The following is a 60,948-nucleotide window of genomic DNA, read 5'->3' as shown; positions in this document are numbered from 1 at the left end:
AAATGAATAATAAAGTTACTGCAATGTAAAATTGTTAATTACATTATATTTTATTTCGAAATTACATTTCAAAAGTCCCCTTTAGACAGAAAAAAATCCTCTCTCATTTTCCAACTCTTTTTTGCCACACTTCAGAAATTTGTGCAGAAATTAAATCTGTTTAATTTCAACGCACCGTATAGTAGTTGTAATACACTGCGGCAAATGAACTACTAGTGTATATGACCTACGTTCGATCAGTAAATAAACGTCTGTCAAGTTGTCAAACATCGTTCAATATCAATATGGCCTTTCGGTGCTTCGAACGTCGATATTGCTAATTTTGATCGTTTTCTTATGTTTTATATAAAATTTATCTTGTTTCAAAATGGGTGAGAAGGACGGTCCCATCTTATACGTATTGGTAATCGGTTTTCATCATAAAAGGGGATGTCAGGTAAGAAACTACGTTTTATTTTGTATTTGCAATTTTGTTATCAGTTGCACAATTTGTGTAGGTGGAATATTCATTCCCTGAGCTAGTTCCGGGACATCCTAACGAGTGTCCTCCAGGATGGAAATATCTACCGACACTGGCATTACCTGATGGGTCTCATAATTACGACGAAGATACAGTATTTTTTCATTTACCAAGTTTAACAAAACCAATGCAAACTGTGTATGGTATTTCTTGTTTTCGTCAGATACCAGTTGAGGTAAGTTCCTATTCATGCTATTTTATGTTATAAATTGATTTTACTTAAAGTTTACAGAATTTAATGTTTCAATTTTTTTTTTAATTTACTTCTATGTTATTTGCTAAAAGTTGTTGACTCAGTATTATAGTCTTACAAGTTTTTCTGATTTTCTTCACTGTGATTTTCCCTTTTAATTTTTAATAAAAAATTATTAAATGCATGAAAAAATTTTGTTAGAAATTAATGACCAATTAAGTATTTTTTCAGAAAATCAAAAATAAAACTTCGGACATAACAAGAGGTACAGTACAAAAATCTGTTTGTGTACTTAGCAAAGTCCCTTTATATGGACAAATACAAGTCAAAATGTGTTTGATCACACATGCCTATTTTGATGAAGGAGACTTCAGTCAAGTGTCTATATTGAAAGATACTTATCATCATTTGAATGCTGTTATGACGCAAAGTGATGCAATTCAGCAACCATTTGTAGGTATGTCCTTTCAATTTTTAACAAAAATTTTATAACTTATTAATTTCACTTTGTTCTTCCTTTGTTATAATTATTTGATTAACGATAGTGATAGTTATTCATAAGAATACTGAAAATTATGAAATAAAAAATTAATAGAAAAATAATATGCAAAAAACACTAACTGACAAACAAATTATGCATGTTAATAAAAAGTAAAATAATACATAAAATATATTACTGAAACAACCACAAGAAATATTGACATACAACAGACTAAGGCCACAGACTACAAGAGGCTAAAAAACCTTGGAGGCAGAGGATATACTATTACAGACTAGTAAAATTATAAATAAAGACATGCTGAAGAGAATTCAAAAAGAAACAGAATTAATGACCACCATATAAAAATAAAAACTGAAATATCTGAGTAGTAATGAGGGAGATGAGATATAAAATAATGAGACTCATAATATAGGGAAATATTCAAGATAGATCTGTAGATCTAAAGCGGATTTCTTTGTTGTAGAATCTATGTGATTGATATCAATGTAGATCGATTGATTTGTTTAGACTCATCATCATTTGTTCATTGTTCTAAGTATCTCAGTTTCAGTCTTCCTCTTGTTCTTTTTCCTACTGGCATCTGTTTGAATATTTTGTTTGGTATTTCGCCTTCTTCCATTCTTTCTACATGTCCTATCCAACGCAGCTGTCCTATTTTAATGAATGTGATTTGTTTAGACTAGCAACCTCAAAAATAAAAATAGCCATTATGACTAACAACCTCTATAGGGAGAGAGAGTGAGAAGGTACTTTAAGAAGAGAAAACACTGCTAGATCAGCATCTGAGTATAATAGAGTAGTCTGCTAGAGCTTGAGACCCTAGCACCAGAGTTCCACTTCAATCTGCTAGTATCACCTCTAATTTTATCCAATGTTTGTATATATATATATATATATATATATATATATATATATATATATATATATATATATATATATACAGTAGACTCCCTCTATAACGAGAACTGAAATGACAGACTAATTACCTCGTTATCAGACAATCATAATACTGTGCATACATATGAATCTGTAGTTTTATAAACCAATAACTTCCTATAGTAAAGCCATTCGGAACAATATAAGATGTTAATAAATATTGTTTGAATGGCGTTTTTGAAAAAAAGTTATTTACTTTTATTGTCAATGAAATATATTAAAACATAAAAGAGTTGTTTAAAATAAAAAGCTGTACTTATATTTTTTCCAACTACATAATGTATAAATCGTATTTTCAAGGATAACATAAACTATTGCTTCTCCAATTTTAAGAACTCTGTTATTTTTAACTGCTTTAAATGGTCCAGTATCATTCTATCATATATTTTCTAAAGATGTGAAACAGTTGTATTTATTCATTGTAAAGAAGTTTATTGCGGGCTGCAGTTAAGTTTATTGAGGGGCTGTTTGAAAAGGTATTTATTTATAGCCACGACCGGACTAAAAACGTAAAAAACACGTTTTTGGACCTTATTTTCTCTCCTTATAACCAAATTTGTTTCGCTATAGACGGTTATAGTTCAATAGAAATTTCACGGGACATCTAATGTATCTCGTTATAAGCGAAACCTCGTAATAACCGTGTTCGTTATAGAGGGAGTATACTGTATATATATATATATATATATATATATATATATATATATATATATATATATATATTTATTTATTTATTATATACATTTATATATTTCGGTCATCTCAGTTCATTTTCACCATCTCAATTCCTCTTATGTGTATATTTTGTTTTCTTATGCATTGGTGTACAAATGTTTCCTTTTTGTGATTTGGTAATAAATTAGTTATTCTGTTGCCTGTAAAGTTTATACTTTCCAAATCTCATTTAAAATAAAGAAACACATATTTTATAATATAAAAATAATTTAAAGTTTTGTTTGATATTGATGTACAAAAGCAGGAAGTAAAGAAGATTAGACGCATTTGGTTTTTGTGATAAGCTGATAGTAATACTAAATTTAAAAATAGTTTCATTAATTTTAAACACATTATTTAAACTGTTTATTTTAATACGAGGGTTCTATTGGTTTAAATTGTACAATTAAAGATTTCATGCAGTACTAGTTTATTTAAGTTTTTTAAACATTTTGGTTGTTTCTTTTGAATGTGAAGATTCCGTTTGTTTACTGATTTTGTTCAGTGCAAATATCTTTATGTAAACATTATCCTTATCCTTTATTAACTGTGGCACATTGTAATATGTTTCTCCCTTCCTTCCATTTATGTACTTTGTTTTTCCAGTTAATCTCCCAAGTCTGGGTCTCCCCTTCATCTTCTCTCTGTTAGTGTCTATTCAGTTAGTTTCAGAGTAATCTCCTAGTTTTTACAATGTTCGACTTTATATCGTCTGCGTTAGACATTGTTCTCCTTAAAGATTCTCTATAATATTTGCCTGAATTTTTCATTTAAAGGTAGCCAACAGTTTTCGTTGATTTTTGACAATGTCCATGTTTCTGGTGCGTACATTAATACTTTTATATATCTGATACTTTCATTGTGTTGATAAGTGGTCAGCTTTATGGTGTTCAACAGTATGTTCTACTTACATTGTGTATTCTTATCTTAACTTCTTCACTAATTTTGTTGTCTGATGTGACTAGCGAACACAGATTTGTAGTTCTTCACGTTGTCAAAGTTAAATTCTCTTATGTTTTGGTTTGTGTATATGTTTTCGTTAATCCTTAAGCCTTGTTCAGAGACGCCCTATTTACTTGGTTGGATGCTTCAGTCATGCCTCTTCTACTTCTAGCTATAATATCGATGTTGTCTGCAAACGCTAAAATTTCTATTGACAGCTGATTCTCTAATTATAACAGATGACCCATTTTATCAAGAATTACGATAGGGATAAGGCTTATTATGTACACTATTCAACATTACTCTAGAGAAAATAATTATTTTCTCTAGTACTCTAGAAAAAATAATTATTTTCTATAGAGTAATTATGAGTAAGACCCATTTGATCCTACGACATTTTTTTTTTTTTGATAATACAGCATGTTTTGGATGTTCTTGTTAAACCTAGGTTAAATAGCAAAAATTCATTGTTATTTGACATAAAAAACTGAATTTTTAGCAAAAGTAGTTGTACTCATATGAGTACAATGGACTGATTAAGTCAAAAATATAAAACATTACACAACAATATTGTGTAAAAATGAAAATGTTTATTTTCTTAAAATATAGAAACATACTTGGTATATCCTGTATTATAATCTAAGGAGTATGAAATTCTACAAAACAATCACGTTCCAAACATAGAGTAACTTCTCACTTCATACAAGTCCAACGTACTCTTTGATGGTATAAGCGACATCAAAGTTGTTTGTCTATTTTCTCAGCTACTTAATTTATAATATATATTTATTTATTACTTGACAATACGAGCTTATCATTTAGACTAACTCTACAATTTTTATTTAGCCATTTATATACATGTTCAATCGTTCTGAAACTTCCATTTAAGAACCCTTGTGACATCAGACTGTTGGGCAGATACCTGCTTTTCGAGTCTAAACAGATTTCGAGATTCATCTAGTGCCGTTACTTGGTCGCCACACACATCCATATTTCTCTTCTCGAATTATTGAGTCTAGACTCAGTGGCACCATCTAGGCAGGGATGGCATAACAATATACACATTTTAACACAATCGATATTATTTAATTATTGTAACATTTTTTGGTTTTAGGATTATCTGCACGTGATTTTATACTACAGTGGAAGCACAAAGCCCTATTGTTATTTAAACTGCTACTTCTAGAGAAAAGAGTAATTTTCTACAAATCACCAGTGCATCCATTATGTTCTTCAATTTTAACTTTAATATCCCTTTTTCCGGATATGATCGAGACCGGATTAAATAATTCAGCGTCTATAAGGTATGTAATCATAAAATAATATATTTTAAGACATTTTAAATCATACTAACAATATATAAAGTGGGTGACCAAATTATTAGGGACAGTAAGATGATTTCTTAATTTTCTAGTTTGATTGAATTTTTTTAGCAAGTTGTTGGCTTTAAGGCTTGCATCTATTTTTTGTGTAAAAAGGTGTGGTATTAAGGTCACAAAAACAAAGAGTTCTGTAAGTAAAACCATTTATTTTTTTCGCAAAAAAAATTGTTACATAAAATCACTAATTTCAATCTTTACTGATGCCACCCTTTGCTGCAATTACAGCTTCTATACGTTGGGGCATGCTCTGAATACAAACTTCTGCATTGTGATTTAATTTTGGGTTATTATGTCATTATTGAATAAGAGCTTTAATCAACTGCTGCTTCGTTGTAATAACATCTCCTGTTTGGTTAACTCCCACATACTCTCTATGGGCTTCATTTCAGGTGAGTTTACCGGCCAGGGCAGAACTGCACTATTTTCTTTGGACAGAAATGCAGTTACACTTCTACCTTTGTGTCACGGTGCAGAATCGTGCATAAAAATGCAATTTTTTTGACCAGGAAACCATTCTTTGAGCTGGGGAAGTAGCCAAGTTTCAAGTATTCGCTTATACCGGTCCTGTCTCATTGTCCCTTCCACGATGTATAAGCGTCCCATACCCTTGGCCGAGATTACAGACGACACCATGACACTAATCGGATGTTTAACCCTCTGCACAATGCAATCTGGATGGAACTGCTTCCCAGAACGTGGTCGGATGAACGCACTTTTATCCACCAAAATCTGGAATGTTGATTCGTCAGAGAAGCATACCTGAAAAAATGAAAATATTCGCTGTTCACAACTCCATTCATTAAAAAAAGTTGTACTTACTCGACTCCAGTCTTCAACGGTCATACTTCGGTGCTACTTTGCCCATTGGAGTCTCTTTCTCTTCATGGCTTTGGTGAGCCGTGGTTTTTGCATAGGCCCGCGACCTATCAGATTCTCATCGGCCAGTCTTCGTCGGACTGTTCTTCTGGAAACATTAATTCCTTGGGTATTTATCGAGGAGTAGTGATCCTTTTCCTGCCACATTTTCTAAAGGCAACAAAATGCGATGGAGCGACGGTATTAAAAGAACTGCAGGACCAATGTGGAAACGTCTTACAAACAACAGAGATGAATGGCGAGAATCAGGAGAGGCCTATATTCGGCAATCCGAATAGAGAGAAGGGTAAAAAAAATATATTTATATATAACATATATAACAAGAACCGTTTATCTGTTATCGTCTACTCGTTTGACAAATCAGAGTGCCGTTACATCGAACAGCGTGGAACAATGTCAGCGTCAGTGTATACCTGCTTCCAGAAGGTCTGGGTCATTGAACGCTCACCTGCGATTTGGTCATAGGCTGAGGCTGACGTAACAATAAAATCAGATGGCTGAAGTCAACTTTTGTAGCAATTCTAAATAATCACAACGCCAGCTGCTGCTAACTAAATTAGCTTCATGTGCCACATTCTCAAAGTGTTCTTAAAAGTAATAGATGCAGAATCTGGACGCAAAATATTTGAAGCAGTTTGTGAGAAAGGAACTGGTAGGGGCTGATACAATGTTAAACTACGGAACATATACAAGCATACGTGAACATACACATATCATAATCATATCATGATCAAAAGAATCACGTGCTCGCAATCCGTGGTAACCAGAAAAGACCAAAAATTAGCCAGATAGGGGGGTATCAAGAGATGCCGAAAAGATCAGTGCTACCAACTGAAAACCCCAAGCACAGAACAGAACAGTATGACGCAGAAGAAGTAGGGGCTCTGTAATAACAACACCACTAATGTTAATGATGATGACTCCTAAGTAGTTAGATAGAAAATGAAAACATTTTACTTTGGATAATATTGCTAAAACAACTGTAAGGTAAATATATTTTTTGGAATTTCTAAATGGGAAATAGCAACAAATAATAATTTTAAAAATCAGGAGAGTGATAAATAAAATTTTAAATTTTATTAGTAATTATATATGGAAACCTTGATAAGATACAGCTGCAAATATGTTGTATGTATATGGTTACATGAAATATTAGTTTGTTTTTCACTATTTTATCAACAGTTCAATTAAATTCAAATATCAAATAATTCCTTACGCAGTTTAATTTTAATAATAAGTTAATTGTATTGTTTTGAAAATTTGTCATCATCATCTTTGCCTTTATTAATTTTGCAATTTTTGCTCAGTTGGTTTTCCTAATTACATTTTTCTATAAATCTTAATCTTGTGTTATCTTCTTTTGTGTCATATGCCTAGTCGCACGTTGGCGCTTGTCTACATTGTTCAAACCATTTGTAGAGTGCCTTTTTCGGCTCTTCGGAATATTGTGGTGACGTGGTCTTTATTTTAAATGTGACGAATTTGAAATTCGTCATTAAAAGAATGGTTATGGTCATTAAAAGAAGGTGAATGCGTACGTAGAATCTGTTTTTCTGTTATTGAAAGCCCTGTTATGTTCTGTTATACGTTTGTTAAAAGTTCTACCAGTTTGACCGATGTAAGTTTCTAGACAGTCGCCATATTTAAGTTTTTATACATGACTGTGTAAGTGCTTTTTCTTTTAGCTCTTTTTGTTCTTAATATTTTTTCCTAAGTATTGTTTGTTCTAAAAGCTGGTGTTATTCCTTTCTTTTTTATGTGTTTGGTAATTTTTGTTGATATCTGGCCTGTATATTTAATCATTCTTTTAATGACGAATTTCAAATTCTTCACATTCAAAATAAATGCTTCTTCTTCTTCAGTGCCTTATTCGGTCCGGATGTTGGCGATCATCAAGGCTATCATGGTTTTGTTGACTGATCTGCGAAATAGCTCCATGGAGGTCATCCCAAACCATTGTCGGAGGTTTTTTAACCTCGAGATACGACGGCGTACCGATCATCTCCTGCCAAATACTTTACCCTGCATAACGAGTTGAAGAATCCGATATTTTTCTTCGTTCCGCATCACGTGCCCGAGGTACTCAAGCTTACGTTGTTTCACTAAATTAAGCATTTCTTTTTATTTTCTCATGCGCTGTAGAACCTCAACGTTGGTGATATGGTCCACATACGATATTTTTAATATCCTTCTGTAGATCCACATCTCGAAGGCTTCAATCCGCTTTTCTGTGGCTTGCGTCAGTGTCCAGGCTTCAACTCCATATAGTAACACTGGAAAAATGTAGCACCTCACTATCCGCATCTTAATTCCCAAACTGAGGTCATTGCAGCACAGCAAGGATCTCAACTTGATAAATGTAGACCGTGCCATTTCAACTCTGGATCTAATCTCTTGAGCGTAGTCCCATTGTGAGTTGAGGGTAGCTCCGAGGTACGTGAATCTGTCGACTCTCTCGATGTCTTTGCTACCTGCCATTAGTGCCCCGGCATCTAAATTTGCATGGCTGACAACCATGAATTTAGTTTTCTTAATATTAAGGTCTAGTCCGTATGTTACGCTCACAATTCTCACTCGGTCTAGTAAGGCTTGTAGATAATTTAGGGTGGTTGCTAGTAACACAGTGTCATCGACGTAGCAGATATTATTGATGTATTTCCGTTCACTTGGATACCCATCTCTAGGTTTGTTAGGGGTTCAGTAAAAATTTCCTCAGAGTATATATTGAAAAGAGTCGGCGAGAGCACAAAGCCTTGCCTTACTCCTCGCATGATCTTCACTTGGTCGGTCAGCTGGTCTTCGACCTTGACTTGAGCACGCTGGTTCCCTAGTGGCCTTAAGCCTTAGAATCTATGGAAATTAACAAAAATAATACAGACATAATTCTGAATGACCAACTTGAGACAAACAGTTCTTCCCTTCTTAACTTATTCAGTTAAAGACTATACAGTGTATAAAGCAGACCAAAAATAGATCACTTGAGAAAGGCACTCTGTCCAAACAGTTGCAGTGATAAAAAAATTATAATAAATTTTGTGGAAGTTTTGAAAACAACAGTTTTCAGTGTTTTATTGTAAGTTTATTAAAGTTCATGTTTACTGGTCTTTTATATTCAAAATATGTCACTTCATTTTGAGATTCATATTTTAATCATCACATCAATATTTATTTTCAGGTTATCAAGACCTATGTCGCCCATGCCGGAATATTCCGACGAAGATTCCAGTCCTGTCAAACTAAACAATATTAAAAATATTCCTTGCCTGAAAGGTAGTAGAATAAAAGAGGAAACTGACGTTATACAAAATGTGGATATAGCCAAAGAATCAAAAATTGTTCAAGATATAGAAAAAAACGAAAAGACAAACGATGTGGTAAACTCCAACGGTAATCAAATTGAGGATAATTTGGTTAATGATAATCAAACTGAAGTTGGATTGGAATTAACAGAATCGATGAGTGTAAGTGCATAGATTATAATTCATAATAACAAAACATAGTTGATTTTAAGTTATCGGGATGTATCTGTTTGTGTATTGATCTTATAAAAATTATCTATGTAATCATATTATGATTATCGATTCTCTCCCAATTGTCACCATTTATCTTTGTTTTTCGTTTGCTCTTTTCACATTGCTCCTGCAGCCTGCTGAGCATTTTCACTTCACCATCTCATTTGAGTCAGCCCCATATGTTCTTCAGTTTACAATCTCTTTCCCTATCCATGTATTTCGTTCTGTCCAGTCCATCTCCATTTTAATTTTAGATTTGATTTTGTTCCATATCCATTTAGCTTTCTTTCTATCTTGCAACTAAACCTAAAGTATTTCTGGACATATCCAGGTCTGGGCCTCATATATCAGAACAGATATAACATATATATTGAATATCTTCGTTCTTAATTTCAAAGATATTTTTTGGATTTTAATTGTGTAAGAAATGAATGCATTTCAAGTGTCACCGATATCATTCTTATTCTTCTATATATTTTATTTGGTTTAGTTACTTTTTCTTCTTCTTCTTCTTTTTCTTCACTGGCTTTACAACTCGGGGTGAGTCTTCGCCGCATCCACCATCGCCCTCCAATCCTCTACGATCTTGCGCTTCTATTTCCCATTGTTGTACCCCAATTCTAGATAAATCGGCTTCAACATCATCCTTCCATCTTTTTCTCGGTCGGCCTACTGATCTTCTACCATCTGGTCTTTCAAAAAACACTGTCTTTAACACTCTGTCATCCTCTGATCGTACCACGTGACCTGCCCATCTTATTCGGTTTGCCTTGATATGTCTATGTTTTCAGTTTCATACAGAGTCACCAATTCAGCATTGCGGCGTCTTCTCCACTCCCCTGTGAATTCATCTCTTTGAGGGACAAATATTATTCTGAGAACCTTTCTTTCAAATACTAGAAGTTTATTGATTTTCCCGCTGGTTGAGAGTCCATGTTTCACTGCCATATGTAATAATTGGGCGAATAATCGACTTGTACAGTGTTAATTTAGATTTTCTTTTTAGCAGCTTCGATCTTAATAATGTTGAAAGGGAGTATAATGATCTATTCCCCGCAGCTATCCTTGCTGAGACCTATTTTTCTATGTGGTTGTCTTGGATTTTTGGTTACTACCATGTATTTCGTCTTTTCTTCATTTATTCGGAGACCCAGACTACCTGTTTCCTCCTCGAGCTGTGAAAACACCTCTCTCACGTCTCTTGTAGAATGCGTGACTGCATCTAGATCATCAGCAAAGGCCAGCAACAGTTTTGATCCTTGATTACCAAATCCTCCTGTCAGCTCAGACGATATTTTACTTATTGCATATTCTAAAGCAAAATTGAACAGCCACGGTGACAAGGGGTCCCCCTGCCTAAGCCCTGAATTTATACCAAATGGCATCGATGTTCTGCTTCCTATCTTTACTTGCGCATATGAGTCTGTCACGCACGTTTGCGTTAATTCAACTAATTTTCTTGGTATTCCCATTTCTAACATTGCTATCCACAATTTGCTTCTTTTTATGGAATCATATGCTTGCTGGAAATCTATGAAAATTTGGTGCACATCGCGGTTGTAGAGAAAAACTGGGAATGTTTTTCTATAATATTTTTTGGATGGTAAATATCTGATCTATAGTTGACCTTCCAGCACGAAAGCCGCATTGGTAGTCGCCTAGAATATCTTTCGAATATGGTGTGAGTCTCTTTAGCAAGATAATTGATAGCACTTTATATGATGTGCTAATAAGCGATATTCCTCTATACTTTCGGAATTGTTCTTTGTTTCCTTTCTTATATATGGGAATTATAACGCTTCCATTCCATTCTTTAGGCATTTTCTGTTGTTGCCATACTCTCAGAATGATGTCATACAATTTTTGGTGTAAAAGGTTTCCTCCTTTTTTTAACAACTCTCCATTTATGCCATCATTTCCTTGTGTCGTCCTAAATATTAATCATATTAGACATTAGTCGTAATGCAAAAGTTTACGTTAAAATAACAAAAATTGTGGCTAATGCAGACACAATATAGAGACACAAAAAAATTTACAATATCTTAAAATTATTTGCATTTTTAGCAAACAAAAGTATGTTTAGATGACGAAAACGAAACTACAAATGGACACGATGAAAAAACCGGCACTCTTCACAGGGATATAAGTTCGGATACAATATCTGATGTAGCACATAATAATTTAACATATTTAACACACCTCAGCACGGAAAGTTGTGGATTTCCATTAGCTATTTTTACTAAAGGTAAGATATGGTTAAGAGAAATCATAGTTCGTTGTTTTCGTAAGGTCTTGAAACTGTTTTCTTGATATAAAATATATTATTTATTTAATTTTATATAAAAACACTAACAATTATGTTGCAAAAGACGTGGCTGAATATTGAACATTATAAAAATTGCGTATACCCGTAACACACTTCTTAAACTTCTTAAGAAGAGTAATTTTTTAGCAATAAAGTATATTTACTTATACTCTATAATAGACTTTTGTTGATAATAGGTTAGAAGTAAAACTAATAATCTGTAATCTCGTGTTTAACACTTGTCTAATAGTCGTCATTGTTTCTACACGGGTGGTAATAACTAAAAACAAATCGTCACCTGCTACAGAGATAGTAGTAGTTTTTGTGGATAGGTGGCGCTGGGGTTTTCGTTACGGAAAGACAGAATAAGCAAATTGTAATATTGATTAGTGAACTGTTATTATAACCAAGTTGTTTGGCGGGTATTGTTTTCCAAATTGACTGTTTACTGTCTCGATCTTGAATGCTTTTAGTTAATAATTTTGAGGGTGATGTTTGTATCCTCAGGATGATATAAAATTCTGATTGTTTTGTGTGTTTGTGTAATATGTGTTTAAGTATTGTATGTTTATGTATTGGCATAATACGTAAACATACCATACATAATAATACATAGTGAACTATCGTTTAAATACTAGGTTATATAGAATCCGTTGTATTCGGAAATAGTTTATTAAGTTTTTTTCCTTATACAGTGCAACTTGGTTATAGCGTCATTGAAGGGTCCAGTAAAAAATGACGCTATATCAGAGTAACGATATAAAAGAGGTAGAAAAAAATGATTTTAACGAGGCAAAATTTTATTACAGCATTATTTATTATTACAGCTGCATTTGGGTTAAAAAAATTAAGAAATAAAACATATGTATATGAAACTTACATTTTTTATGAATAAGTCCTCTAATGTTGAAAAAAGTCAGTTATTTTCTTCTCTACAACCCTTTCCGAAAAATAAAGTTTTTCTGTAGTGTCCTTAATAATGTGAACTGCTTCGTTGGTAGTTGTGAATGCCTCCCTGAACTGGTGAAACCTGGATATGGTCTCAGCAGCTCTCATTGCCTCTTGGGTTGTAGGACAATCAACGCCGTCTTCTTCTTCTTCATTATCTTCATCAACATCCATTTCCACATTTTGCACTTGTTTCACAATTTTTTTATCACCTAAAACTTAAAATGTTTCTACCTGATCGTCTACTGAAATGTAGGAATCAAGATCAGTTTCAAACTCTCTCTGGTTTATATTAAATTTTTGTATCCACTCTGACAAAGGCATTTCGTCATCCTCGTCAACATCCTGAACATTGGGAGAAACTACAGTCAATTTAGCTTAACGAAAGCACTTACAAATTATCACTGACGTAACCGCACTCTACGCATTGTCTAAAAACTTAACTGTACGTTTTCCTTACAAAAAATTATATATATATATATATATATATATATATATATATATATATATATATATATATATATATATATATATATATATATATATATAGGCGTATGACTCTGTACCAAGGTCAGAACTATGGGAGGCAATGTACAAATTAGAAATACAGACGGAGCTCATAGAAGCTACAAAAGCTCTGTATAAAGAAAATAAAGTGTCCATTAAAATGGGAACAAGAATCATAGGAGACTTCACCACAACAAAAGGGCTCCTGCAGGGTTGTTCCACATCTCCAACCCTATTCAAAATATACTTAGAAAAGGCCTTGACTACATGGAAAAGAAAATGCGAAGGCATGGGAGTACCGGTACGGAACGAATACCTATATACGTTAAGCTTTGCAGACGATCAGGTAGTGATTGCACAAGACCAAGACGACCTCAGCTACATGATGAAGAAACTACAAGAAGAATATACCAAGGCTGGCCTAGATATTAACCTCGCGAAAACAGAGTACCTATCTACAAGTGAAGAAGACATAGAAGATCTACAGATTGATGACAACGTAACAATCAAAGGAAAGGATAAATTCAAATACCTGGGGTTTATAATCACGAAAAAGGCAATAACAGAGGAAGAAATTACACAAAGATTAGGACAAACAAGAACAGCAATCCGACAACTTAACTCAGTATGGTGGGATAGACACCTAAATATGAAGACAAAAACGCAGATTTATAAAACATTAGTGCGAAGTATTATGACATATGGGGCTGAAAATTGGATCATAAACAAGAAAAACAGCAGTAAGATAGTAGCAACAGAGATGGAATGCCTGCGAAGATGCTGCAGAGTAACAAGAATGGATAGGAGAAGTAATGACGAAATAAAGCAAAGAACATCAATAGAAACAGACATACTAACATATATAGAGATTAAAGTGGTATGGACATGTAAGAAGAACTAGCGACAGCAGATGGATAAAGAGAATAACCGAATGGAGCCCCATAGGAAGGAGGAAAAGAGGACGACCCCGAAAATCCTGGAGGAACGAAGTAGACGACGCCATGAGTAAGAGAGGCCTAAACGATGGAGAATGGAACAACAGAGAGAGATGGAAACGGTTGAGCGAGGGAAGGCAGTGAATACTGTAGAATCCCTAATATATATATATATATATATATATATATATATATATATATATATATATATATATATATATATCAATCGGTTTTAAAACGTCTTGCGACGTTGGCCGATGCCTAATTTCCATGACACTCTATTATCATCCCATTGGCCCTCTCTAAGATCTCTTGCGCTCATCGCCTTCGTTACTCCCTCTCTCCAAGATTTCTTGGGTCTTCCATTCTTTCTGCGGTTTGGCGGTATTCATTGCATAATTATTTTTGGGATTCTTGAGTTATCCATCCCCTGGACGTGTCCGTACCATATTAGCTGTTTTCTTTCTATGTCTGTTGTTAGAGAGCCGTCAACCCCCATTCGCTGTCTTATCTCATCATTATGTGTTCTCTCTCTGCGTGACACTCCTACTGATCTTCTAAAAGCGTCCATTTCTACTGCCTCCAGTTTTCTTCTGTTGTTTTCGGTTATTCGCCAAGTTTCCGCTCCGTACAATAGACTGCTTTTAATAAGAGATTCGTAGTTATTGTGTTTTCTTCTTTTTCCTATTTCATGACTCCACAGTACGCTGTTTAGACAACCTATTGTTTTTCTGGATTGTGTTATTCTTCTCTTTATTTCTTCATCATCTTTCCCCGTTGTGTCAAAAACGATTCCTAGGTATGTGTAATGGTCGCAGGGCATGATGATTTCGTTATTTTCTAATGTGATGTTCGATAGTTCGGTACCTATTGGTAGGTATTTTGTTTTTTCTTTATTAATTTCTAGTCCCCACTTTCTATATTCTTCTTGTAATTTCCTTGCCATGTACTCCAGATCATCTTTATCGTTTGCTATAACAACCTGGTCATCAGCAAACTGCAATGTATACAAGCAAATCTCTCCAAGGTCTACGCCCATGCCTCTGCATTTTCGTTTCCACTCTTTCAATGCTTTTGCAACATATATCTTAAACTAGGTCGGTGATACACAACACCCCCGACGTAGACCTTTATTAACCAGGAAGCTTTGCGATAGTCTGTTTCCATTTTTTATTTGTGATGTTGACCCTTCATACAAATTTCTTAAGGCTTTTATTAAGGTGGCACTAATATTCGTCTGTCGTAACACGTTCCAGAGTTTGTTTACAGGAGCTGTATCGTACGCCTTCTGCAAGTCAATAAACATGAGGTGGGTTTCTTGATTTGTGCTTAATTTTTTTTCTATTAGTTGTTTGAGGCAGAAGATATTATCCGTACAGCTTCTTCCTGTTCGAAAACCGGATTGTTCTTCTTCCTCTTGGTCTTTTTATTCCTTATCAATGCGGTCTCTAATTATTCGTCCATACAAACGGCTGAATGTACTAGTGACTGATATCCCTCTATAGGTTTCACATTTAAGCTTATCTCCTTTCTTATGTATCGACGAAATATAAGCAATTTTCCACTCGTCGGGTACGGGAGAACCATTTATAAATTGATTTATGCACCAAGTGACGGTTTCAAACAATTTTTGTGATCCACATTTTATTAGTTCGGCTGGGATATCCCCTGGTCCTGGAGACCTACCGTTTTTCAGTTCTTTTATAGCTTTTCTAATTTCTGTCACTGTTATATCTTCTCCTTCAATATTAACAATGATTGAGTTAAGTATTCATCCCTATTTTCTGTCAGTAGTTCCCCATAGTACTTTTCCCATTTTTGTGTGGATATTAATTCTTCTATAACTAATCCTAATATAATTAATATTTTGTGTGGATGAGGAACTTCCATGTTTCTGAAAAAAAAATAAAAATTATCCTTTTCAAAATCCGTTTCCAATAATGGCACTTTACATAACGAAAGCAAAAGAAAAAATAATAAAATCTTTAGTTAGAGTTGTTGCAAAACCTCATAAATCTTGGAAATATGCATGCCCGAAAAAAAAATGAATTCTAAAAATATTGACCAAAACATCAGATATGTTTAAGAAAAAAAGTTTACAAATATTAAAATAAACAGAATTTTACGTACATTTTTAGTATCTTAATTTAAAAAGTCTTACAAACGACTGGTAAATGTTTTCGGTTCCAATTTTTATATTATTGTCTTCGGCTAATTAGCTAGTTTATCCACGCCGCCTTGTTTTTTAATTTCAGGAGCTCTGTGCTTGCCATATTTATCCTTGCCGTATTTGGATCTTCTTGTCGACGTCAACGTACGGAGTTACGTAGTAGGAGCAACTAACGTTTTGTTTAAGCAAAAAAGGCAGCTATACGATATACTGGTAGATATAGATGGGAATAGGATCGAATGCCAGGATTTGAATTTAAGAAAATATTTACATCTGACCACCGAGGATCTCAGGTAAATAACAATTTTGTTTAGTTGCCTTTAAAGAATTATTCAATGAATGTTGTTAAATTCACTGTTTTCGTTTTTCACAATTTCACAAACCGTTCCCAAACGATACAAAATATCTCCATGTTACGTAAAACCTTCCTTTATTCGTTCCTTTGACAACATTATGACAATTTTTTCTGAAAATATTCACAGAGTGGACGTATTTGAACCTTATTTTTCTGACCATCGAGCTCAATTTTTATTTATTGACTCTGAGCATAGAGTTATTGACACTGATCAGACATTTCAACGGTGTATTACTTCTTCTGGTTTACAGAAGCTTAAACGTGCGCTAGGTGGTACAAATATGGACTTTTTCTATGATATTAATAATGATCCTGATTATTAAACACATTGCAGATGCCACTAAGGATCCCGATTTGTTCAGTGTATATAAACAACAAAAATTTGAATATAATTGGCAATTACAAAATGCTAAAATGTCAGCTTTCTGTTATTTTATTACTAATTACATTAATAAACCTAGAGACTACTGGAAAATAGTAAATTTCGAAAGAAACAATAAAAGATTCAGTTTGGTACAACCTGATCTACCTCCAGACGAAATAAATCAATTGTTTATTACAATTGTAGAGAATATAATTACATATCTTCCCACTATTAATATCGATGCCAAATTATCCAAGTCCTTTTTTTTGTCCCGTTGTAGAATAGGTCTCTCATATAATAAAGCCTCTTAGTAATTCTAATTGTGGGGACGTTCACGAAATTTTAAAAGAAACTTACCAAATAGTTTTACGTTCACGAAATTTTAAAAGAAACTTACCAAATAGTTTTAACACGTTTCACTCATCTTATTAATTTAATTCTATCAACTGGAGTATTTCCGGAAGTACTAAAATACTCAAAAGTACTAGGTGATTCCTCAAAAGGTGATTCCTCAAAAACTGACCCATAAGCATTGTTTCTACTTTTGGGGAAGCGATTTAAAAGGTTATCAAACAACAATTTTATTCCTATTTTGAGTCAAATAATTACTTTAGTAACTCAATATGGATTCAGAAGTGCTAGTTCTACTACGAACGCGGTATATAATGTTGTAAGCGAGGTGATTGAGGAGCTTGAACGCGGCAATCGCCTAGAAATTTCTTTCTGCGACTTGTCGAAGGCTTTTGACTGCATTTCACACGACATTTTGCTCCATAAACGCGGGGCACAAAATAACTTCTTACCTATGTGGCAGACACCGGGCGGTAATGTCTAAAGGTCATCTCTCCGATTTTCTATCCGTAAAACATGGAGTCCCACAAGGTCCGGACTTATGACCTCTTTTGTTTATTATTTATGTTAACGGTTTGCTTAAATTCATATCTCCGTATAAATCCGTAAAATTCGTAGATGATATGACATACGTTATATCAGGAAAAAATAATTATGATTTAAAAATGTCTTATGAGGAAATTTCTACTAAATCTAGTACATGGTTTGCTGCAACAAACTGAAACTACTCCGATAAAACGCAAAGTTTGGTTTTATTTGCAAGTAATTTACATAATAATCCAGATAGCAAAGAGACTGTTAAACTATTGGTAATAACCATAGATAATCGACTGAACTGGTCGGCTCATATCTCACAACTAGAGAAAAAGCTAACAAGTTCATTATTTGTTATTCGCCAACTAGCAAGGGTTGTCAACTTTGAAACAATAAAAATGACATATTTTTCTTTATTCCACTCTCACCTAAACTATGGATTATTCATATGGGGCAATTCAAATTCAACAATTGTGTCAAAATGGGGCAATTCAAATTTTTAGAATGCAAAAGAAAGCGGTGGGATCATGGCCGGACTCAATAATATTAAAACTACTTTAAAAATATGACTAGTTATTCCGAAGATTTAATCGTAATCTAAAAAAGTGCAATACATTTTTAATAAACTATGATTTATTTATCCCGCGGTAAACACTAAAAACACGATATATTATACATAAAAATAAATTAATACAGTCAAATACTATTAATTTATTCTCTGAAGTACGGGCCATTACTTTGTTTACATATTTGTATACTAACCTGTAGAACATTATTTCTGAAGATTTTTTATTAACATTGCTTCTGCCACTGCAACTACGTTGAGAACAAGAAACCATTATTATGCACTATCACAATATATTATTACAGTTTCTATAAAAGTATTATAAAACTAAAAATATTCGAAAAACAAAAACGTAAATAAACATATACGATCTGTCAAAAGTGGCAAAACAATATGGCCGAAGTGAGGTCGTTTTTAGTCACGTGATGCCCTCTCCATAGATTCTAACTCGATGTCTAGAACACTGCCGACCTTTCTTTATCAAATTCAAAATTATGCCACTACCTACTTTGTTGATATTTCAAGTTCTGACTGAAATTCACAGAAAACGAAGTCTGATGTTCACGTTCAAAATACGCGAAACTGTCACTACTTACTGTTATGTTTTTATTAATTCTTTTAATTTATTGTTTTCATTTATTTATTAAAGGTTCTATTTATAACACTTATAAATTTATTAAAGTCTTTATTACTAATTTATATTACACGAACAATTATACAATTTATAATACGGGCGTTATATTTTAATTTACGCGGCGCGATCTTCAAAATTAACTAACTGTCCTTCTAAATAAAATGTCCCATTTATATACATAAAATGCCGTTATCCAGAAGGATCGATGACCTTCTCCATTAGAACGGGACCCCATCGAATAGACTGGTATTTCGGCGAAGGGACTAGAAGGCGGTCGACGGCTGAAACTGGTTTTTCAACTGAGCGCCGAAATAACTAGAACAGAAATGATATTAGCAATATGTTTACAGTTTTTAGTCATATGACACGTCATTATTTATCGTAACATTACGAACAAATCGCTGTAGATTGCGTCTTTCAGATAAAAATTGCCTTAGCTATAACTATTGCAATGTTTTACCACAAAGTATTAAGCAGCTAAGTTGTAATAGTTTCGAAAAAGTTATAAAAAAATATCTCGTCTGAAACATTGCTTTTACTGCTCAGAAGAATAAATGACTCATTGCAGGACATCCACTGAACTGCTTACCGTGACTTTGCCATAATCCTTTTTCTGTTTAATATGTGTTCTTGTTTGTGATATTTTTAAGTTATGTTTTATATTCCTTTTTTATATACTATGTATTTTTGACTTGCTACAAACAATATTTTTATTTGTTAAATAGTTAAATAAATAAGCTTAATATATTTTTGGTAATTATAGGTTCGCCGACTACATTGTGAAACATGTATCGGAAGAACGCCATGACGTGTTTTTGGATGGTGTTGGCTGGGAGGGTGGAGATGAATGGATAAGGACACAGTTTAGAGTGTATTTGCTGTGTTTGTTAAGAACGTCCATGTTGCAAGGTAAATTTTAACACTTGCATTTTTAAAATAAAAACTTTTTAAATAAAAAATTTGATTCACTTTAAACTTTTATTATTATAATAACGTAAACACAAACGAAACAAACTGTTTTAAGTAATTTCTAGTAAAACGGAAGTGCTTATCTGAAAAAAAATGCATAATAAATTAGAAATAAAGAATACACTATTCTTAACACTTTTAAAAGTGCAAAGGTAGCTGTTGGTATTCTATTATTATTCTTTGTTGATGTGATTAATCTATATATTATTTTCGAAACAAAACCTAAATATTAGTTTGAAAAAAGAATATTTTTTATGTTTTCTTTTATTATGATACTGAAAATTCTCTATCTATGTATTTCTAAATTGGACACTATTTTCACGTTAACCTTGTTGTTACTTTTAGATGGTTCTCGAGAGATTGATCATTTTAATTCAAGTTTTATAACCGCATGGAGAGATTCGCACAATTATAAAATTTGGTTGAGTGGAATCAATCCAGGGATATTAGACGTTCACCCGGGCCACCCGTTTGCCGGACAACTGTCAGTTGCAGATATGAAGCTAAGATTTTCACAGTAAGTAATTCTTTAGATAAATATATTTTGCATTACTATGCATACTCGTAACACACCAATGAATATTTTATTTCTAAATAATGGAATGGAATGCAACATGAAAGACACTAAAATGCTTGAATGTCAGATATGTATATATATATATATATATATACATATATATATATATATATATATATATATATATATATATATATATATATATATATATATTGTTATGATGTGTTTTTTTGTTTGAATGATGAGCAATGAGTATTTTTAATAATATAGGGTTTTTATCGCGGTTCTCATAGAATTAGCTTGTAAGTACTTTTTTAAATTATCTTTATTATAACTATTATGAAACACACATATATATCTAACCTAGTCAATGTAAATTTAAAATAAACTATCTTTAAACTGATATTCTTATAAAACTAATTAAATTCTATAGACAATCTAAAATTTAAACAAACTATCTTCAAAATTTAAATTGTTATGACACTAACTAAATTATATTAACAAAATTTTGTACCTTTCTTTCACTGAATGCCTAAATGAACTATTTTCCACTAAGTATATAGCTTCTAATCACCACTGAATGTCTTCGTACTTCAGTTATCCTTGTTTTTTGTGAAATTACTTTTTTCAATTATCAGCTTCTACCAATTTAAGATATATTTTTCTTCACCAGCATCTATACACCACCAACCAAACCAGCAAACAGCATTTCTATTTATTCTTCTTTTCAATATACCAATATCCAATTATTATAAGTTGATTTATACTAATCTCCAACCATAATATAATTTAATTTCTTCCAATATACCTTTTTTTTATCTTCAATAATTATTTGTGTATAATTATAAATGTGCATTAATTATATGCATAATTTTTAATCTTCATTTAACTCACTATATTAAACAATTCGACTATTTCTACCTGATTCACTGACTCCAACTAACTTTCATATTTCTTACTAAACTTTTCTGACTGACTTCTTGAAAATTCTGAACAATTTACTTCAATATTCACTAACTAATTGTATCTTTCTACTAACTTTCATAATAAACTGGCCTGACTTCTGACTAAAAACTTAAAAACTGCCTAAAAACTCTTCTGACTGCACTATCTAAAACTTTTCTGACTAAAAACTTTCAAAAACTCCCATCTTGAATCCAAATCACGGGTATTTATATCTTTCGGATATTCCAGAACCATCTCGTAATATATCATGTTCTATTTTGTTCTATTAACTATTTGTCTGAATTTTCTGGAACAAACCATTTCGCAAACATGGCCATCTCCGGAGATCCAGAGAATTCCATTCTTTTCTATTAATAATTTTGTTTACATTTAGGCTTTTCAGATCAGAATATATAATTAAATTAGTAACTAACACTCTAATTTAATAAAATACACAATTCAAACAATATAACCCCACTTATACTCGTAATTATGATTCTTAATTTGACACTTGGAGTATGTATAGTTGGTTGCCTAGGCACATGGCTCACTTAAATCTATTTACAACATTAAAATTACTAAAATACAACCTTTTACAACCATTACATGCCAATCCATTAAAATGCCCTCACATAAATATACCCTTACAAAATTCTCCAGTATATAACCTATTTAAAACAATCAAATACCCCTTTATAACCAATATTATGTAGTATATAACTTATAAATTATTTTCTATAAACCCCAATCGTTACAATACCCCAAAAATAATATTTAAAATAAATAATTTACTTATTATTTTTTTAAATATTAATTTTCTCATACCTTATTAAATTTAATAAATCAATTTTTTTTTATTTAAAATGTGTTAAATACATCCCTGTTCGCTGTCTATGTCAAAACAGAGAACAACGGATCACAGTTCGGCTATTCTATGGTCAAACTGTCATGTCAAATGGAGAGAATAAAATATAACCTTAATTAAAATATAATGTATATTGTGTTCTGTTTATTTATAGACAAAATCTAGGAAGTATTTCCATTCAAAATAACTTTCATCAATATAAATTGGTAAGTTTTTCCACTTTATTATATTAGAAAGACATTTTTATAGCAATTATAGTATCAATTTTGTGTCTAACCCCAAATTATGATTTTTAGGGTACAAATTAATTTCCATATATACAAATTTCAACAAGTATGATGTCAAATTGATTCACAACAAAGAAATCTACCATCTATCTATGAAATGGATCTATCAGTAAGTTATTAGTGTTATTATATTTGTGTTAAAGGTATAGAAAACATTATTCAATCTCTTCGTGATATTGAAAAATGTCATTGATGTGAAACACGCCTCTTAGTCTGTTCTCTGCATCTATTAACACATAACTATTTAGTCCATTCTGATTTTCAATTGTATATGGACCTTCAAACATTGGTTGTAATTTCTTACAACGGTTTTCTTTAACATTACTTTTTCTAAGTGAACGAATTAACACTAGGTCTCCTTTTTGAAATGTGATTGGTTTTTTTATATTTCGATTTTGTCTTCTGATATATTTTTCAGCTTTCCTCCTAATTCGGTTATTCACTTTCTGCATTACTTGTTCTAACATATCCTGATTATATTCACTAATCCACTTTCTGTTTCCTATATGGCCAAACATTAAATATTCTGGTACTTCCTCTGTATTCAAATTATGTGTATTATTTAAAAAATACTCTACTTGTGGTATATGTTGCTGCCAAGTTTCGTGTTGATTTTGGCACAGTATCCTTAAATATTTTATAACTTCTTTAATATACCTTTCTGCAGGATTTGCCTGAGGATGTCTGATACTTGTAAAATGAATGTTGATTCCCTTTTTCTCACAAAATGTCCGAAATTTTTGGTTGTTAAAATATGTAGCATTATCTATTATGCAATTTCTAAATGGTCCTATTTCTTCGAAAAATTGATTAATATATAATTTTAATGTTTTAACATTTGTTCTAGAGCAGGGATATAGTTTAATAAATTTTGTATATAAATCAACTATCACTAGTATATGCTTTTTTCCTGTTGGACTGAGAACTAAATTTGAAATAAAATCCATGGAAACTGTATTTAGTTTTTCATATACAACATTAGATTTATATGTGTTCTGGTTTTTGAAATTCTTTTCTTTGTTTAGTTGACATATTGGGCATTGGGTAGTAATTTCTTTTGCTATACTTATGTCATTCTTTGCAAAATAATTGTCCCTAAATAGCATCCATAGCTTTCTTGAACCAATATGCATATAATTGTTATGTAAATTTTTCAATATTTTCTTTGCTAAAGTTCTAGTTATTACATATACTTCTATGCCATTTATTATTTTATAATATACCCCATCTTTCCTAAGGACTTTTTGTTTTTCACTCAAATTGATCTGATCTCTTATAATTTCTTCTTTAGAATATAATCCAGTACTTTCTACTAATTGATTTAATCCAATTTTTATTGTTCGCTGCCCTTTTTGTGGTGTATTTTCTAACCTTGATAAAGCATCTGCCACTATATTGGATTTTCCAGAAATGTATTTGATTTCAAAGCAGTATTCACTAAGTATTAGACTCCACCGATGTATTCTACTGTTTCCATATTTGTTATTTAATATAGACGTTAAAGCTTGGTGATCTGTTTCTATAGTAAATTCATTACCCAACAAATAAAATCTTAATTTTGTGACACAGTGTATTATACTTGCTAGTTCTAATTCTGAAACTGAGTAACCCTTTTCATGTGGCTTTGTAATTCTTGAAATGAATTGTATTGGGTATTCGACCCCATCATGTATTTGTAATAATACCCCTGATAATCTCTCTATTGATGCATCTGTTCTTAATATGAATGGCTGTGTGTAGTCAGGATAGTATATTTTCAAATTTGACAGAAAAATGTTTTTAATCTCTTGGAATGCTAGTTCTCTTCTCTGATCCCATCTCCATTTTACACCTTTTCTCAGTAGTTCAAGTAATGGAATTTCTTTTATACTTAGATCTGGTATCATCCTTTTATAATAATTAATTATTCCAATAAATCCTCTTAAAGTTCTTAAATTGTGTGGTGTTTTATATTCCTGAATGACTTGTGTCCGTTCTGGATCCATTTCGATTCCCTTAGTGTTAAGTTTATAACCTAGATATATGACTTCTTTTTGAAAAAATGTACATTTTTCTTGATTTATTTTTAGTCCAACTTTGTCTAATCTATTTATTATAATTTTTAGGTGTTTCTCATGATCTTCAGCCGTTTTAGAAAAAATTAATATATCATCAATGTAGTGAATTACAAAATGTTCATATTGATCCAAAATATCATGAAGACATCTACATAGAGCACTGCAAGATGATTGAAGTCCAAATGGTACTACTTTGAATTGATATACTACTCCATCTATCTGAAATCCTGTATACTGTCTACTTTTTCTTTCTAGAGGTATTAACCAGAAACTATGCTGTAAATCGATTTTAGTGAAAAATGACATTCCTGTAATTCTTCCTAATATTCCATCTATACTCATTGGTGCTTCAAATTGCTTTTCAGTAATCTTGTTAATATTCCTTGCATCCAAACATAACCTGATTTCACCTGATCTTTTTCGTACTACTACTATGGGGTTAATAAAACGTGTGTCTGCCTTCTCAATGATCCCATCTTCTAACATATTATTAATTGTTTTGTTTACTTCTTCTCTGTATTTATATGGTATTGGGTATGATTTTGTTTTAAAATCTTTTTCTTCTTTAACTTTTATACTATGGATATAATTTTGTGCAATTCTATTTTCTTTATTGACAAGTCCCTTGTGTTGCTGCAATATGGAAATGACTATTGATTTATATTCTTCAGGGCAATTTAAAACTTTCATCATATCTTCTTCTTTACAAATAAAATTATTCTTCATTATGTACTCATTATTCCTTGCTTCCAATTTTACGCACTCCGCCTCGTAGGCATCCATCTGCTTAAAATTTCCATTCCTTAAATATTCACTACAATAATTATTCTTTACATTCTTTTGGGACATTTCCCTATCATCAAAATACATTTCTTCTTCATAAACATCATTATTTTCTTTTAATAATATCCTATCAACTCTTATTCCTTCTTCTACCTCATCTTTCTGCATAAATTTAATTATTTGCCCTTCCAAAGTTACCATTTTTTCTTCAAAATCTATCTTTACTTTCTTCTTTTCCAATTCATCATTTCCCATTAATATATCAACACATAAATCCTTGACAATAAATCCTTGCATATTAATTTCTTTATTAAGAATATTAATTTTAAAATTGGCTAGTTTATCAATTTCACCCAACTTCTTATTATTTGCACCAACAATTTTAATTTTTGGAATCTTTATTATATCTGATAGTTTTAATGTATTAAAAATAAAATTCTCCGAGACTAAAGTACTTTCTGAACCAGTATCTATCATAATTTTAATCATTTTATTTTTGGCCAAAGCATTTATATAAATTAAATTAATAGAGTCAATAATTTTATCCTCATCTAAAGAAATAAATTCAGAAGGTTTTTCATAATAGCAATGGCCTAACTTGTAATTCAGAAAGTTTACTGCACAAAATTTTGATTATTAGAATTGTCAGATTGTATCTGACCACTTGGATCTGATGTCCTATGTCTTTCCCTACTATGACTTCTACTCACATTTTCTTGCCTTGTACTATTTCGTTCCCTGTCTTCGCAGCTTCTATTCCTTCGAACACAATTTACCTGTCTGTTATAGTTAGGTCGCTCTGTATTTCTTCTATTGTTAAAATCTTGTCTATTATTATTAGTACTGTTATTAAAATGTTGTCTATTATAATTAGTATTATTATTAAAATTTTGTCTATTATAACTAGTATTATTATTAAAGTTCTGTCTATTTGGATTACTGTTATTATTATTGAAATTTTGTAAATTATCACCATACCTAGTGTTATTGTTATATGATTGTCTATATTGTTGATTCTCATTTTTATTATATTGAAAGTTATTGTTTTTTCTGTTGTTATTATTACTTGTCATATTGCCTCTTTGTATTCTTTGAATAAAATTAATAAAACTATCTATTGTTTGAATATTTTGTACAGTTACGGTTTGCACAACATCAGCATCAAAATGTCTAGATACATTTAAGACTGTTTCATCCTCTCTAAGTGGTGGTTCTAAATATTTTGCAACTGTTATCAATTTCAATGCATAATCTACCATATTTGATTTTAAATTTTGATTATACTTTCCAAAATATAGAATTTCTCTAAACTTGGCTTGCTCTAATTCACCCCAATAATAATTTAAAAATTTATTTTCAAATGTTTGAAAATTATCTAAATCATTCTCAATACTAGCAAACCAAGTTGCTGCATTGTCATTTAATGTCACTCTAATATAATCTTTAATATCATTAATATTATTCACAAATCTTAATTTATGTTTTAAACTATTTATGTATACTCTAGGATGCAAATTTTTTATATTACCAGAGAATTTAATCCCAGTCTCATTTGTTAAATTTAAGTAAGGTCTCCCTATGTCTCTCATTTGTGAAATATCATCTATTCTCTGTTCCACATTTCTTATTTGATTACAATTTATTTGGATATTTTGTTGTATATCGTCTAATTTTTCTTCTGTGTTTCTCCTGTCTTCGTTAATTTTTACTTCTAAGTTACATTTCTGTAACTCTATTTTCTGTTCTATATCTATCTTATTATCTTGAATAATCCTCTTTACTTCTGTCCTCTCATTGTCTATCCTTTTCTTGTAGTCATTCCGTATACTTTTTATTTCATTTGCTACTTTTTTCTCTGCAGCTTCAAGTTTTTTATCCATTTGTTTTACAATTTTATTATTATTATCTTCTATTTTCTTTTCTAATTTTCTATAATTCTCTTCCAATTTCTGTTCCATTTTTTTCATGTCTTCTTTGACTTCTTTTGAATTCTCTTCCAATTTTTTTATGTCTTCTTTGATTTCTTTTGAATTCTCTTCCATTTTTTTCGTATTCTCTTCCATTTTCTGTTCCATTTTTTTCATGTCTTCTTTGATTTCTTTTGAATTCTCTTCCATTGTCTTGTTCATCTGCATCATTAATGACATCAAAGCTGCCATATTGACATTTTCCTCTCTTTCTGGATTCATTTCTGCAGTATCTTGTGGAACTTGAACTAAACTCTCCTCTTGTATAGGTTGTGTTTCTACTTCCACATCTTCTTCATTCTTTTTGCTTCTTGTACCTTTCTTTCCTTGAGACATTTTGAGACTTTACTTGTTCAAATATAATTAAAAATAAATTCTATAATTTTTGCTTTCTAATGAAAATTAATTTAATTATATGAGAGCACTTATCTTTCCAAACTAATTCTTTTAAATAGAGAGCCACCGCGTTGGGTGCCAAATTGTTATGATGTGTTTTTTTGTTTGAATGATGAGCAATGAGTATTTTTAATAATATAGGGTTTTTATCGCGGTTCTCATAGAATTAGCTTGTAAGTACTTTTTTAAATTATCTTTATTATAACTATTATGAAACACACATATATATCTAACCTAGTCAATGTAAATTTAAAATAAACTATCTTTAAACTGATATTCTTATAAAACTAATTAAATTCTATAGACAATCTAAAATTTAAACAAACTATCTTCAAAATTTAAATTGTTATGACACTAACTAAATTATATTAACAAAATTTTGTACCTTTCTTTCACTGAATGCCTAAATGAACTATTTTCCACTAAGTATATAGCTTCTAATCACCACTGAATGTCTTCGTACTTCAGTTATCCTTGTTTTTTGTGAAATTACTTTTTTCAATTATCAGCTTCTACCAATTTAAGATATATTTTTCTTCACCAGCATCTATACACCACCAACCAAACCAGCAAACAGCATTTCTATTTATTCTTCTTTTCAATATACCAATATCCAATTATTATAAGTTGATTTATACTAATCTCCAACCATAATATAATTTAATTTCTTCCAATATACCTTTTTTTTATCTTCAATAATTATTTGTGTATAATTATAAATGTGCATTAATTATATGCATAATTTTTAATCTTCATTTAACTCACTATATTAAACAATTCGACTATTTCTACCTGATTCACTGACTCCAACTAACTTTCATATTTCTTACTAAACTTTTCTGACTGACTTCTTGAAAATTCTGAACAATTTACTTCAATATTCACTAACTAATTGTATCTTTCTACTAACTTTCATAATAAACTGGCCTGACTTCTGACTAAAAACTTAAAAACTGCCTAAAAACTCTTCTGACTGCACTATCTAAAACTTTTCTGACTAAAAACTTTCAAAAACTCCCATCTTGAATCCAAATCACGGGTATTTATATCTTTCGGATATTCCAGAACCATCTCGTAATATATCATGTTCTATTTTGTTCTATTAACTATTTGTCTGAATTTTCTGGAACAAACCATTTCGCAAACATGGCCATCTCCGGAGATCCAGAGAATTCCATTCTTTTCTATTAATAATTTTGTTTACATTTAGGCTTTTCAGATCAGAATATATAATTAAATTAGTAACTAACACTCTAATTTAATAAAATACACAATTCAAACAATATAACCCCACTTATACTCGTAATTATGATTCTTAATTTGACACTTGGAGTATGTATAGTTGGTTGCCTAGGCACATGGCTCACTTAAATCTATTTACAACATTAAAATTACTAAAATACAACCTTTTACAACCATTACATGCCAATCCATTAAAATGCCCTCACATAAATATACCCTTACAAAATTCTCCAGTATATAACCTATTTAAAACAATCAAATACCCCTTTATAACCAATATTATGTAGTATATAACTTATAAATTATTTTCTATAAACCCCAATCGTTACAATATATATATATATATATATATATATATATATATATATATATATATATATATATATATATATTCGTATCAACTTTACACATTGCAGTTTTACATTAAAAAAATAATGATAATAACAATAATAAATAAGAAAACACAAACATAGAACATATAAAATAAAAATTATTAAAGTCGAAAGTTACAGCCTCGAAGCAATCTCTTGCCTTGGGAGTGAGTTGATGGATTTCTTGAAGACTGCCAACGAACTTGGTGGCTGGTCACTCGAAGACGATGTGGTTAATTGTTTGTTCAACAGTGCTGCATTTGTCACATCCTGGACTGGCATTTATACCCCACTGGTTCAGAGACTTGTTCCAAACTCCATGACCAACTCGTATTCTATTAAGGTTGTACCATTCACGACGAGGAAGAGAAAAGCCGTCTGGTTTAGGTTAGGGTTTTCTATGAGATTAGCATTTCTGATATCTGGATTCCATTCGCCCATCCAGTGCTCCTCAGTAGTGAAATCAGCCAATCTTGTAGCAGTTCTAGTAGGTGGATGTCTGGATTTCAGTCTTAACTCACTTTGGTCTAGCTCAGCGATGTCTGTATTTATCGGTAGTGCTGGGTTTTGTTGGCATTTTTGAACTAGGATGTTAAGTGCGACTAGTCGTCTTGTTGCTGATGGAGCGATGTTGCTTAAAACTGGAAGCCATTGGGTTGGTGTGGGCTTTATAGTTCCCGTTATGTGCCTCATTGTTTGGTTTAACTGGGTATCTATAACGTTTGTGTGATGACTGTTTAGCCAGGCAGGAGCGCAACATTCTGCAGTAGGATATACTAAGGACAGCGCGCTCGTTCTGATGACTTCTGCATTAGACCCCCATGATGTATTTGGCTAATTTCTGAATAATGTTATTGCGGGTCTTTATTTTTGTCGAAGTGTTTTCCAAATGCTGTTTAAATGTTAGGGTACAATCTAGAGTTACACCGAGGTATTTTGGGTTCGAACTGTGCTTTAGAATGGTTCCATCGCATTCTATGTTTAGTCTGTAATTTGCCTTGTGGTTGTTAAGATGGAAAGAAGCTGTTACTTCAGTCTTCGATGGGTTTGGTTGTAGGTCCCATTTCTTAAGGCATCTGTTAACAGTAGTTAGATCTGCTTCTATGGTGGATCGGCGATTTTTATGTCTTCTTCTTGAGCACCCAGAGCCATATCATCGGCATAAATAAATTGGCGCAAGGTGGTAGTTGATACATCTGACGTATAAATATTAAAGAGAAGAGGAGACATAACTGACCCTTGTGGTAAGCCGTTTTGCAGGTTTCTGAACTTACTGTTTTTCCCATTTAGGTGTACTTGGAAAAGTCTGTCACTTAGCATTTGGTTTATCAAACTGTTGAACGAACGGCTTGGTACCATCTGGTATATTTTAAATAAAAGAACCTTCTTCCATACTGTCTCGTAGGCGCACGTCAAGTCTATGAAAGCTGCTACGGATTTAAGTTTCTTCTGGAATCCGTTCTCAATAAATGTTGTTAAGGAGAGGACTTGATCGCCACAGCTTCTTCCCGGCATGAATCCAGCTTGTTCTTGAGGAATATTTGGCTTTGCATGGTAGATAGAATATTGTTTAAGAAGTTTAAGAAGAATCGCATTCAGTTCACTGTGAGTGATCTATCTGACGATGGCTCAGGCCCGGGCCAGAAAATAAAACGTACTTGCTTAAAATTCTAAATGGATCTTCTACTTTGACTGGAATACGCTGGTGTATTAGATCGACCAATGGATGAGCATTACGTCAAAAAATGAAGGCTTGTGGCTCGGTGTTACTCCTCCATATCCATTCTGGAGGTCGGGTACGCTTAAAAAACGGAATATAGAGGACTGATGATGTGTGCGTGTAAGATACAAAGATTAGAGTGATCTTTGACTGTTTAATTCAATTTCTTCTTTTTTGTACCGCTTATATTTTAAGTTAGTTGATTATTATATGGAAAATGTGTTTTAGTACGATGCAGAATACCGAAAGTGGTAGGAAATTAAATCAAGCGATGGCGTCTACTGGAAAAGCCGTGGTGACGACAGGTAAAGCTGTAGGTAAGTTGCAATGTTATTCTGATATGGTAATCTGTTAATAATAAAAAATGTTTTACATAATTTCTTCTTTTGAAAACTTATTTTAATAGTTAAATACTATTTTTATGTGGGAATGAGCCACAATTTATTGTAGTGACAATTATATTTTACCTAAAAAATTTGGCGGTTCGATTTTCACTCCGATATAATCGGTCTCAAAAAGATTATTAAATAATTTAGTTGAAAAACGGCGTGTATAACCGCCAATATTGTTGACAAGGTTATATCACGTCAACATAATTGGAGGTTGATTCACTTTTCACTTATCCCAAGCCCGGATAAAAGAGGAGGGTTGATGGGCAAGGTGAGCATCCTACCCATTGTAAAAGAAAACAAGGCTCAAAGAACCGATATAAAGCCTCGGAACCAGAAGGAACCTAAGATGACGAACCACGCAAAGAAAAGGAAAAATTAGCCCACAATCAGATTAGCAACATGGAACATTAGTTCTTTCTACAACAAAGTCCAAGAGATAATAGAAGAACTGATAAATGTACAAAAGACATTTGTGCAATCCAAGAAATCAAGAAGAAAGATAAAGGTCAAAGAGACTATAACCAATATTTTCTAGCATACATTGGAGTGAAGAAAGAAGAACGAGCACGAGCAGGCGTAGGTATACTTGTCCATAAATAGTTTAAAGACAACATAAATAACTGCCGGTATATCTCCGAAAGAATAATACATATGAACATCACAATGGACTACCAAAAACTAAGTGTCATATCTATATATCTACGAGAAACGAGAGGCCTACACGAAGTACGAAACATCAAATACTTCAGAATCCCGAGACACCTATAGAAGAATACGAAATAAAGCAGTTGGTAAGAAGAACAAAAAATGAACACCGGGAACAGTTTACAAAAAGGATGGAAAGCGACTTCTACGGTACACAAAAACAAATATGGAGATTCATCAGAAACCAACGGAAAGAAATGGCAGAATTGAAGGAATACAATAACATACCGGCAAACGAATGGGAAAGATACCTGATGAAACTGTTTAAAGAAAAGGAAAATAATAATCAACGCAATAACGCACCTGAATTAAGACACGAAATAGAAATCAGTTGTCAGGAAGTAGAGATAACCAGAAATTCACTCAAAAATAGAAAGTCACCAGGACCAGACGGAATAACCAACGAGCTTCTAAAACACGGAGGAGAAAGTATAGCCCTAGAGATGACAAAACTTATACAAAAACTAATATTGCACTGCAAGATACCAGACGCATGGAGAAACAGCATAATGATACCAATGTTCAAGAAAGGAGATAAAGAAGACCCCAACAAGATTCAGATCTGGAAGTTCCTGAGTAGACGCCGTATTTATACTAAGAAAAATCACAGAAAACGCGATCGAGTACAATAAACCAACATATCTATGTTGCATAGACCTGACAAAGGCTTTCGATCGCATCCAAGTCGAAGACGTCTTACACCTACTATATAAAAGAAACATACCAATCAATATTATACAAACCATCGAAAACATTTACTTCCATAATCGAATACAGGCAAAGATAAATGGAAAATTAACACAGTGAACACCAGTACAAAGCGGAGTCAGACAGGTTGACTCGTAAAGGTCATGTTTACAGAATGGGGAACAAAGAAATTCAAATATTATGTTATGCAGACGACGCCGCATTAATCGCCGAGACAGAAGACGAGCTACAAAGATTAACACACATCTTCAATACAACAGCCAAAAAATACAATATGATAATATCAGCAGAAAAAACCAAATGTATGACAACATCTAAACACCCACTATGATGTCAAATCGAAATTGATGGGAAAATAATAAAGCAGGGAGCAAGGTTTAGATATTGGGAATAAATAAAACTAGTTACGGAGATGTTGAAAAAGAAGTACTACAACAAAGCTTAAAAGCAAGTAAAGCGACGGGATCTCTTATTGACACAATCTGAAAGAACAAACACCTAAGACACGACACAAAACAAGAATCTATAAAGCAGCAATTAGACCTATATTAACATACACGGCAGAGACAAGACCTGACGTATCTAAAACGAGACGACTACTAGAAACAACAGAGATGAAAATACTTCGACGAATAACAGGGAAAAGTCTGTTGGATAGGGAGAGAAGCAAAAACATAAGATCATGCAATGTAGAAGACATAAATGGATGGGTGACAAAACGGAAACAGAAGTGGAACGAACACATGTTCGTTCGTAGTAGAATGGCAGAGGATAGGATAGTACGAATAACACGAGATAAGTCACCAAATGGACGAAGAAGTATTGGCAGACCAACAAAAAGATGGTGCGCTAATTTAAACAATTTAAGATTGCTAATATTGGCTAATATTGAAGAAGAAACAGGTTTTAAAGCCTACATACAAGAAGGAAGAAGAAGATTCACTTTTGCCCACGGTGTTATGAGCAACAGCCATATTTGGCTGAAAAGATGTGAGGGGGGATGTTTTGCTTCATGGAAAATTCAATCTCTGATTATTATAAGTGTTCAGTATTGTTAATATATGCTGTAAATGTTTGTATGTGTGTATAGGGTTCCTGTTTAGTGAACGTGTGTTGTGTGTTGTATATGTATTGTGTATGATAGAGAATCATGTGTATATATGTACAGGTTTTTTTACAATTTTGGTATATTCTTGGAATTTTCTTAGTTTTCTTAAATGGGACAACCTGTATTTTAGTATTGTAATGAAATGTTATTTTAGGGTAATTTATTATTTCTGAAGCATTCCCTATACCTAATTGCTTTCATTTGTGTTATTTGTAACTCTTTGAGCCAAACATAAATTGCAACAACAATTAGATAAACTTTTATTAGGTTGGCCGTGAAAATATTCAATCAAAAATAATTAAAAAAAAAAAAATACATAGTAGTCGTAGTTAGTGTAAAACATCGAGTTAGGTGTAAAATATTAATACAGTCTGTCCCAAACCGTTCTTTCAGTGCGTCACTAATTTTGACGTCATATAGGATTTTAAGAATGTCAAGAATTATTGCATGACATTTTAGTTAAATTTGACAGTTGAAGGATCGTAATATCTCTTTTTCTAACTGAAAATAATTTAATAATTTTAATATTAGTCTTTGTTCTTTCTCGATATATCTCGGCATATTTAAAATATTTTTATGACAATAAATACAAAATTAAATTTTCACTGTAAAATTTCTAATAAATAATACTAACCTGGAATGACAATTATCATTTTATCAGTTGACATTGTGAAAGTACTGTCACGATCGATACAATCTACGTCAAATTATATTTATACGCATCATTGATTATATATCTATTTAGCGTATTCTAAACACCAACCAATTATACATCCGTAAGTAGAATTAGCTTTACGATAAATAATTTTCTAAGTTCTATATATAATAATCATAGACTCACGTTTTTTTCTGTCACTTCTAGCTTAATGTGTTCGATCGAGAGAATTCGATCAACTATAACGCACTGAAAGAAGGGTTTGGGACGAACTAAAAAACGTTAGCTAAGGCTTTGACAGTTAGACAGTCGTAATCATTATACAAAATCTAAATTTTATGCCCATTAACAAATTTTATATAGTCACATTGTGTTTCGGAATTTAAAATTAGTTAGGGACATTTTGACGTGCTGTATATGTAGATATATTGTAGTGTAATGATTTTAGTTATTTTTGTTTTATTATTTTAGGCGGAGCTCTCTCCCACGCCAAAGGCGCCTTATCATCGTGGTGGAGTAATTTTATGGTAAATCCCGATCAGGGACAAAAAGCACTAGAAAACCAGAGCCAGGAAGAATCCACAGACACAAACAATTTGACTGATAGCTTAACGAACATTCCTTCAAGTATTAATAGTGATAAGGAGAACAATAAAATCGAAACTAATCAAACAGAAGTTAACAATTCCGAAAAAGAGTCAGATATTAAAAATGTTAGTAATGGCAGTGTAATATGTAACGAAAAAAGTAGAATAAATCACGAAATGGAGGATAATCATATCCCAGGTGAAGTACATACAGTTTAGAGCGTTTTTTCAACCATATGAATCTTCCTAATCTACAACTTCAGATAAGACTAATCAGTTAGACAGAAACTTTATTTGTTTCGATCCAAGGCTTCTTAAATATTTTTAATATTCCGCAAACTTTGTAAATAGCATGCATCATGCATTATTTATAATGTTTAGTTTCAGACTGGCAGCAAGAAACTCTCATTTTGATGAAACGATTTATTGTAATTCACAAAGAATTGATCAAAATTGTAACGCTTCGAATTTTTTGTGGATTACAATTTTTTTATATCTGAATTTGAAGGTATAATTATCTTCATATGGTTGTAACTATACAGTGGTGGACATTTATTAGCCTTCTTTTTAATAAACAATAATAGTTTGAAAAATTATTTAAAATCCTTTATAAAAGGTATATTAGTAAAACACCCAATCGAGCTAAATCATAATCACAAAACGTTTTCGGAATCTATATTCCATCATCAGTGTGTCCTAAAAGTACCTACATAACTACTTTAATTAAAGAAGAACGTGAAATTTTAATTTGACCAAGGTTAATACAAAATGTGGTTAATACTTACTAGGTGGTCATGTTTTGAGCCACTAAATATTTGGGTAAAAACCCGTTTAATGTTATTAATTTAAATTTAGGTTATATTATTCCATCGTATATGTTATGATGTTAAAGTTACGGAAAGTGGAACGACGAAATAATGACATATATTGCTCTAATACTATTTGCTTTTGCCCATCGTTTAGCTTAGTAACACTACATTTTACATCTAAAAAATAACGCATCTATATACCTAGGCTATTTAGTATATAACTTTATTTAACTTACTTGAAGCACCTCCGATTTGCCTGGCAGTAACCATCTTGCCTTTATAATCTGTAAACGCAGTACCACTGACTCTAGATTTTTTGATTAAATTTCTTTGGTAATTATCATCATTTCTCACACCTCGCCGTCTTTTTCTAAGATTATCTGATTGAGGTGGCTCCCCTTCACTTTCAGTGCTTCTATTTTTGTCCTAACTAGACATCATCATCATCATTGGTGCTACAGCCCTATAAAAGAGCCTCGACCTTCCCAAGTCTATTACGCCAGTCAGTTCTATCCATTGCCAACTGTTGCCAGTTTGCTGCGCCTATTTGTCTACCATCCTCACCTACACCATCCCTCCATCTGAGTTTTGGTCTACCCCTATTTCTACTTCCCACAGGTTGTGACATAAGGATTCTTCTAGGAGGGTTGTTCTGCTGTGATCTTGCCAGATGTCCTGCCCATCTTAGTCTTCCTATTTTTATAAAGGATACTACGTCTTTACCACCAAATATATGTTTATATCTGTGATATATCTCGTAGTTGTACCTCCTTCTCCAAACACCATTTTCACAGATGCCACCAAATATTCTTCTCAGGATCCTTCGTTCAAATATAAGCAGGAGATTTTCATCTGCCTTGGAAATGGTCCATGTCTCCGACCCATATGTCAACACTGGTTGTATAAGGGTTTTGTATATGGTTATTTTTGTTTTTTGGTTTAAGTTTCTGCTTCTCATATGTCTACTCAGTCCAAAATAGCATTTGTTTGCTAGGATTATTCTTCGCTTGATTTCTTCCGTCATGACGTTCTCCTTGGTGATCAGGGAGCCTAAGTATGTGAATTTGTCCACCACTTCAAAGGTAGAGTTATCAACCGTGAATTGGTGGCCGATGTTTCTGGCTCTATTGTTGGGTGTTGATGCCATTATCTTAGTTTTATTTTCATTTACTTGCAGGCCCATATTTTTTGAGGCGTTTGACAAGGTGATATACATTTCTTCTAGCTTGCGTGTTGTGCGGGCAACTAGATCAACATCATCTGCATATGCCAAAATTTGGGATGATTTATTAAAAATGTTTCCTCTGCTGTCTATTTGGGCATCCCTGGCCGCCTTTTCCAAAGCTATGTTGAAAAGGAGACAACTAACCTAACCTAACTAGACATATTACCAGACAAATGTGATTATATTACTATTAACTGCACACAGCAGTATCGAAGCCGGTAAATCACTGAAAATATTTCGCGACACAAGGCTTGCATTTTAAACCAAAACAGAACACAGCAAGGTCAAATACAGCATGACACAAATTTAAATATTTATTTCTTAAAGGGACTAAGTTAGTTTACTTAGGCCCTTTCTGCGCTAAACCATTATTTTCTCACACAGAAATGCAAGTAAGGAATAATCGAATTTAGTTCATTTCTGCACCAAACGGTAGGTTTTGGGTCAATAATTAATTTCGCGTCCTATTAATTTACCGTCCTATTTCCCTTTTGTCACAACTATATAAAACCTTCACAAGAATAATAAACAACCGACTAACCTATAAACTTGATAACTACCAACCAGTGGAACAGGCCGGATTCAGGAAAGGATACAGCACAATCGACCACCTACATGCGCTTAAAATCTTAATTGAGAAAACCAATGAATACAACCTTCCGCTGTACTTAGCATTCGTAGATTATGAAAAGGCCTTCGACAGCATTGAACACTGGGCGGTGGAAGAAGCTCTGGTCAATAGTAGCATAGATTCAAGATACCGACAATTGATACATGATATTTACCAAAACGCAACCATGACCTTAATTCTGGACGACAAATTAATAACGGATAATATAAAAGTTAAACGAGGAGTCCGACAAGGCGATATAATTTCACCTAAACTGTTTACCTTGACCCTCGAAGATATAATAAAATCAACAGATTGGGAAAACAGAGGAATACGTATTAACGGAAAGTACCTAAATCACCTTAGATATGCGGATGATATACTCCTGATCTCCTCGGAACGACAAGAACTAGAATTAATACTGAATGAACTTCATGAAAAACCACTACAAAAAAGGCCTAAAAATTAACTTCAACAAAACAAAAGTAATGACAAACACGGAAGACCAAGAGGCAATAAAAATACAAACACAAAAAATAGAACAGGTAAATGAGTATATCTATCTAGGACAAGCAATCAGAGCTAACAGAGAAAATCAAACAGTCGAAATATCGAGACGAGTAAGAATGGGATGGGTAGCGTTCGGCAAACTTTCTTACGTTCTAAAAAATCAAACAATCCCTCTATACTTACGAAGCAAGGTATATAACTCCTGTATAATATACACAAAATGGACATTTACACAGGCCAATTTGGATAGGATAAGGAAGGCACAAAGAGCGACGGAGAGACAAATGTTGGGTATATCACTTAAAGATAGAAAACGCAACCAGTGGATCAGAACCAGAACAAAGACAGTAGACGCGATAGAACAAGCAGCAAAACTGAAATGGAAATGGGCTGGACACAATGAACGTCTCCAAGACGGACGATGGAACAATGCCATCGGAAAGTGGCGTCCATACAATGCAAAGAGATCAAGAGGCAGACCACAGATGAGGTGGAAAGATGACATCAGGAAACAAGGAGGTCCCACATGGCAGAGAACAGCTCAAGATAGGGAAAGATGGAAAGAACTGGGGGAGACCTACATCCAACAATGGAAGGATAGAGAATAGGTTCAAAAAAAAGAAAAAATTAATTTCGCATATTAAAAGAAAAATGGCCGAAATAGCACCTAAGCCCCTTAATTCAGAAATAATCAATGCAATTAAAACTGTTTGCAGAGCTTTCGAAAGACAACAATTTTGCACAATCTAGGAGAGCAAAAGAAAATAAACCAATGACGAGCCACAGTTTATAAAAAGAATCCTCGTCTTCTTTTTTCTTTTAAAACACTTGTGATGCCATTTTACACAGCATTCTTTTTAGAAAATAAAATTACTTTATCGAAGAAAATTTCCATTCCATGACGGCAGTAAAAAACAAATTTATAACATGTTAAAATCGATCTTCGGCCACCTGAGCCACTTCCGATGAGTTGTTTATGATGAACACTCCGATGCACGTCGGTAATCTATCAGAACGGGAACAGACGGATATCGCCCCAATACTCAACCATATGTGTGGATGCTTCACTAAACGTGGGAACACAGTTGACCCAACGTTGGAGCCGGTCTTATAATAATTACTATGTTAATGGGAATAAGCCACAATTGAAGGTTAAAGTATGTTTATTGACGTTTCAATTTCCACTTCGGAAATCGTTCTCAAAATACATACATTAATAAATTAAAAAAATTTTGTTTTTTGTTACTTGGTGAAAAATTGCAACTCAGCAATATTGGCAATATCATTTTTAAGTCGTCTACTTTAAAATATATAATATAGTTTTGAATTGGTAATATAAATGAGTCAGATAAAATTAAATTATTAAAAGAATTTTTCACCAAGTAACAAAAAACAAAATTTATAAATGTTTGTATTTTAGAACGATTTCCGAGGTGGAAATTGAAACGTCAATAAACATACTTTAACCTTTAATTGAAACCTCTGAAATAGAAAAAAGAATAGATGCCTTTGAGATGTATATATACAGACGAATGCTGAAAATTCCATGGGTACAAAAAGCTTCTAATGTTGAGGTACTTCGTCGCATGTGTAAACAAAAAGAATTACTAAGAACAATCAAAGAGAGGAAAATACAATACTTGGGTCATGTGTTGAGAGGCGAAAGATACGAATTGCTTCAAGTTATACTGGAAGAAAAAGTACAGGGCAAAAGATCAGTAGGAAGACGCCAGGACTCGTGGCTGAAAGACCTTTGGAGATGGTTCGACCGCTCATCCGCAGAAATCTTTCGCGCAGCAGTTTCCAAAACCACAATTGCTATTTGGATCGCCAACCTTCGAAAAGAGACGGCGCCATGAGAAGAACCTTTAATTGTGGCTTATTCCTATTAAAATAGTAATTACTTTAAAAATGTCACAAGAAAATAGCTTCAGAACAATATTATGAAATTATGACTGGACACGAGCTATTTCGTGTCGTGAAAATCCGCTCTGCATTTTACTATAGAGAAAAATTAATACGACGTCAGTATTCGCTCCGTACGTGACTGACGCGACACCTACCGCCTTCATCTGACTGTTTTGGACCTACCAATTTTCAGGTTAAACATACGACATTATGTTTGACATTGTTAAATACAGGCGAAGTTGACAATTATTAATAATTAACTTTTTAATTATATTTTTTCAGTTTATGTACAAAATAAATGTAGTATTAAAAACTGGGTTTTTCAAAATTCATCATAATATATCTTTTTAACCCCAAACGGAAAAGAAAGGGAAAAATCTAGTACTGGCAAATCAAGTTTTTCACGTGAAAGAGCATATAATTAAAAACGGTAATAGTAAAAGGTATGATATAAAAGCTAAAGTCATCAGGCACTCTGCAGTTAGCTTGAAGCCTTATAAAATATCATTTAAGGTAAATTATTTAAATATTTCCTATTTCAATTGCATAAAAATGAGGTTATGTGATATTTACTTTTTCATATTAATAGCACGGATCCATCTTTTTCTTTTCTCTAATTTATATGTAATCTTTGGGAACCTATAAAAACTACATTTACTATTTTTGCTATTATTAGCACAATTAAATACGCAACATGTATTTGCACACATTTTTGATAAAATTTATGCGTAAAAAGATTCCAATTTTGTCATATTTCGCCGCTACGCACGCTGGCATCGTTTCAAGGTACCCCTACCATGGTCACGCACGGAGCGAGAACCGACTGGTTAAAAATTTATATCGTTTTATAAACACAAAGTTCTACATCTATCGACCATCTACAAAACAACTAATGAGAGCTATGATCAACCGTTCCAAATACATACAATGTCGCTATTTAATCGAAAACTATTATTCTTATTGAATTGAATCCTATTGACGACCACCACAGTATTTTAAAAACTAAACGTTCTAACACTGTTTATTCTCTGTTCAATGTGAAACAGAAAAAATAACTCGTTGCTTTATTTTTAGTTGAAAGTTTATATATTTTTTAAGATTTTATTTATCTAAGATTATATTTTATTTATTTAAATTGTGTTTGTAAAGTAGATTTTTATAAAAGTAGCTGAAGTTATTAGTTTTATACTGTTAAAGTTGTCAAAGTAAACAATAGTGGAAAAGTTAAAATGTTTTTTAAGTCAAATATTCTGGATTTTTAATTGTTTAATTATAATTGATGTCTATAAATAAATATCTACCAAAGTTGTACTGAAGTGATAAAGTGAATATTAGAACTTAACATAATGTGAACTATACGAATATCGAAGGGAAGATATTACTACACATTATGAAGACGGTTTGGCATTAATTTATCTTATGTAAGAAAGCGCATGATTTTTGTTATTTTGCTTATATATTCTTAATATTTCAGTTTTAGTAAATAACAGTAATTTTACAAATCGGCGTCCTTCCATGCACTGTTTATATTTGGAAACACGAAATAATTCTTCTTCTTATTGGTGGCTGCTCTAGAAAGATCTACTGAGCTGCACTCTCTTAGGTTTCTTAGCCAGGAAATACTTCGTCTTCCTATGGATCTTTTACCCTTGATTCTACCTTGCATTATGAGCCTTAATATCTCATATTTCACACCTCTGGTAATGGGGCCTAAATATTCCAGCTTTCTTGTTTTGATGTGCTTTATGACCTCGCAATCCTTTTGTAGCATTCTTAATACTTTTGCGTTTGTTACTCGTTGGGTCCATGGTATTTTCAAAATCGTTCTATAGCATCACATCCCAAATGATTCCAACTTCTTTATATTATCCACTTTTAGTGTCCAGCTTTCTATTCCATACAACAAAGTCGAGAACACGTAGCATCTTAAGGCTCTTATTCTCAGCTCCAGAGGAAGGTCTCGATTAACAAACATTGTTTTCATTTTTATAAATGCTTGTCTTGCAATTTTAATGCGTGTCCTTATTTCTCTTCCTTGGTCATTGTTTTCATTTATCCAGGTTCCCAGATATTTTTAGTTATTCACTCTTTTTACTTGTTTTTTCTCGATATCCAGCCTTCCTACTTTATGTTGCTTAGAAATAATCATGCACTTGGTTTTCTTAACGTTCATTTGTAGTCCATATTTTATACTGACTTTATGTAATCTATTTACTAAGCATTGCAGTGCTTCTAGACTGTCTGCAAAAACAGCGGTGTCGTCTGCGAATCTTATGCTGTTCAAGATTTTTCCGTTTATTGATATACCCTGTTGTTCCTCTGATATTGCTTCCTTAAAAATAGCTTCGCTGTACAGATTGAATAACAAAGGGAACAGGACGCAACCGTGTCTAACACCTCTTTTGATTCCAATACAGATTGACAATAACCCGTATATCTGGAATATCCACATTCTTTTCTTTTAACAGTATTACGAGTTTGTGATGTCGTATTCTATCAAAAGCCTTTTGATAATCTATAAAGCAGACATAGAGACCCTGGTTCATATCTAGTCGTCTTTGCGCAAGTTCGTTAAAAGCTAACAGAACCTCTCTTGTTCCTAGTCCCCCTCTGCATCCAAACTGGGCGTTATCTATATCTTCCTCTATTTTTTTATATAGTCTTCCATATATTATTTTGAGAAATATCTTAAGTTTGTGGCTTATTAAGGAAATTTTTCTGTACTGGGAGCATTCTGTCGCATGTACTGACTATGGTAGTGTTCCACAAACGTGAACAGCAACCAATCTTCGGGTATTACTCTTGGTAATACCCGGATCTTGGTTTCCGGATTCCATAATCGGTAACGGTTTGACTTTTTTGCGTATGTGCCATGATGAATGACTAGGGATGTTCTGTTGAACCTTTAATGCAGTGGTTTCCCCTCACCTTCTGCATTCTTTTGCCGCTGACCAATTTATTGATTCTTCCGCATTTGGAGTCGATTTCTCAGCGCCAGGACAAAAGATTGTCCTACTACCTACCGACTCATCCGCCCGAATCCGTTAGTCGGTAAGCAGGGGATTGCTTATAACGGCAATCACTCGATCCCTATCTGCGTTAGCCATCAACATTGATGTTGCCCGCCTTCTACCACGTGGAGGTACAGATTCGAATTTTTCCTTCATCGAGATTAAGACCTTTCGACGAAATAATTGCGCGGGACTAAATCGAGTGAAAAAGGTGGATGTTCATATCCCAATTGGTCTAATTTTACCTCGGCAACGGCTGGTTCATTGTCTTCATGTAAGGAATTTGTTTTCCGACTTCCGCTTACTATATGTCCCAGATAAGACATTTTTCGATGTTTAACAGTCTTTATCAGTTCTCTATCTTTGTTGACGCTCCTTAGTACTTCTTCATTAGTTTTCCTTGCTGTCCAAGGTATCTTCAGCATTCGTCTATGAACCCACATTTCCAATGCTTCAATTTTGTTCATGATCGATACTTTTAGCGTCCACACTTCTGCACTATACAAAAGTACGGACCAAACACTTAACCATTCTTTGTCTTAGTTCTAAACTGAGATGATTATTGCAAAGAAATGACTTCATTTTTATAAAAGTAGTTTTAGTGTATTCTACGTTTTATTTCTATGTCTGGATCTAGTTGATCCGTTATCACAGTTCCCAAATAAGTTCTTTTGTGAACTTTCTCAACTTGGACTCTGTTTAATTGAAGATTTGCATCGGGATTTGGGTCACGACTAAACACTGAAAATTTGGTTTTGTTTGAGTTTATTTTAATGCCCATTTCCTCTCCTACCTCGTGAATACGATCAAGCAGAATTTGGAGACCTTCAATATTATCTGACAGAATTACTGTATCGTCTGCATATCTAATCACATTAAGTAGTTCCCCGTTGATTTTTATTTCATATGGTTGTCTCTCAAGTGCCTTTTTAAATAACTGGTCCGAGTAAACATTGAACAATGTTGGCGACAAAATGCAACCTTGTCTGACTCTTCGTTGTATGGAGATTTCATCGGTGTAGTTATCTCCAATTTTTACGATAGCAGTTTGATTCCAGTACAAATTTTTAATGACACGAATATCCTTGTCATCTATTCCGATATTTACTCAGTATTTGCATTAATTTTACATGCTGTACTTTATCGAGTGTCTTTTCGAAGTCCACAAAACATGCAAATACATATTTTCTTTGGTCACGGCATTTTTGTAATAGGATGTTTAGCGCAAAAAGTGCCTCCCTGGTTCCCATAGCATTTCTAAAACCAAATTGGGTATCTTCGAGATCTTCTTCGCATTTGCGTCTAATTCTGTTGTGAAGTATTCTTAGGAAAATTTTAAGAGTGTGGCTCATTAGGCTAATTAATCGATATTCTGAGCATTTTCTTTTTGCGACAGAACTTTTTTGTATTTACAACCAATTTAAGAATTAATTTGAAATGAAATATATGACATATGGTTTTACTTGTTAATAATACTTCCTTTATAAATATTACTATGATAAGAGCACCTATGATTTCTATTTTAAATTACTACGATATTATTTATATTGAGGAAAAAATAAGCAATAGAAAGTACTTCCCAATTGTTGAATAAAAAATACATTACTGATAACATTTATATAGATAAAATCCGTTTTATATACTTATGGAATTTTCAATTGGTTTTAATACTTGTTAGCTACTAAACATCTATACTTGTTACAATTTTGTCCATAGGCTGTACAAAACCTTAATCAATTTAAATTTCGAATTAATATGCATTAGTACATACTGAAGGTTTTACAAACATAAAATGTTTTAAATGTAGACAAAGGGTATTAGGAACTAGAAGTGAAATAACAAGCAGTCTTCAAAGTTCATAGATCTACTGATCTGATTACCATTTTTTGCACAAGGCAAAATATCAAGAAAAAATAAACAGAAAACTTTATATACTTCCTTAGACATGCTTACGACACCGTTCGTTTAAAGTGGATCTACGAACATTAAATTTAAATCGCATTAAGAAGCCAGGTAAGTCTAGAGCAAGGATCGGATGGGATCGTAAATATTGGTAGATATGATGGTATGAAATAAGGTGTGGATATTCTCTTAGCGACAAACACACCATGCAACCAACTATGTTAGTAAACTAAAAGTTCTTGACCTCATAGCAAAACTGACAATTTAAACTCTTAAAGTAATTTAATTTTTCAACATAATCTATCCTTACATCAATACATTTCATCCAGCGGTGTTCCCAATGCCCTTATCTCCTCTCTGTAATGTTCCATTGAAAGTACTGCATATTTATAGGTGCAATGGCTTCTTGATTGGTGGAAAAGGGCTAACCAGCGAGGAACGTTATTAGTTTTGAAAAATGATAAATGTCCGAGAAGCTAAATCTAGCTAAATGTTCAGCACTTCATTAATAAAGTTTTCCCAACTCTCCTTAACCAATATACTTTTGTGGGCAGGTATATTGTCGTCGTGGAAATAGATACTTTTTTTCATAGGGACTGTTTTTATCTTTGCTTGTCTTCAGTTTTATTAGAAGTTTGAAGAAGTATTTTCCAGTTTTACCATTTTCAAGATAATTAGCAAAATTCCTTTCGTATTTCAAAAACAACGATTTCATGACTTGTTCCGTCGAAAGCACTGTCGTCGTCTTCTTTGATCCTGAAGAACCGGGTACTATCCTGCCATTTTGTTTCGCTTGTATGGTAGTGACACCATGTGTCATCAACTGTAACGTATCGACGTTAAAATCACTTTTTTCTTACAAAACTCGCCAATCACTTTTCGGAAAGTGTGATGTGGCCAATTTTGCGCAAGATTTTTATGTTTAATTCCTAGTGTGGCATGTGATAACAACTTTATTTTATATCCTTGGACTATTAGCAATTTCACACATGTTTATATATCGGTCTTTCAAAACCAAATCATGAATTTTGTCTTATTATGTCCGATGGTTGTCGATTTTGGACGCCTTTCATATAGATCGCGTTTGAACACTTTTACACAGTTGAAAATTGAAGGTAGAGTCGTGATGTACATTTATAAGCCGCAATTGGCTTTTGGTCGGTGTTAAAACTTCTTTTAACTTTTAAAGAATTTTATCATTGTATGATACCAGATTGTTTCTCTTTCAACAGTACGGATACTTAAACTGCTCCAAATGACTGAACAAAATATCTGCTGCATGGAATGCTTTGCAATGTTACACGACCTCTAATAACACATGTAACACGAAGTAATGAAAAATCATGCTACTAGTATGATCTCCGGAAGAGACAGAGAACTTATTAAACACTTTAATTTAAACGGACGTCAGAACTAAAGTATTTAGATTTATGGCAATATGTAAACAATGAAAAAGGTCAATGGAAAAACAATGTAAAAAATAAAATGGTCTCATATTAAGCTGAAGATATGTACATTGTACATAGTATATATAAGAAAATAAAAAAATAGTTCAAAGTTTTGTCACTTTCAGTACAAATTACAGGAAAATTCTTCCACATTTCGTATGATGTATTTATTTGCTGGTATAAACGCTTAAAAATGTTTGGAAATACAAGTGGCCAGTGACTAACGAATGTGAGCTAATAAGCATTTATAATAAGAAATAAAAATAGGAAATTACAGATGACAATAAAGTCGATTATGAAACGAGCAATAGAAATTAAAGCATTCATTGGAAAAGCGGAAAAGATGGTACTCGGGGGAACCATCAAAAAAGACACTGCTTATAAATATGCAAATTTGGAAATGCAAGTGATCAATGACTAACTATCGTGACCTAATAAGCATTTATAATAAGAAATTACAGATGACAATAAAGTCGATTATGAAACGAGTAATAGAAATTAAAGCATTCATTGGAAAAGCGGAAAAGATGGTACTCGGGGGAACCATCAAAAAAGACACTGCTTATAAATATGGGCGATCACAGTAGAAAAACTAGAATTAATAACCGGAACAATAAAACAATAGCAAGAATCAATGATTGATAGCAAAGAAAACAGGAATGAAATTGTTCAGACATCAGACTTTTAGTTATATACCAACCATCTCGATATAAGGTGTATTGCAAACACTAAAAATTTACCGCCATTATATATGGAACGTCACTAAGAAATCATAAAAAGGATATACCTTGTTATCGTATCCAAACATTTATTAAAGTTTTATGGTAAAAAAAAATCAAGTGGGCTGACTTTAAACATTAAACACTTTCCATTGCCATTGTTCATTGACAGTGAAGCTGTGGCGAAACATTTGAACAACTTATAAATTAGTGTAATGATAATTCTAAAATTTACACAAATGTAACTCAATACTCAATCGTGGAATACTGTAAATCTGTTATCTATTTATGAGGAACCACTTTATATTGTAAAAACGGGAAAGGTAACAATTTTAGGCAAATACTAACAACAACAAAGTAAGTTTAAGATTTCAATATATCAGTAGATCCTGACAACAATTATAAACGCATATATAATTTGTATTTCTCAAACTTACACTCACTTCATATAAAACTGCTATTTATTTAAATAACTGATGGGTATATCAGCAACACACAATACACATCTAAGGACGAACTTTCCCAAGAGGGAGTAAGATGTGTACGCACTTAAAATTTTCAATAGCAAATATTCATAGAAATTTTATATATTGACTTTCCATTTGGGTCCATTATTCAATAGAGGGATAATAAACAAAGTAAATATCAGTTTTCGATTCATCGGATTTTGGATGGTTTTTTCAGACAGTTGCTTATATTTCACCCCAAGAGAAAATTCAAGTGGTGGTAGGCCAAGCGATCTTGTAGGCTAAAGTTCCTATAATAATAATAATATCGTATGGCGTTTTTGCCGGGGAGATCGTTTTCGGATTGTTTCGGCGCCAATTGCATCTTTATCCCTGTTACAAGTAACTAATGTCGATGCACATTAGACCAGGGGTACGGCCCTTTGAAACAAGGTGACGGCTTCACGTTACATTCTCATCTGTTCCAGCTTAGAATGAAAGTATATTGGCCGCTGAGCTTCGTCGCACCCTGTATCCTTGTGAAATTATGCGATAGTCAAAACATCTGCAAACAGTATTACAGTTATAATAACTGTTCTTACTTCACTTAACTCAAGTTCTATGAATGAATTCGTAGAAATTGCATTTCAAACTCCAGGTTTCACAGAATGAAGTGGTTTCCCATCAGTAGAGAATGGATTTACAGTATTCCACACTTTTTTTTTACCTATTCTCTATCCTTCCATTGTTGGATGTAGGTCTCCCCAAGTTCTCTCCATCTTTCCCTATCTTGAGCTGTTCTCTGCCATGTGGGACCTCCTTGTTTCCTGATGTCATATTTCCACCTCATCTGTGGTCTGCCTCTTGATCTCTTTGCATTGTATGGACGCCACTTTCCGATGGCATTGTTCCATCGCCCGTCTTGGAGACGTTCATTGTGTCAGCCCATTTCCATTTCAGTTTTGCTGCTTGTTCTATCGCGTCTACTGTCTTTGTTCTGGTTCTGATCCACTGGTTACGTTTTCTATCTTTAAGTGATATACCCAACATTTGTCTCTCCATCGCTCTTTGTGTCTTCCTTATCCTATCCGAATTGGCCTGTGTAAATGTCCATGTCTGTGCTCCGTAGTGAGCACCGGTATTATATAGGAGTTATATACCTTGCTTCGTAAGTATAGAGGGATTGTTTGATTTTTTAGAACGTAAGAAAGTTTGCCGAACGCTGCCCATCCCATTCTTACTCGTCTCGATATTTCGGCTGTTTGATTTTCTCTGTTAGCTCTGATTGCTTGTCCTAGATAGATATACTCATTTATCTGTTCTATTTTTTCTGTTTGTATTTTTATTGCCTCTTGGTCTTCCGTGTTTGTCATTACTTTTGTTTTGTTGAAGTTAATTTTTAGGCCTTTTTGCAGTGATTTTTCATGAAGTTCATTCAGCATTAATTCTAGTTCTTGTCGTTCCGAGGAGATCAGGAGTATATCATCCACATATCTAAGGTGATTTAGGTACTTTCCGTTAATACATATTCCTCTGTTTTCCCAATCTACTAGTATTCCACAGTACATAACATAATTGAGTATTGTTCTAGTTCATGTATTCTATAAATAGAACCATGTTTCATAGGTGAGAAACACATGTATTTGAAGATCGATTCCATTTTCTTGAACAATTCACGGTATGCGAAATATAAAATGTTCAAAATATTTTCCTTCCATATAATTACAGTGGGTCATTCCGAACCTAAAGTCGTTTTCGTTCTTCTCTATTTTCGATATTAACGGATCGTAGGCACTTTAAAAGTAATATAAATCTTTACAGGGACATTGTTAGCCTGAAAATGCCAATTACTGTTCCATCTATAGCCTAAAGATCCTCCAGATTTAACCTATTTGCTTTATAAACGCCTGATAGATATAATAATCCGAAAATTGCACGAATTTATTCTGCATCCGTAGGCTTGGTGATATACTTATGTTGGTCATTATAATTCTGAACGACTAAACTGTTTTTTTTATTAGTGCCTTGGACAATATCTTCTACAATAATATTATCCATGAATAATTCCCAGCAAGAAATGGGCAACTTGCAATGTTTTCTATTATTTCGAACACCAGGAAGTAGAATAATTAAAATTTCTTGTCGTGTTATAACCGATTTATTAGGACAGTTCTTTGACCATTTTGTTTTCCCACCCTGTCCGATAAAAAACTTACGATTGTCTTACTCTATCATCTTCAAACGTATTGTTGTGTTGAGAAGATTCTTCCGACGATGATTGATTTTCCTCATTAGAAGTTCCAGGATGACAATTTTCCACTGATTGAAGTTGGTTTTCTAAAACATCCTCACTGGGACGAAGGCTAACCTGCTGACTTTCATTTTCAGATTCGCTTTCTGATCTTAACTCTGATCCATGATAATTCATCCTGCCAAAGCTTCAAGCGGGTTTGAAGCTCCTTTCTCCTAACTACACATATTTCTGTATGAAATTAATAATATCTAATTAATTTTAAATATTCCTACCAATTCAATTATGTTTCTGTTAAAAAAATCAAAATAAATTGTGGTAGTATATGAACTTACCTGTTAAAAATGAACCGGTGTTGTGGGGTGAAAATTAACAAAAACTAAATAATATTGAACTTCAACTGTGTGGTGGGGTCAAAATCACCCACAAGTCCAAAGAACGCGACACCACTCATTTAAATCTTGTTTATATACTGAAATTTATTATGCAATATAAGGTCGGTTATATTATGGGAAGGTACTCGTGGCGCCAGAAGAATCTGGCGATGTTACCACTATTTTAACAACCGCTAATGAACGACGTGGGTGATTTTCACCCTGCATCACAGTTACCGGGTTAAAATCGACAGATATACACAAAACTAGAATGTTAGGTGAATCCATAAAGATAAATAACTACCAAACAACAATACGTAACGCGAGTATAGCTTAGTAAATTTTTGACCCACTTCACAAGACACTGGTACATATCGGATATGGAAGAAAATGTATGTATGTATGTAGGTTCTTCCTTTAAAGCAAGATTTAAATTCTTATGCTTATAATAACCATCAATTATAACATTTATATTATATTTATATTATTACATTTATATTATTTACTCACGTACTTTACACACAATGTCAAATATTTGATCATTGCTAAAGAAGTAAAAACAGAATTGTTGTTAACTTTAGATGAAGCAGTAGGTACATTCTCTGAATTGATGAGGATTAATTCGAGTAATTATTTTTTACTGATAACTGCTAAATTATCCGCTGACTTGTTTCTTACAGCGAACGACAAGATCTCCACTATCAGGAATTTGAAACATAGGTTACTGTAAAGTTACATGCTCATGCCAATATGCTCTGGACCTATTAGAGATCCAACCAGTGAACAAATCCATTAGTATTTAACACATTTAAGTAAAACTCATATATTTTTAATAATGCATTAGTGATTATAATTATAGAATGGCGTATTATTTTATCTACACATATTTTAAATACTTGAATTTTTAATCGTATGAAACTTGATCAATTATAAGACATTGAAATAACATTTAAACATATTCTTTACCAATGATTTTATTCGTTTATGTTGTATGAAGTCTCAGAATATGTACTTAATTATACTTATATAAAATTATAATTAAAATATTTTACCACTTTATATATATAATAAAGTTTCTGATAATAAAGTTTTGTGTTGTTTTGTAGTACGAGGAAATAATATTAGTAGTGCCAATATGTTTTTATTATTCAAGATTAATTATCAGGAATTTTATACTGGTTTTTTTATTAGCTGGCAGTTAAATATTTTAAATAAATGTTTTGTTTACACTTATTTGTTTTATTACAAGAATGAATCGCAAGGCTAAAGAAGAAGTCGTTAAAACAAAAAATCAATATTGAAATAATATGTGAGAAGAAGTAAGCAACTATCTAGGGAGTACTCGTATTAGATCAGAAGAATCTTCGAAGTTGTTGAAAAACCTCAGAACAAACTGGAATGCCTATTACGGTCAACTAATCGCTGCCTAAGAATTACAAGGTTGTATGATACAAAATGTAGAAACTGAGAAAAATGACTGAATATTTTGACCATTAGATTTGGTATACAAGAAAGTATATTTGCTTTTGTTTTAAACATAATAGACGAAAGTCTACTACAAAAGCACATTAAAAAAAAGGAATAGAAAATATTTCCTTTTTTCCATATTTTTATTGAAAAAATAAAATAACAGAATTTCGTGACTCTAATAAAAAACGAATAGTGCAAAAACATGAAACATAAGTCTTTGTAACATTATCTTCTGATCAGCAATCTCAGTTTTACTGTTAATGTTGAGACATGTTGGAAAACATGTGAACATAAAAGTTTCTGCCTACATCTGGCATCCACTTGTACATAGATTTCAGAGCTTCCACCGTGTTTTGTGCCAAAGTGACTTTAATATCATTTTTGTTTATTGATATTGGTATATGACATGTGTCAAGAGCAAATGAAAATTACCCACCCAGACGAACTCTATTATCGGTCCCAGCGGGAAATAGGAGTAGAGGCAGACCACGACTGAGATGGAGGGACGGTGTGGACGAGGACGCAAGAAAAATCGGCGCGGCAAATTGGCAACGGTTGGCGTTGAACAGAAACGACTGGCGAAATAGACTGGGGAAGGTCAAGGCTCAACTAGAGCTGTAGCACCACTGATGATGATGATGATGATATTGGTATTTCGTCATTTCCAGCAGTATGTCTCCTCGCATTCCGTTGACAAAACACAGTACTGCGTTACTCTTTTCAATATCCGTCTATTTCTCTTCTCTCCGTAAATTTTTTTCTTGTAAGTGTTTTTCATATTGCTTTTTCTTTTCTTCATTAAGGGTGTTTTCTTTTTTCTGGCAGTCTATTTCAGCACAGAGGTCACACAGATCTTTTGAAGGTTTATTTAATGAATAAAATATTTTGCCATAAACCTTAAGTTTGACTTTCTCCTTTATGAAATCCCGTGCGTATTGTACATTTTTTGCAGTGATAGGTCACCCTCTAAATATTTTCTTTTAGTATCAGCTCTACAATAACTGCTTTCTATTACAGGGAACATATTAATATGTTCTCTAACAAAATTGGAAGTTGCATCTGATGAAACTTTTTTCTATGCTCTCCCTGAACACTTTGACGAGTTGTGTTCGTTTCTGTAGAATTTTTGTATACGGTGTAAATATATAGGTTTTTGATTTATACCTAGTGTTTCGCAGTTAAACTGTTTGCAAACCTGTATTTAGTTATTACTTAAAATAAAGAAGAATTTAAAGGTTTTAGTTTTTTTGAGTTTTGGGCATTTTTTCCTTTTCTCCTTCGATGTGGAATACTCATTTCAGTTGTGTATAAAATAAACATCCTTTTTTCACTGCTACTAAGCTTGTAATAATCAGAAAATAAATTTTTTCTGTCTTCTTCGCTTATATTTTTGGCACATTTATAAATGAATTTCTCGAAGCAGTCTTTATGTGTTTTTATCTCTCTTGCTGGTCTTAAGTCTGTTTTAGCAGTTCAAGTACACTGCGATTTGAAATGGGCGTATCACTTACTTTTCTACACTGCTTACGCCAGACCATCTTTACTCAGTGCCGCGGGAGGACGGATAGTTTAATGACAAGAAATGCATTATTCTCCATTCAAATTAGTTTTAACACGAACTAACTGACCGTACGTTCATAAGATTTGACGTCACGAAGGCGATAACGATGAAACTAAGCCCAATGATGAGTAACACGTTTCACTATTAGATTTCAGTATTTTTTAGCAATTTTCTTTAAAATTGGAACATGCTTTTCTCGACGATTACTGGACACAGAAAGGTAAAACAAAAATCAACGATTACAGAAAAAAAAACTCTTTCGAGTGATGGGCGTAAAAAGTTTGGTTATAATAGAACGTTAAACAGTATATTCCAATTTTTCAACAGAAGTTTTAAAAAAATAAAAAAAAAGTAAAACCATCAGTTTAAAGGCAACATAATTTCGAATAACGTGTCCAAATTTCGAGACATTTTGTCAGTAAATAACAGAGAAAACACTGTCCCTAGGTTTTGGTGCACCGATAAAACAGCCTTAACTACTTTCGTGAGGAAATGTATTCTAGTTATCTATCAAAATTTTGTTTTCTAATATTGCAGGCCCAACGCTCGGGATTTCTAGATCTCTTTCTAGTACGTTTTTTCTCTTGTAAACTGTTATTATTTTTCTGTAGTTGATTTTTGGAATTTTCCTCATATTGCTGTGTACAGTCTGTCCCAAACCCTTCTTTCAGTGCGTCACTAATTTTGACGTCATATAGGATTTTAAGAATGTCGAGAATCATTGCATGACATTTTAGTTAAATTTGACAGTTGCAGGATCGTAATCTCTCTTTTTCTAATTGAAAATAATTTAATAATTTTAATATTAGTCTTTGTTTTTTCTCGATATATCTCGGCATATTTAAAATATTTTTATGACAATAAATACAAAATGAAATTTTCACTGTAAAATGTCTGATAATACTAGCCTGGAATAACAATTATCATTTTATCAGTTGAGATTGTAAAAGTATTGTCACGATCGAGAGAATCTGCGTCAAATTATATTTATGCGTATCATTGATTGGATATCTATTTAGCGTATTCTAAACTCCAACCAATTATACATCCGTAAGTAGAATTAGCTTTACAATAAATAATTTTCTAAGCTCTATGAATAATAATTACAGACTCACGTTTTTTTCTGTCACTTCTAGCTTAATGTGTTAGAGAGAATTCGATCAACTATGACGCACTGAAAGAAGGGTTTGGGACGAACTTTACATATAGTTCATCCCAAACCCTTCTTTCAGTGCGTCACAGTTTATCGAATTCTCTCTAACGCATTAAGCTAGAAGTGACAGAAAAAAACGTGAGTTTGTGATTATTATACATAGAACTTAGAAAATTATATATCGTTCACGGGTATGTGCATATTAAAGCAAATTCTACTTACGGATGTATAATTGGTTGGAGTTTAGAATACGCTAAATAGATATCCAATCAATGATACGCAAAAATATAATTTGACGCAGATGGTCTCGATAGTGACAGTGACAGTACTTTGACATTGTCAACTGAAAAAACGATAATTGTCATTCCAGGATAGTATTTTCAGACATTTTACAGTGAAAATTTAATTTTGTATTTATTGTCATAAAAATATTTTAAATATGCCGAGATATACCGAAAATGAACAAAGACTAATATTAAAATTATTAAATTATTTTCAATTAGAAAAAGAGGCTGGGACAACTTTATTACCAGTTTCTGCCGTTCGTGAAGTAAGTTTTAAATTATTCTAAAAAATATTCACATTAGTAATTTAAATACTATACATTTTAGCCATAGTGTTTGTAATAAATAATAATAAATATATAAATAAATCTTAGCTAATTAAGCACTTTCCTTGGAATGTATAGAATAGGAATTATGACAAACTGCCGTTCCAATATAATGCACAATAAAATTTTTTATACAGGACGGGACCTCTAATTTTACTCCACATTTTCAAAAAATAACCTTTTCACATTTAGCCGATTACGATCCTTCAACTGTCAGATTTAACTCAAATTTCATGCAATAATTCTCGACATTCTTAAAATCCTATATGACGTCAAAATTAGTGACGCACTGAAAGAAGGGTTTGGGATAGACTGTATTTCTTTATTTTCCTTGGAAAAGTCAACTTTTACTAGAATTGTTTGTTTTGTGCATATATAAATCGAGTAATAAAATTGATGACAGTTTCTATATACTACATAGGACCGTGTTATTATGAGTTTAAAAAGTTCACTAAAATTTTGCGAAAAACAAAGTCGTATGTTTAACATAGGACTTATCTTGCGCTCTTTTCATATTTTTATAACATACGCCAATGATTTTCGATTAATTTTAGAGGATTGCATGCATATATTTTAGATTTACAAAGTTCTATGGGTGCCTTATGATACATAGAACCTTGTTATCTTAAAATTGCTGATTTTTTAATTTTGTTACATACATCCTTGTAATACTCAGGCAGCGTAATGAAAGAAGACATACAGGGTTGCGAAAAAGTCTGGCAACAACGCTTTAACTTTGAAACAAATTAACTTTATTAATTAATATAAAAATTATGAAAATTTTTTGACACTAAATGGCATTATATTCTGGATATTTTATAAGATAATTCAAGTTTGTATAACGTCATTGTTTCTGGTACCGCCGCAACCTTGATTTTTTTTTAAATAGCAACGTAGGTTGAGTCATACGTCAAATAAAAGCTTATTTCATCCACTTTTCAAAAATGATAGTAACTTAATGCAATAATAAATAATTAACCAAATAATTGAAGAAACTTTGTTAAAAATATAAAACATGTAATTTTATACACATGGTATTTTACAACTCAAGGCACGTCCCAATGGCTGATAGGGAACGTCCTACAGATATGTGGGAAGGTGTGAATAAGGATTTGCCAAATAAACGCCCGCGGATATACTGAGAGCATGGCATAGGGCAACAGCTGTCATTACAGGATCGGAGCGGTAGAGAAAAATCTTTTTACCGGTCTGATACTGAATAATCACAGGCATTAATTATGATTTAACCGGTTATGATACTGCAAAGTAACCGAACTATTACCGGTAAAAGTACTCCCCCATTTGTTAGTCAACAGCTACGGGTGGAAGAACTGACATGTGGTAGGGCACTTCATTGCCCTGGAGTTGAGAAATTGACTCCAAAGGCGGAAGAGCTAAATTAGCCAACGGCATTGAGATGTGGAAAGCCACGGGATGACTACCATATTAAAGATCCGTAAGAAATTAAAATCCAAAACAAACAGCCCTCAGTCCCGGGCACCCCTTAAGAGTGAAGAGAGTGCTAAGAATCCCCCGTTCAGCCAATAATGTCCCAAAAGTTAAAAGGATCGGTACGTGGAACATTCGTAGCATGTACCAAGCAGGCAAAGCAGCAAATAGTATTCAAGGAATGACTCGCCTGAACATAGATATTTTAGGATGCAGTGAAGTTCGATGGCCAAATTCTGGAATAAGAATTATAGATGAAGACCATATCTATTATTCTAAAGAGGATACAACAAGAAACAGAAATGATGTAGCGATAATAGTAAAAAGGAAAATAGCTAAAGCAGTAATAGGATTTACGCCCATATCAGACAGAATTGTGCTATTGAAAATTAACTCAAGTCTCTTTAATATAAACATCATTCAGGTCTACGCACCGACATCAGAATCTACTGAAGAAGAAATAGAAAATGTCTATCAGACTCTAGAAGACTCTCTAAAACTGTGTCGTGGGGTCATATGGTCTTGGCATAAGAAACCAAAGAGGAGAAAGACTGATCCAATTCTGCCAAGAAGGCTTTGTACATGGAAAGCACCCGTTGATACGCCAGGGAAAATCATAAGAAACCAAATTGATTTTATCAATATAAACAAAAGGTTTAGAAATTCTATCACCTCAACAAAAACATATCTAGGCGCAGATGTCTTCTCAGATCATAGTCTATTGGTTGCAAATATCAACATCGACTCAAAATAATTTATAAGAAAATGAGGCGCAAGATAGATATAAGACTACTAAAAGAAAATGACATCCAGAAAAAAGTAAAAACAGATATTAATAAGAATTTTGCGAAAATAGTTGAAGACACTACTAGAGGCATAGAAGAACAGTGGAACGAAATGAAGACATCTTTTACGACAATTTTGCATGAATATCTAAAATCAAAAAGAGAAAAGAAGCAAGAATGGATGCCAGATAAAATATTGCAGATGATGGAAGAGCGAAGAAAATTAAAAGGTAGAAATGTCAACGAATACAAAAAGTTGCATAAGACTATATTAAAGGAGATAAAAGGAGCAAAAGAAGCATGGCTGACGGAGAAATGTACGGAAATTGAAACACTACAACGTAAACATGACGATTTCCACATGCACAAAAAAATTAAATAGGTACAGAACACCAGAAAACAACGCAATACAGGCATAGTTGATTCTACAAGGCAAGATTGAGGGTAAGAGAGGCCCTGGACGTAGACGTATATCCTGGCTGACCGGTCTAACGTCAACTGATCTACTTCGAGCTGTTGCGAATAGAATAAGATGGATCAATGTGGTCGCCAACATCTCTAGAAGATAGGCACATTTAGAAGAAAAACACTAGAATATAATTGAACTAAATTACAATTTTTTCTTTACAGTAACTGCTCAAAAAGGTTGTCCATTTGTTTGTTGACAATGATACAATCTATCGTAAAACCTACGAATAGAATTGTTAATCATTTCTACAGTAATTAACTACATTTCAAGACGTATGCGATCTTTTAAATCATTTAGGTTAGTTGGTCTGTTAATATAAATGCGGTTTTTCAAATAACCCCACAGAAAAAAGTCAACTGGTGTCAAATCGGGTGATCTTCCCGGCCATTCTATCATACCTCTTCGACCAATCCATCTCTGAGGTAAAATTGTATTTTGTATATTCTAAATATTGCCTAACGTACCCTTTGATAATGTGGAGGTGCACCATCTTGTTAAAAATATTTATTCATGTTTGGAAACAAACGATTGATTTCAGCTATAATTTGATTTTGGAAAAGATCTAGATATTTGGCTACGGTCAGCGTACCTTCAATAAAAAAGGGCCAATTAAATGTTTTTTTACCAAACCAGCCCAGACATTAATTTTCTCTGGATATTGTGTATGAATCTCCTCCATCCAGTGCGGATTACAATCTGACGAATATCGAGAATGATGCCTGTTCACATAACCATTTAAACAGAATGTGGCTTCATCACTGAATACAACAAAATCTAAAAAATTGTGTCTTTATTTTCTGTTACCGTTATACAAAATTCTAATTGGCATTCAAAATCATCTTCAGATAATTCTTGGTGGGTCTAAACTTCGTATGGATGAAATTTATGTGCATGTAACTGTACAGACTTTCTACTGTCATGATTTTTTTCCAGTTCACTAGTAGACATTTTAGGATTCTCCTGACCGTTTAATAGGATATCTAAAGTTTTATCGTCATTAGTTACTGTTTTCGGTCCACCAGACCTTGGACGATCCTTTGCACTACCAGTTTCATCAGATTTCTTTATTATTCTTTTCTTTTTCTGATAAATTTGCCATTATTCTGTTACTTTTTAAAGGTTGTAGGTAATTTTAGAAACCTCTGAGGTTTCCAGAGCAACAACTAACACATCCACGGTAGAAACTAAACTGTAGTGATACTTTCCCAAGTTAACATGCTCCTTTTCTAACTTGGCTGCACCGTATTGAAAAGGACCAATAGTCAGAAATACGTATATATGGTTGCCTTCCATAAACCTTTTTTGGTTTCCTGTTTTGCGAGACATGCCATTAAATTTTACTTTTATTATTCACTCGCATTATCCTTTTCCATTTGTTTTAAACGGTTGAAAGTTTGGCATTCCTTTCCCCAGGTAGCTGTAGCTTCCTCCGTGGTTATTGTTAGTTGTTGCCCTGGAAACCATCATGGTCTTCCAACTGTAATTCCACAAATTGGTTGCATTGCTCCTGAAGTGATCCTTTCCCAAGTTAACATGCTCCTTTTCTGACTATAATATATATATATATATATATATATATATATATGGGTCATTGTTTTGAAAATGTACATTTTGATGTCCTTCAAGCAAAAATAAGGTATAATAACAAAAAATAATTATCAAAATATTACACTCAAATAAAGTGCATTAAAACCTAAGTTCCTATGATTTTTTAAATTCCACAAATAAAATCTACTCTGTATTTTTTTTTTAATTAAAGGGTTCAATTCTCACTTTCGTTAATGTCCCCACCTTGTTCATATAAGCTTTGAAATAGAAAAACAGCATTCTAATATATTACATCTAAATAAATAATTACAGAAAATTATAAAATGGCTGACATTATTTCTTAGCTTTATCATTCTCTATAAAATAATTTATTTTATAGTTTAAAATTCGATTTTTATAGGTGTCCTCATCATTCATTCTCACTTTCGTTAATAGAATTATTATTTGACATAAATTTAGTTGGTCGGCGCTGATAGTGTGACATTAAAAGTGTTTTGACAAGTCTTGTTTAATTTAATTAAATCCTTGAGAGAGGTATGTTGTTCTGTGAAATTTAACAAATATTAACAGTAAAACGGTGTTAAGACCCACAAACGGTAAGCATAATGTTTCACTTTTGTTAATAAGTATATTTAAAAAAAAAATTTAATCAATAATGTTTGCAAACGGTATATGCTAGGAAATTAAGCAAAGTAGTTATTTTTAAAATAGCGTCACCATCCAAACAATTTACCCGGGATTTGACGGGAAATTTATAATAAAACCTCACTTAAGTTAATCTCACTTGCGTTAATTTATGTGTTAACGAAATTGAGAAAAAGTTAACATAAATGAAGTTTGATTAAATTTTTATAAAATGTTCTTATTTTGTACTTAAATCTTGATAACATATTTTCTAAAAAATAAACATATATTTTTTTAATTTAATATGCTATTTTGAAGTTTTTAGACATGGCAAAGTCAGCGAAAAACAATGAAAAAAAGAAGAGCATTCTTCGGGAAAGATCAAAAAATGCGATGCGTACGTTAAGAGAAAAAATAAAAAATAATCCGGCATTACATGAAGAAGAAAAACGGAAGGCTAGAGAGCGATATAGAGCTAGAACAGAAGCGGGTAAAGTAAAGAGAATTGATGAATTATCAGAACGAGAGCAAAGAAATATTAGAAAAT

At 32.7% G+C, this 60,948-nt stretch overlaps 1 protein-coding gene and 1 long non-coding RNA gene across 2 annotated transcripts; one reads left to right on the top strand and one right to left on the bottom strand.

The window, feature by feature from the left end:
• Positions 1–259: 259 nt before the first annotated feature.
• LOC140444969 (late secretory pathway protein AVL9 homolog) lies at positions 260–38,740 on the top strand. The gene is made up of 11 exons (XM_072536728.1): positions 260–436; positions 498–695; positions 945–1,170; positions 4,922–5,111; positions 9,241–9,526; positions 11,642–11,822; positions 16,528–16,735; positions 20,009–20,154; positions 20,560–20,731; positions 31,593–31,681; positions 35,404–38,740. Exons 1-11 carry the CDS (start codon positions 368–370, stop codon positions 35,736–35,738), a joined length of 2,100 nt encoding a protein of 699 aa, XP_072392829.1. The 5' UTR covers positions 260–367; the 3' UTR covers positions 35,739–38,740.
• On the bottom strand, positions 36,703–51,955 carry LOC140444970 (uncharacterized). The gene is made up of 2 exons (XR_011951353.1): positions 43,161–51,955; positions 36,703–43,085 (listed from the first exon to the last, which is right to left on the bottom strand). It is a non-coding gene; the product is annotated as an uncharacterized lncRNA (long non-coding RNA).
• Between the last annotated feature and the right edge of the window lie 8,993 nt (positions 51,956–60,948).

Source organism: Diabrotica undecimpunctata, chromosome 7 (genome assembly GCF_040954645.1).
Source record: "Diabrotica undecimpunctata isolate CICGRU chromosome 7, icDiaUnde3, whole genome shotgun sequence".
Classification (NCBI taxonomy): Eukaryota; Metazoa; Arthropoda; class Insecta; order Coleoptera; family Chrysomelidae; genus Diabrotica; species Diabrotica undecimpunctata.
This window is presented reverse-complemented; position numbering and strand designations above follow the sequence as displayed.

Excerpts from the sequence above, each read along its gene's own strand:
- LOC140444969 (XM_072536728.1), top strand. The coding sequence starts at position 368 with ATGGGTGAGAAGGACGGTCCCATCTTATACGTATTGGTAATCGGTTTT. Across the intron at positions 1,171-4,921 it reads AATTCAGCAACCATTTGTAG|GATTATCTGCACGTGATTTT; the intron begins GTATGTCCTTTC and ends TTTTGGTTTTAG. Across the intron at positions 5,112-9,240 it reads AATAATTCAGCGTCTATAAG|GTTATCAAGACCTATGTCGC; the intron begins GTATGTAATCAT and ends ATTTATTTTCAG.